This window comes from Danio aesculapii, chromosome 5 (genome assembly GCF_903798145.1).
Source record: "Danio aesculapii chromosome 5, fDanAes4.1, whole genome shotgun sequence".
NCBI lineage: Eukaryota > Metazoa > Chordata > Actinopteri > Cypriniformes > Danionidae > Danio > Danio aesculapii.
This window is the reverse complement of record NC_079439.1, coordinates 69,083,711-69,155,799: the sequence shown is the minus strand read 5'-3', so window position 1 is coordinate 69,155,799 and position 72,089 is coordinate 69,083,711. Positions and strand designations below refer to the sequence as shown.

General features: G+C 34.9%; 3 protein-coding genes across 4 annotated transcripts in view; all 3 read left to right on the top strand.

Annotated features, from left to right (window-relative positions):
* Nucleotides 1–24,479: 24,479 nt before the first annotated feature.
* gsx1 (GS homeobox 1) lies at nucleotides 24,480–25,884 on the top strand. Its single transcript, XM_056457110.1, has 2 exons — nucleotides 24,480–24,924; nucleotides 25,015–25,884. Exons 1-2 carry the CDS (start codon nucleotides 24,546–24,548, stop codon nucleotides 25,365–25,367), a joined length of 732 nt encoding a protein of 243 aa, XP_056313085.1. The 5' UTR covers nucleotides 24,480–24,545; the 3' UTR covers nucleotides 25,368–25,884.
* A 16,254-nt stretch (nucleotides 25,885–42,138) lies between these two features.
* On the top strand, nucleotides 42,139–52,221 carry abhd10a (abhydrolase domain containing 10, depalmitoylase a). Of its 2 annotated transcripts, none has more exons than XM_056457108.1 (5): nucleotides 42,139–42,278; nucleotides 45,386–45,569; nucleotides 46,148–46,259; nucleotides 48,507–48,644; nucleotides 51,489–52,220. In XM_056457108.1, exons 1-5 carry the CDS (start codon nucleotides 42,194–42,196, stop codon nucleotides 51,828–51,830), a joined length of 861 nt encoding a protein of 286 aa, XP_056313083.1. In that variant the 5' UTR covers nucleotides 42,139–42,193; the 3' UTR covers nucleotides 51,831–52,220. The 2 variants fall into 2 exon arrangements, with proteins under 2 accessions (XP_056313083.1, XP_056313084.1); XM_056457109.1 differs by lacking the exon at nucleotides 42,139–42,278 and adding an exon at nucleotides 42,369–42,592 and having other exon boundaries at nucleotides 51,489–52,221.
* A 6,006-nt stretch (nucleotides 52,222–58,227) lies between these two features.
* tagln3a (transgelin 3a) overlaps nucleotides 58,228–72,089 on the top strand; it is a 17,323-nt gene continuing 3,461 nt past the window's right edge. Inside the window, exons 1-5 of the mRNA XM_056458799.1 lie at nucleotides 58,228–58,495; nucleotides 63,984–64,195; nucleotides 64,890–65,064; nucleotides 67,071–67,173; nucleotides 69,189–72,089. The exon at nucleotides 69,189–72,089 is cut by the window's right edge and continues 3,461 nt beyond it. Coding sequence (XP_056314774.1) covers nucleotides 64,016–64,195; nucleotides 64,890–65,064; nucleotides 67,071–67,173; nucleotides 69,189–69,372 — 642 coding nt within the window. The 5' untranslated portion in view covers nucleotides 58,228–58,495; nucleotides 63,984–64,015 and the 3' untranslated portion in view covers nucleotides 69,373–72,089. The remainder of the gene's footprint in view (nucleotides 58,496–63,983; nucleotides 64,196–64,889; nucleotides 65,065–67,070; nucleotides 67,174–69,188) is intronic.

The following is a 72,089-nucleotide window of genomic DNA, read 5'->3' as shown; positions in this document are numbered from 1 at the left end:
GAAGTGTTAACATTAATCTAGTTACTTTTCTTTAAAAACAAAAGTGGGCAAACTGATAGGTAGGCCCACACGGAATCTGCTGGTGCAGAAACCCACTGAAACCCATCGTTGAGTCCATTTATTTACTTGTGTAAATGTGGGTAAATGTATATTTGTTCAGTTTTTAAATTGATATCAGTAATATTATTGACAGGGCGATGCAATGGCGCAGTAGGTAGTGCTGTCGCCTCACAGCAAAAAGGTCGCTGGTTTGAACCTCGGCTGGGTCATTTGGCGTTTCTGTGTGGAGTTTGCATGTTCTCCCTGCGTTCGCGTGGGTTTCCTCCGGGTGCTCCGGTTTCCCCCACAGTCCAAAGACATGCAGTACAGGTGAATTGGGTAGGCTAAATTGTCTGTAGTGTATGAGTGTGAATGGATGTTTCCCAGAGATAGGTTGCAGCTGGAAGGGCATCCTCTGCGTGAAACATGTGCTGGATATGTTGGCGGTTCATTTCACTGTGGTGACGCCTGATTATTAAAGGAACTAAGCCGAAAAGAAAATGAATGAATGAATGAATGAATATTATTGACAAATATGAAAATGTGCATATGATTTGTTTACAATTCTCCACTTTCCAAGTCTCCACTTTCCTTCCTAATCTTAACTGCCTCTCTGGCTATACCACTAACTGTACTCTCTCAAAATAAAAAATAATAAAATAAATAAATAAATAAAAAACATTACTAATGCTTTGCTTCTTAGACTTTACACACCTGAAACTTGTCTATAGCACTTATTTGCTGCTGCTCTTATAGTTGAGTAAATTGCTTCCTTGTCCTCATTTGTAAGTCGCTTTGGATAAAAGCATCTGCTAAATGATTAAATGTAAATGTAAATGTAAATGTACAATACAATTTATAAAGTAATATTTTCTGTCTTTTAGTAGAGATATATTAGATCAGAGACTTGCTTTGCTTACAAATTAAGTGGATCTAATTGAATTTGAATTGTAAAGTTTAAATACAAGCTTAAAATGTATTATTTTTATTTAGTATTTTAAGTTTTTAGTTATGATACTCCTAAAATCATTCCGCAAAAACCCACAGAATTTTTACAAAATTCTGCGCAGAAATAACAAAAAATGTCAGAAGATTTTGTCTGGCCCTAATGATGAGTATACCTAAACTCCACACGAACCGGAACTTAACTGAAACTTTTATTTCAGTATATTGATATACAGTGCTCAGCGTAATTGAGTACACTCCCCCATTTTGAAAATGAATATGTTTATCCATTTCTCAGTGAATATAAGAAATGGCTAAAGAAATAAAGAAGATTACATGTTTTATCCTGTTGTTATCTGTAACTTTACTGTTTCTGTATGTGTGATGATGTGTTTTTTGATTTTAAAATCTGGCAGGGGGCAACTGATGAAAATTAGCCCCCGTGGCTAACTCTGGCTTATTTACAGTCTCACTGTTTATTAATAAGCATTGTCTCTGTTAAATTAATAAATTACTAAATTACTATAGGCAATGTATTGGTGCATTTAAACAAAACAGATTTATTAAACAGGTATATTTATTAAAATAATATTTTAGTCACCAAACATATTAAGAAATTGAAAATAATACAATTAAATTCAAGTAAAATATTGCAATAAATTACAACCTACAAAATTTCAACTAAATTTAATATTTTTTTGCTTCTCTTGATTTTTCCTCTTTTTTAAATTTGTATTTAATATTTTTCTATAACATAAATTTGGCTGTACTAGTTTTTGGACCGTTATCGCAAGTTATTTTGTAAGATAATCTCCAGATTTGGCTTCTACTAATTAGAAGTACTGACTAATCTAATGTATATGCACAAATATAATTTTGTATAGCTTCCTATTAAAGATATGAATTTAAAAGAGAGATTTATGAGGGGTGTACTTATATATGCTGAGCACTGAGTACATCAAATGTACTCAGTGCCTTGGACATGATTTGTTTTGACAATTTTTTTAATAAATGGCTCCCTGGTAAATTAGCACGTGTTTATCCCATGTTAGCATGTGAGAAAATGTCTATTGTAGCATGCACTATTAACAAATAATAGATTTATAAAATGATAATAAGTCAGGATTCCAATTGATGCATGATCTTTCCTTGATTGATACATCGTTCCCTCATAGCAAACAGTAAGAAGGGTATGGCTAAGAATATTATGCCTGAAGTGTCATCAGAGAATAACCGCCGCTCCAAACGCAGAAGTTCAGACTTTGAATGAAGATTACCAAAACAAACATGGTTGTTCAATGCATTAACTTGCACAAATAATTGTTCATCTAAGAATAACAACCTGCGCTGGGAAAATAAACCTATTTTGATTTCACCCAGCCTTTTTTTCCTTCACACCACTGTGTAAAAACGTCAACACTTCAATCAATCGATTAAAGCGTGGACACAGATAGCAGGTGATTGCAATCAAACGCCCACCCATCCGTCATCCTTTAATCCTGTGCACCTCCCTTTTGATTCCTCCCCTCCCAAAAAGAAGATGCGGATAAAAGGAGCATTTCAAGAATCAGAGCATCTGTAAAAGTGGAACACAGCTTTTCTGTATACGCCGCAAACATCTGAGCAGCTTCTCAGACCGGTTTTGCATGGCCAGTCACTCTTGAGAGGTGGAAAATGTGGTTTGCATTCCTCCACTTTTTGTGTTTTTGGGGCAGTGAAAGAGGAACTGGCTCAAATTGCAAGAACAATGGCGAAACCTCGGCTGACAGGACCATCGCCGCCGTCCCCAACACTTTGAACAATCTCGTCAATGGGGGAGACTGAAGAGGTCTGCATTCTCAACATTGTCACATATGTGTACAAACCTCTTGAAAGAACTTTGCTGACCTGCCTATCTGCCTTTATGGGGGTTCAAATGGCAAAACAGCTTCCTTTGTGTCTGGGAGTTCATTAAATTCATTGGTTTGACCCACCATTTTTTTAAAGACCAAATGTCCACTGAATTGGAAACTAACTTGCATGGATAAAGACAAACCCCTTTTGAAGCGTATGTCAGAGCTTTTAGTGCCAAACGGGGGGAAAAAAGGATGACTTCTCAATCCTTGCTGTACCAGAACAAATGGATTCACATCAAATGGCAATTCAGACTCACAATGAGATATTAAGAGTCTTAGATATGATTTTTTTGGACAATTTTCAAAATAAATGGCTCCCTGGTAAATTAACACTTGTTTATCCCATGTTAGCATGTGAGAAAACGTCTAGTTTAGCATGTAAACTCTTGCACCGTTAACATAATTGATTTATAAAATGATAAGTCAGAATTAAAATTGATACATGTTTTTTTTTATGTAATTGTTATTATTTTCAATTGCTATCATTTTTTTCAACCCAGGCTCATTCTGATTACGTACCCCTGTATACATTTCTGGAGAGCAGCAAATACATACCAGGAGCTACGTTTTTGCAGTTTTTGTTTTCGGGAATCCTCCAGAGGGCGCTGTGTACGCTTTTTCAGATCTCAAATTTCTCTCGCGAGTGTCATTCGTGTCTGCTGTTCTCACATAAATCCACCAGAGGCCGCTGTCGACTGACAGATCGACCTACCGATCCTCCCACCCTCTCCCTTCCCTAAACCCATCCGATAGTGTTTTCAAAATCCCTGATTGACCAGCGCTCACCTACATCCCTAAACCCAACCGCCAGTGTTTTGAAAAGCAATCCAGAAATAGTAAAAGCCCTTGCAGCAGCCTGATTTTTACCATGTTTTCAGATTTTACCACATTCTCACCCTGTTATTTTCTTGTTTATTTTATTTTTTGGCAATTGTTTTCGTTTTACCTGCTTTTTGGAATTGTTCTTCACCGGAATCGATCCCCATCGTCGTGGTCAACTATGCTCTGCGTCTCAAGTCTACTAACGTACCGGGTGAGCCACTGGGCAAACTGTTAACAGTGGAAAAGCCGTCCACACGGAAGTAAGCAATCAGCTGGTAAGTGTGAAAAGGAACGGTGTCATACCACCTTGTAGTGTTTGCTTAAAAGATGAAATGCAGCCATACGTACTTCTGGATACATAATTCGCTGTCTCCAGAAATGTATTTAGGGCTACGTTTTTAGAATGAGCCCATGTTGATTTTATTGGTAACACTTTACAATAAGTTTGTATTAGTTAACGCATTTACTAACATGATAACAGTGAACAATGCATTTATTACAGTATTTATTTATCTCTGTTAACGTTAGTTAATGAAAATAAAGCCATTCGTTGTTAGTTCACAGTATGTTAAGTTTCGTAATAAATTAAAAATATTGCTTCTTACCTATAAAGCTTTAAATAATCTAGCTCCTGTTTATCTAACCAACCTTCTGTCTCGCTACAATCCAACTCCCTCTTTAAGATCTCAAAACTCAAGCCTTCTGGTAGTACCTAGAAAAGCAAAGTCAAGTAAAGGAGGTCGAGCCTTCTCATTTATGGCTCCTAAACTCTGGAATAGCCTTCCTGATAATGTCCGAGGCTCAGACACACTCTCCCAATTCAAAACTAGATTAAAGACCGATCTGTTTAGTAAAGCATACACTCAGTGCATCACTTAGCGGGTTTCCACACAGGTTCTGCATCTTGTTTATATAAACTATGAACAGCAGCTACGCTTATTATTTTCTTTATTCTCCATTTCCACCTGGGGATACTCTTCCCGAGGCCATCAGACTATGCAGAGTCACTGATTCGATCCAAGACCAACGACGAGATGATCCCAAGGTTTCCATATCCTGGACCAGGCCATATCCTGAGCAGCTACTGTGGTGGTCATGGAGGAGTGGAGAACATGAGACTCCTGTGACGCTCCAGGGACAGACGAATCTTCGCTGAGGCCAGCTTCCAGCTTCGTGCCCAACTGAGTCTGGTTTCTCTCAAGGTTTTTTTTCTTCACTTCGCCAATTAGTGAATTTTTTTCCCCTCTCCGCTGTCGACACTGGCTTGCATGGTTCGGGATCTTTAGAGCTGCGCATTGTTGGGTTTGCTCTTCAGTATTTGGACTCTCTGTAGTGATTATTAAACCACACTGAACTGAGCTAAACTGAACTGAACTTAAACACTATAAACTGAACTACACTGTTCCTATTTACTATGACCTTTTATGTGAAGCTGCTTTGACACAATCTACATTGAAAAAAGCGCTATACAAATAAAGGTGAATTGAATTGATTTATGTTAACTAACTATTACAAGCATTTCTTTTGATTTTAATAATGCGTTAGTAAATGTTAAGCTAGGATTAATAAATGCTGGACAAATATTGTTCATTATTAGTTCATTTCGTAACTAATTAAACCTTATTGTGAAGTGTGGTCATTTTAATTTGTTAAATAGTCTCATTTTAAAACAGATTTTTACTAATGCATTGTATTTATTTTTTAATTACAGTTACTAATGTGATCTATGCTAAGCTGAGCTAAAAGTGCTCCCACCAGACCCAGAGATCGGCTAAATGGATTCAAAACAATGGTCAAACTCAACTGTTTAACTCTAGGTGAGTTGTAAAATGTGTCAAAAAAAGTGTAGTGTTTAATTAAAAGCTACGCGTAAATCTGATTAGAGTGATCAGACGGAAACAGATATCCTGAAATGCAGTTTGAGGAGGATTTTAAACTACATATGAAACAAAATGAATCTGTAAGTGCTTTTCTTTCCTTTTAATGCAGTTCACACTTTTAAATACGATTGGATTCCAGTCAGCATGCATACAAATATTTAAAGCAAATATAAATATTTGTTGGGGGCAGCATGGTGGCTCAGTGGGTAGCATGATCGCCTCACAGCAAGAAGGTCGCTGGTTTGAGCCCCGGCTTGGCCAATTGGCATTTCTATGTGGAGTTTGCATGTTCTCCCCTCGTTGGCGTGGGTTTCTCCTGGTTCTCCAGTTTCCTCCACAATCCAAACACATGCGCTACACAGTAGGTGAATTGAATAAACTAAAATGTCCATAGTGTGTGTGCGTGCGTGAATATGAGAGTGTATGTGTGTTTCCTAGTACTAGGTTGCAGGTGGAAGAGCATCAACTTGGTAATACATCAGCTGGAATAGTTGGTGGTTCATTCCGCTGTGGTGACCCTTGATAAATCATGGACTAAGCTGAAGGAAAATGAATGAATGAATAAATATTCATTCTGAACAAGCCTGGCAAATAAATTGATGCACGAATCAGCCATTTTGAACACTTGAATTCAACGGCTAACTCTTTGCCTCCACCTACTGGCAAAAAAAGGTAATTTTAAACTTTTTATATCATTGCATGTTTTAAAGTTGTATTCAAAACAATAATGTAGTGCTGTTATTTATGCATTTTTAATCGCTGTGTAAATGCCTCTGAGTTGCATTAAACAGCTTGTGTAAATACATCTAAATGGCACTTCAGATGCAGGTCCTGTGCCACCTCTGCAGTGCAATAATGGATTTCAATGGGACTGATTTCATTTGTTTGCTCCTATAATGCCTCGTTGTTCTAATTTAATGTATTGATTTGGCTATATTTAAGAAGCGAGCATAAAAGATGACACATACATTACATAAGGTTAGAAATTAGCTGGCAATGCAATTTAAGGGGTCAGATTTGTCCTCCTAATGGTTTGTGCTGTTTTGATTTATGAATATCTCTTTCAGTGGCGCTTATGATTTTTAGCGTAGTTGCCAGTGGTATTAAAACAAATGACATTTCTAACTCTTTATAATTTCTGATTCATTTTTTTTTCTGGTAAACCTCCGTATTTCATTAAGTATGAAAACCTACACATTAAACATCCAAAATACTTTGTATGACTATATGTGTTAACGTAAATGTGATTTTTACATTTATTTTATATTTTTTTAATGAGAAAGGTACACAAATTAGGATCATACAAATACAAAGTAAATGAAACCAATAAAAAACACCAAAAACAACAACAATACAGATACAATACAAGTGAGTGTGTATTTGTGCATGTGTGTGTGTGTGTGTGCATGTAAAGGTAACTTGGTGGACAGGTCAGAGTACATACATAAGGGACAATAACAGTCATTAAATGAAGCAAGTATCATAGATATAAATAAAACAGATAGAAAGAAACCAGTCAGTGGTAAGGAGTGACAACAATGCTAGTAATGTATGATAGTGACAGAAAAAGGACAACAGTAATAATAACTGACGACAACAATAATAATAAATCACAAGTACTACACCAACTACTACTACAGAGAGTTACTAATATTACAACTACTACTACTGCTACTACAGCCACAACCACAACTACTACTACAATGCCTACTACTACTGCTACTACAATGCCTACTACTACTGATACTACAATGACTACTACTACTGCTACTACAATGCCTACTACTACTGATACTACAATGACTACTACTACTGCTACTACAATGCCTACTACTACTGATACTACAATGACTACTACTACTGCTACTACAATGACTACTACTACTGATACTACAATGACTACTACTACTGCTACTACAATGCCTACTACTACTGGTACTACAATGACTACTACTACTGCTACTACAATGCCTACTACTACTGATACTACAATGACTACTACTACTACTGCAACTACAATGACTACTATTCCTGATACTACAATGACTACTACTACAATGACTACTACTACTGCTACTACAATGACTACTACTACTGATACTACAATGACTACTACTACTGATACTACAATGACTACTACTACTGCTACTACAATGACTACTACTACTGATACGACTACAACAACATCTACTACTACTAAGACTACTACAACAATGACTACTACTAATGATACTACTTCAGCGTCTACTATAACTGATACTACTACAACATCTACCACTACTGAGACTACTACAGCATCTACTACAACTGATACTACTACAACAACGACTACTACTACTGATACTATTACAGCGTCCACTACAACTGATACTACTACAACAATGACTACTACTACTGATACTACTACAGCATCTACTACAACTGATACTACTACAACAACAACATCTACTACTACTGATACTACTACTACAACTGATACTACTACAACAATGACTACTACTACTGATACTACTACAGCGTCTACTACAACTGATACTACTACAACAACAACATCTACTACTACTGATACTACTACAACAGCATCTATTGCTACTACTACTACTGATACTCCTACAGCAATGACTGCTACTACAACATCTACATCGACAACATCTACTACTTCTGATACTACTACACCGAAAACAACAACAACTACTACTACTACTACTACTATTACAACAACACCTCTACTACTTCTGATACCACTTTACCAACAACATCTACTACTACAAAAACTACTACAACTACAATCGCTACTACAACAATGACTACTACTACTACAGCAATCAGAATAATGGCGGTGGTAGAAATACTTGTAATAATGATAATGAGTACCTTACTAAGCTCTCAAAAACAGCCTGACAAAACATGATCATACATTTTTTGTGCCAACCAACCCAGTCAATATGTCACTTTAAACTATTAGAAAGGTTAATAAAAGTCACTTTTTCCAGCTTTTGAAGGTTTCGGTTTGTTGGAAGTAAGATCAAGGTCTCATAATGCAATTCAAAAGCATAAGGGGAGGGAGTAAAATAAAAATATGATTCTCAAAATACTGAAAACTACTAATTTACAGATATTTTTTGCAGTGTTTTCCTAATTATTCTAGTTAAGCTTTAAGTATCCTGCAAAATACCAAGTAAAATATGTAGTCATCATGGCGAAGACTAAATTAAATTAATTAGAAATTAGTTATTACAGTTTTTCTCTATTGGTTTGGCTCATTTCTTTAAACAGGAATTACATTCTCAAAACAACATGGACAAACCTCCAAACCACTTGGCAGTTGTTCACAACAGACTTGATTTTCTCATTCATTTCATCAAATTGCAAATGTCTAAGTACATCTTTGCAAATGATTAAGTACATGTAGCCGACATTTAGCACAATTTCCAAGTGAATAGATCTAGTTGATCTAAACTGATTGTTGATTCTCAGTTCAATGGTTGTTTTGCTCCTAAATATGTCAGCGTCATTTCATTGTATAAGTCATCACATGCACAATAGTCTGTTCAATTGTCAAAAACAGTCAAGAACATAATAGCATGAATACCATATATGAATCTGTGAAACATTTGATACACTTATTACAGCAATTGACAGTCAGCTGAAACTAGAACTCGACTAACAAAGGAGGAATTTCACACATCTCAGATGACCAATCAAGCACTGTAGGCTGCAGATCATTTTCATTGTTTTTTGTTGTGTGTTTATATTACAGTATATTTAGTTTTATTCTGATGTATGGAAATTATTTTATGTGTGTGATTGATAATGGTTACAATTTCCTTGGCAGTGTGAGTGCAATGTGTGTTGTCAAAATTTGGAGGCTACTCTTAGGTTTTTACAATCGCTATGACAGTTTTTTCAATACACTTAATTCACGAGTTCACACTTGCAATCGTTTCAGAATAAAGCGTATTTGGCGTGCTGTCCGGGGAGAGGGGAGACACCCTAACTCGAGTTATTCCCCTTATCAGCAAACAGAGAGGAATTGGGATTCGAGCGAAGTATCTAGCCCGGCCCCAGAACGCTCCCCCCGGGATTGTAATGCTTAAGAGGTGAGGTGTTGGGGTGGTGGAGGGATGCTAAAGTCGTAAGATGCTGCAGGTAAGACAGCTTTGGTATATATAGGGGTTTGGTCAAGAACTGATTGGATAATAGAATAACTATCAATGACGTATTTGATACTGAAACTTCTGCGCGTGCTCCTCCTGAAATTTGTTTACAAAACATCACCAAGTTTCCTAAACTCTTAACCTGATTAGCACAACATCCGTCTTTGTAGGCTATACAATTAACACATTTCTTGTTGCTTTGACACAAAATGCATCCAGTTAACACTAAATTAAAATGCTTGAACTTCTTTTACACCCAAGCTCAACCAAGAACAAAACAATGTAATTTTACAGTCAAATTTACAAATGCTTTAACATGGTAAGTCAGAACAGATAACATCATGTTCTAAACAGAACTTATATAGGCTAAAGTCAAAGTGAGCAGCTGTTCATATTGTGAATTGAAACACAATAGTCCCTGTGTTTCATTCCAATGCCAATAAGAAACTGTTTATTGCAGTTGTGTATGTATATCACAGCTGATTCCCAGCTAGAAAACACACTCATGTGTTGAGGTTTTTCCAATCACGTGATCACATGTTCTACAGTAAATGAGGACTTATGAGGTTTTTGAAATGAACAGTGAGTGCATCAAAGAACTCCGTCACCAATGCGTCCAGGTAAAGTTATGCAATACAGTCATTACTGTACTATACACAGTGTGTTTTGCCGTAAACTACTCTATAAACCTGGAGTTCATTAGTGCATACAGTAGATATACAGTACAGCATTTACATGCACTGTGTCTAATTACTTTTAGAGAGTCATGGAGTTGGAGATCAATCAAGTCCCATATGAAAGTATCTATGTTGAAGAGGCTGGCTTCAACTTGGCGAAAAGGCATTGCTGTAGGTGAAACATAATAGGCCAAAGGACCACAGTTACCGTGCCGGGCCAGAGAAGAAGAAGCCGGGCAAATGCAGAAGATGGGGCAGGATAGAAGATTACTTTGTTTTTGTTTTTTTTTATTATAATTCCAGTGTTTTTGTTTTGTTGGTATTTCTTGCAGTGATGTCCTTTTGCAAATAAAGTCTGTACTGCGGAAATTCTGTGTCTGTTTTTTTACGTAAACTATTTTATGAAGCTATTTTTTTTCTTAGTTTTTTGTATTGAATGTCTGTAGCATAAGACCCAACAACTAAACCCAACAAAACAAAACTGTAGAGAGGCTTAAAATATAAGGGCAGACAGCCTGATCTCACGAGAAAACGTAAGTATTTTACTTTTTGTCAGTATAGTGGCTAATTCGTACGAATTCGTACGAGTTCAGTCGTACGAAATTGTACGATTTTAAAAAGGAGGTGTGGCACCTAACCCCACCCCTAAACCCAACCGTCATTGGGGGATGAGCAAATCGTACTAAATTGTACGAATTAGATCGTACGAATTCGTACGAATTAACCACTAAATCAAAAAGTTACGAATTGCCATGAGATTGTGTTGTCAAGTCCCATATGAAAGTATCTATGTTGAAGAGGCTGGCTTCAACTTGGCGAAAAGGTGTTGCCGTGGGTGAAACATAATAGGCCAAAGGACCACTGTTACCGTGCCGGGCCAGAGAAGAAGAAGCCGGGCAAATGCAGAAGATCGGGCAGGATAGAAGATTACTTTGTTTTTTTTGTTTTTTATTATAATTCTAGTGTTTTTTTTTGTTTGTATATCTTGCAGTAACGTCCTTTTGCAAATAAAGTCTGTACTGCGGAAATTCTGTGTCTGTTTTTTTTACGTAAACTATTTTATGAAGTAATTATTTTTCTTAATTTTTTGTATTGAATTTCTGTAGCATAAGACCCAATAACTAAACCCAACAAAGCAAAACTGTAGAGAGGCTTAAAATATAAGGGCAGACAGCCTGATCTCACGAGAAAACTTAAGTATTTTACGTTTTGTCAGTTTAGTGGCTAATTCGTACAAATTCGTACGAGTTCAGTCGCACGAAATTGTACGATTTTAAAAAGGAGGCGTGGCACCTAACCCCACCCCTAAACCCAACCGTCATTGGGGGATGAGCAAATCGCACAAAAATGTACGAATTAAATCGTACGAATTCATACAAATTAGCCACTAAATCAAAAAGTTACGAATTGCCATGAGATTGTGTTGAGGCAGACCTGACACATGCGTAAAATAATGCAGTTTCTGTCATGTTAGCTGATGATAGTGTTTTATTGTCAATGTGTTCTGATTGACTAAATGTTCCTGTTGGAGGAGAACATGTGTTAGTGTTTAGAACAATTATTACATTTTGAAGCATGTTTGCAGTGCTTTGTTAGACATGGTGTATTGTGTGAGTTTACTGTATTTTGAAAAGTAGTTTAAAGGTTTAGTTTACAATGTGTGATTTTGAGCATGAAATTAATCTTTTAGCCAATTGTGTGTTTTAGGTGTGTTGGTATGTTAAGAGTTTAGGAAACATGTTAAATATATTGAAAAAACTGTCATAGCAATTGTAAAAAACTGTAAACTAAAAATCCTTTTTATAAATTTGATAAATCTTATTTAAAAAATTTATTTAGTTTTATACACAATTACATTCTGTCAAAAGACAAAAAGCAGTAGAGTAACCATTTTCAAAAACTGGGTTAAGACTGAAAGGTGGACATGAGGGATATTTCAATGGTCCTCTAGTGCAGTGTTTCCCAACCCTGTTCCTGGAGGCACACCAACAGTACATATTTTGGATGTCTCCCTTTTCTGACCCATTAACTTCAGGTGTTGGAGTCTCTTCTGATGTTATGATAAGTTGATTCAGGTGTGTTTGATTAGGGAGAGGTTGAAAATGTGTACTGTTGGTGTGCCTTCAGGAACAGGGTTGGGAAACACTGCTCTAGTGACTAAACAACTAAACATTTTAACTTGCAGTGAGAGACAATGGATTATGGGGGCACTGACTGTTTAAATGAGAAGGAAATTTAGTTTTGACACACAAGTGAAGAGTTTTGGGAAATATATGAGCTTTTGCAAGTGCGCTAAAGTGTTGTGCTGAACTGTAAGACTGTTTTACAAAACAATGTAATGTAATTCCTGTCTCAAGAAATGAGCCAAAACACTAAACCAAATGAGAAAAACTGTAAAACAATTAGGTTTAAAAATGTGTCAAAAACAGCACTTATAAACACTGTAATAAATTCCCAGAATTTCACAATATGTTACTGTAATTTTTCACAGTAAATTACATTAGTGTCACTCTACAGGATTTAACTGTTTAATTTGTCGTATTCAGAATTTTACTGTGAAATTAAGGCAGGCATCATGATTACAGCAAATAGCTGTAAAAATGGCTATATCTTTTGCACGTTAGTTATAGGAATTATTATTTTACTATACTATTAATATTTTATTCAACATAGAAATTAATACACATTAACTTTTATGCTAGTACAGGCACTTTTTTGATATTTAGAAATATTAACAGAATTATTGTATATTACTATTGTAAATTACAGTAATTTACTGTGAATTTACATACAGTACCTTACTGTGAAAGTAATGCAATCATTAGCCAGTAATTTAACTGTAACTGTAAATATAAGGTAAAATATTTTATAGTGAAGGGAAATATTTTTAAAAAGAATTCAATTCAGTCCTTTCGGCTACTAATTTGGAGTTGGACTGCATATTTAATGCATCCAAAATTGCAGTGTCTGCTTTTAACAATGCAACACCGGCCTCCCGCAACAAGAGCTGGTGGCTGAGCAGCAGATGAAGGATACTTTTCAGATCCGTGCCTCATAAAAGCAGGATACGTTGCAGTCTGTGTCGCCGTAGCCCCAGGGTAGATCTAGGAGGGGGACAGCCAAAAACGGCCCCGTCGCAGCTATAAGGCAAATCCCAGTGGGACTCTAAATCCTGTTTCACTGTTAGCTCACGACAGACCCCTCCATACAGACAAGCGGGGGCAACAGGGACCAGCATGCACTTCAACCTGTCTCCAACCAATACAGTCTCCAACCATGAATAATTCACACCATACGGAAGCCATTGACCCCCAAACCCAATGAACTTAATGCTCACTTAATTTTATTTTATTACTCACAATTGAGAGGAGCCAAAACAAATGGTGTGAGAAAAGGAGCCCCGGTGAATCTGGCAGCTGCTGGTCGCCCGAACAAAAACAGCATGCCAGAATAGCCCCGGGCATGACTTGAGTAGCTAAATGGGGTTTTATTATTGATATTTCAAACTTTTGTCAGGGACGAGGTATAAATTCATAAGCGCAGAGATTATCGGTGATCCGGTTATTTTTTTGGTTGCGCACTATTGTCAGGAGGTTTTAGTCATGAATGATTTAAACATTGCACATAGCTGTCCTCGTTTTACTTATGTTCATTTAATTCTATATGAATACTTTGTGCTGCATGCTTGTACTTGAAGATTTTGTACTTGATAGATAGATAGATAGATAGATAGATAGATAGATAGATAGATAGATAGATAGATAGATAGATAGATAGATAGATAGATAGATAGATAGATAGATAGATAGATAGATAGATAGATAGATAGATAGATAGATAGATAGATAGATAGATAGATAGATAGATAGATAGATAGATTATTTATACCATTATTTATGCTTTTGAATTGCCTTATTGGACCTTGATCTTTCTTCCAACAAATTTTAACCTTCAAAAGTTGGAAATAGTGACTTTTATTAACATTTTAATAGTTTAAAGCGATATATTGACTTGGTTGGTTGGTACAAAAACCTTGTAATAAACTGCATTTTTCTGTTATTAGACTTATTCCTCTATATTTTATTATTTCTTATACAATATATTATTTAAAACTACTAAAATGTCATTAAAAGTCACTTTGTTAAATTGTAGAATTGAATTTTCAGCATCAAAAGTCAACAGAGCAGAGATCAACATCCCATAATGCAATTCACAAACGTAAATAAACTTAAAAACACTTGTGAATCATAAGATACAGAAACAGATATTTAATTAACAGATATATTTACAGTGTATGCTGTTTAATTTTCTTTTATTTTGGGGATTTTTTAATGATTGATAAAACACACCAACTAAAAAGTAATTAAGTGTATCAATACTTTATATAGGTATAAGTTCATAAGCGCAGAGATTATCGTGATCAGGTTATTTTATTGGTTGCGCACTATTGTCTGGAGTTTTTAGCCATGAATGATTTAAACATTGCAAATGGCTGTCCTCATTTTACTTATGTTCGTTTTGTACTTAAAAATTAGACAGACAGACAGACAGACAGACAGACAGACAGACAGACAGACAGACAGACAGACAGACAGACAGACAGACAGACAGACAGACAGACAGACAGACAGACAGATAGATAGATAGATAGATAGATAGATAGATAGATAGATAGATAGATAGAATTATTTATACCATTATTTATGCTTTTGAATTGCATTATTGGACCTTGATCTTTCTTCCAATAAATTTCAGCCTTCAAAAGTTGGAAATAGTGACTTTTATTAACATTTTAATAGTTTAAAGTGATATATGGACTGGGTTGGTTGGTACAAAAACCTTGTGATAAACTGCAAGTGCATTTTCTGTTGTTTTACAGACTTATTTGTCTATATTTTAATATTTCTTATGCAATATATTATTTCAATCTACTAAAATGTCAATAAAAGTCACTTTCTTAAACTGTAGAGTTGAATTTTCAACATTAAAAGTCGACAGAGGAAAGATCAACATCCCATAATGCAATTCACAAACGTAAATAAACTAAAAACACTTGTGAATCACATATGGAAGCATTTAATTAGCATATATTTTTAGTGTATGTTGTTTAATATTCGTTTCTTATTGTAGTTTGCCACTATTCAAACCACTGTTTTACCACTGTGGTTTTTTCAAACCACTTTTATTTGTCAGCAAAAAGTTTTTAATAATTTAAAATAGAAAAGTTAAACAGTATTATCACATATATAGAGATTTTAGTAGGTACACGTCAGAATAAAGATTTGAGTTTTGCCTGAATGAAGATAGAATATTATTTCACCCCTATTTTAGCATTTTATTATGTTTATATAATACATTTATATTTACATTATATGATGTCAAACTATTAAAATGTCAAAAAAGTCACTTTGATAAACTGTAGAGTTGAATTTTTTACATTAAATGTATGCTATTCACAAACGTAAATAAACTAAAAACACTTGTGAATCACAAGATACAGATATTTTTTACAGTGTATACTGTTTAGTTTTCTTTTATTTTGGGGATTATTTATGATTAATAAAACACACCAACTAAATGTAATTAAGTGTATCAATACTTTATATACCAAGAAATCTTGTCAGCCATATTTACAAGATCATTTGATGAGATTTTAAAAGACTTTTCTTTTAAAATAATTGTTTCTTTTTTACCTAAAATTACTGGGTTTATTTGTCAGCAAACAGTTTTTAATAAGTTAAAATAAAAAGGATAAACTGCATTATCATTGTGTACATTGTAAAAAATACAGGCTGCCTTGAATTTTTAAGCTGAATCAAATAAACCTTATGAGCAATTTGAATTTACATTACATTAAACTGACTTAAAACAGTCTGTGTAACGAAAAATTAAGTTAGAACATGATTAACGTGAACTAAAAAACATGTTGTCTAGACTAAGTGATCATATAATTGTTTAGTCAATAAATGAATATAGACCATTTTGAGAGATGTAAACAAAAACAATGGTCCCAACGTATGTCATGTTTTACATTTTTCATTTCTACAGCTTCCGAGAATCCAAAAAGAGCCACATATTGATAAATAATGTTATGACTGGTATTTTAACATTAAATTATGATTGAATTGCCTCTTGTTACGGTTATGAAATGGTTTGATAGCAAGCAGGAAATGGTCATGGGCCAAAGACATGACCACAATGAAATGGTCTATACACTTAAAAATTAATATAATATAAACGTATATATTACCTCATATATATTGCAGATCAGAATAGTCATTTCACTTTTGCCTGAATGATGATAAAATGTTATTTTACCCCTGTTTTAGCATTTTATATACATAAAATGTTATTTAAAACAACAAAGTGGTATATAAAAACACTTAATAACATGCTAGAATGGGACGTTTTGTCTTTGGCCAATATAAGCAGTGCAAACCGCATAACAGACTATATTATGTATCTATCTGTGGTTAGCACTGTCGATGGTTCGAGTCACTGGCTGGGTCAGTTGGCATTTCTATGTGAAGTTTGCATGTTCTCCACGTGCTGCCGTGGGTTTCCTCCGGGTACTCCGGTTTCCCCCACAGTCCAAAGACATGCGATATAGGTGAACTGAGTAAAATAAATTGGCCTTAGAGTATGTGTGTGAATGGGAGTGTGTGGGTGTTTCCCAGTACTGGGTTGCAGCTGGAAGGTTGCATCCACTGCGTAAAAGATATGCTGGATAAGTTGGCTGTCACATTTGCATTAGATTTAACATGAAATTCGTGCTATACACCTTTAAGGCTATGACTCTATGAGAGATTTTGAGGAAGACAAGCGCTAGATTATGTATCTGTCCTGCTGGTGTCCTTAATTTTAGTTTACATTTATAATATAATTTTTAAAAACCACTAAAAATTGTCAGGCGTATAATAAAAATCCCTTGATGGATTTAAAGACTCGCTTTTTTTAATGATGAACCTGAATATATTAATTAATTGTCACTTTAAATCTTTATATATTGGCACTATCCATCGAAAAACAAAGTATTATGTGTCAGCAAAATGTTTGTAATAAGTAAAACTATAGAATTGAATAGAATTATAATGGATGAGCAGATTATAGTGTTGTCTCGACTTTAATAAACATCAAACACATGGTTTACTTTTCGTGTGCAACTGTATTAATTGCAAATACATCTAATAGTTTCCTTTAACGGAGACAGATAAATAAAAATATCCTACTCCTCACTATCTGTTAATTAAATGTGCAGAAAAATCAAACGTAACACTTGATGCGCGTCCTAGTCAACAGTTTGCATGCGATTAAAGCTCAGTCCTCTGGAGGGCAGTCTCTCCATCATCTCCACGGAGGTCAAAGTTATTTGTCGGTCTCCAGTCGAGAGAACAAATGAGGATGAGCTTCCCCGAGCAGAAGCGCTCAGTCAGTGATAAAGAGATCGCAGGTGCTGCACCATGGGAACTTCAATGACTTATTATTACAACCAGTAATAACCAGCAAGTTACCAAACAGTTATAGGCTAAAGGGATAGTTCTCCCCAAAATATAAATGTAGTCACTATATTTACTCAGCCTTAAGGACAATTAATTTTTAAATGGTTGCAAACAATTTATATGGGCTGAATTTAAACCAACAAATTAAGTTAAACATTACTAAATTTAATTTGTTTGTTTAAATTCAGCCCATATAAATTGTTTGCAACCACATATTAGATTTTTTTAAACATTTCCAATGAGATTAAATCACCAATATTTCAATATATCCAGTCAGATTAAATAACCAATATTTCAATATATCCAATCAGATTAAATCACCAATAGTTTAATATATCCAATCAGATTAAATCACCAATAGTTTATATATATCTAATCAGATTAAATCACCAATATTTCAATATATCCAATCAGATTAAATCACCAATAGTTTAATATATCCAATCATATTAAATCACCAATAGTTCAATATATCCAATCAGATTAAATCACCAATATTTCAATATATCCAATCAGATTAAATCTCCAATATTTCAATATATCCAATCAGATTAAATGACCAATAGTTCAATATATCCAATCAGATTAAATCACCAATAGTTCAATATATCCAATCAGATTAAATCACCAATATTTCAATATATCCAATCAGATTAAATGACCAATAGTTCAATATATCCAATCAGATTAAATCACCAATAGTTCAATATATCCAATCACATTAAATCTCCAATGGCTCAATATATCCAATCAGATTAAATCACCAATATTTCAATATATCCAATGAGATTAAATAACCAATATTTCAATATATCCAATCAGATTAAATGACCAATAGTTCAATATATCCAATCAGATTAAATCACCAATAGTTCAATATATCCAATCAGATTAAATCACCAATATTTCAATATATCCAATCAGATTAAATCTCCAATAGTTCAATATATCCAATCAGATTAAATCTCCAATAGTTCAATATATCCAATCAGATTAAATCACCAATAGTTTATATATATCTAATCAGATTAAATCACCAATAGTTCAATATATCCAATCAGATTAAATCACCAATATTTCAATATATCCAATCACATTAAATATCCAATGGCTCAATATATCCAATCAGATTAAATCACCAATATTTCAATATATCCAATGAGATTAAATAACCAATATTTCAATATATCCAATCAGATTAAATCACCAATAGTTCAAGATATACAATCAGATTAAATCACCAATAGTTCAAGATATCCAATCAGATTAAATCACCAATATTTCAATATATCCAATCAGATTAAATCACCAATAGTTCAATATATCCAATCAAATTAAATCACCAATATTTCAATATATCCAATCAGATTAAATCACCAATAGTTCAATATATACAATCAAATTAAATCTCCAATAGTTCAATATATACAATCAAATTAAATCACCAATAGTTTAATATATCCAATGAGGTTAAATCACCAATAGTTCAATATATCCAATGAGATTAAATCACTATTAGTTCAATATATATAATGGCATTAAATCACCAATATTTCAATATATCAATGACATTAAATCACCAATATTTAACAATATTTTAATATATCCAATCACATTAAATCACCAATATTTCAATATATCCAATCACATTAAATCACCAATAGTTCAATATATATAATGGCATTAAATCACCAATATTTCAATGACATTAAATCACCAATATTTCAATATATCCAATAAGATTAAATCACCCTTCTTTGAATATATCCAATGGCATTAAATCACCAATATTTCAATGACATTAATGATCAGCCCTTTAAATATATCCATTGACATCAAATAACGAACCCAAGAGTTTTCAGAACGCATTCCAAATCTCAATCTCTGCTTTGATGCGCAATTCGAACATTCCTCGTCATACAAATCCTTCAAAGACCAAAATGTATTCGGAGGTAATTGAGACTAATTGCCTCGTTTGTTTCTGTTTGTATTTCCCCTAAGGAATTCAGGAGAGAGAGAGAAAAAAAGGCTCCTGAGCTATGACATCAGAACAACCTCTGAGCAATAAAAGGATCTTCCTGGAGGTTTAACTAATCCCCAAGGAGACTCTAATGGCGGTAATTGCTGTTATCAAAATAAAGCAAAATGTCTTGATATTAAGTCCGCTTTACATTATAATAACATCATCAAGCCATTTTGGTAATTATTGCCTTGGAATAAAACAAGGTCTGGTGGGGCACGGGTACGGCTCGCTCTTCAATTAGTTAATGGTGAGCGCCTGGCATGCGACGTCGAGGGAAATGAAAGGCTTAATCCCCCTATCTCGCCATCCCTCTTTCACTCCCTATCGGATAACAGGCTCTTGTCCGTGTGACTCTGTACCTGCCGCTTGTTTAAGGGTTTAATTGCTCCTAATTTGTCCGGCAAAGACCTACTATTACGGTCGGTGCTGCAAAGTTGCAACCAAATTACACCCCTTATGTGAGTCGAGTGGTGATTCCAGTGGAGTGAGGTTTGCTGGGAGGGAGCGATGGATGGATGGAGGGTTTTCAGAAAAATAAAACAAATGGCTTGGACCTGGACAATCCATTATCAGGCTCGAGGCTTGGTTCTGAACACAAGAGCTTTCTATTAAGCTTGGTTCTGGGCATATACAGTAAGGGGCAAGAATAATTGTTGCATTTGTCAAGAACCATCAGTGGTACCCGGCATGATTTTAACAGTGTTGAACGTATGTTCGGGTCAGACGCGTATACCTGAAACGCGTAAACATGGTGCAATAAACTGCACGGTGTGGTGTTTTTGGTGCCTCCATCATCCATTCACGGAGTTTATCAAAGCTTTCAGCGCAAGTCTGATTTGCAAATCTGTTGTTTTAGTTGGATGTTTTAGTGCTGAAAAGCATAGTGTCAGGCAGCATGGAAAGAATTAAAATGACGTCAAATTGAATGTTTACATTTTGCGTAAATCCAGAAACATCTCATGGATGTCGTCCGTTGATTTTATTTTTAGTAATGCTCATCTTATTAATAACACGTCCGTGTTATCTTATATAGACCATTTCAATGTGAACATTTCTGCTTGATACCAAACTATTTAAGAACTGTAACAAGAGGCAATTTAATCATATCTTAATGTTAAAAAGGCTGCCATAACATTGTTTAACAATATGTGGTGCTTTTTGAATTCTTGGAAGCTTTGGAAATTCAAAATGTAGGAAATACATAAGGACCATTGTTACTGTTTACATCCCTCGAAATGGTCTATAGCCTATATGTATAATGTGTTGATATTATTGTAGCATATGCACAGAAAAAATACTATTTATAGTAGTGTTTTTGAATTATACTATAGTAAAGTGCTTCAGTTAATGTGTTGTAGTAATTTTATAGTTGTTATAATATAACTTTAGTAATAAACAAATGACCCCATTCTGTCATTTTCATCAACTATATTATCAACTATATTATATATAATATTATACGGTATATTATATAATATTATATGGTATATTATACAACTAAAGCTGAATCAAATTAACCTTATGAGTCCATTGAACTTGTTAAACTGATCTAAAACTGCTTGCATAACTTATGAAATTAAGTTAGAACATGATTAACTTTAATAAGTTACAATGAGCTATAAACATGCTGTCAGGACTAACTGATATTTCTTTACAGTGTAATCAGTTCATATTATTGTAGCATAGGCACATAAAAATACTATAGTATATGGTATATTATACTACAAAGCTGAATTAAATTAACTTTATGAGTCCATTGAACTTATAATATGTTAAACTGACTTAAAACAGCTTGCATAACTTATAAAATTAGTTAGAACATGATTAACTTTAATAAGTTACAATGAGCTATAAACATGCTGTCAGGACTAACTGATATTTCTTTACAGTGTAATCAGTTCATATTATTGTAGCATAGGCACATAAAAATACTATAGTATATGGTATATTATACTACAAAGCTGAATTAAATTAACTTTATGAGTCCATTGAACTTATAATATGTTAAACTGACTTAAAACAGCTTGCATAACTTATAAAATTAGTTAGAACTAATTCTAAAAGTTAAAATATGATCAACTTTGTTTTATAAGTTACAATGACCTAAAAACATATGCTGTCAAGACCATATAATTTTTTACAGTGTATTCTGTTCATAATATGCGTATACACACATAAAATAGTAGTATTTTTGAATTATACTATAGTAAAGTGCTTAAGTTAATGTGTTGTGGTAATTCTAGTTGCTATAATACAACTTTAGTAATAAACAAATGACCCAATTCTGTCGTTTTCTGCAACTATTATACTACAACACTGTAAAAAGATCCTGGTTGCCTTCAATTTTAAGCTGAATCAAATTAACCATATGAGTCCATTGAACTTATAATATGTTAAACTGACTTAAAACTGCTTGTGTAACTTACAAAATTAAGTTAGAACATGATTAACTTGTTTAATTAGTTACAATGACCTAAAAACATATGCTGTCAGGACTAAATGATTATTTTTTTACAGTGACTACACCACAGTTTACTGTAGTAAAAACTACAGCATTTATTACAGTTGATCAATTTACTATAGATTGTATGTTGTAGCATTCATTAAAAATACTTGGAGATACTATAATAATACACGTTACTACTGGTTCAACAAAACTATAGAATAAATTACTATTTTTTCACGTGGTATGATTATTTCTATCTTTATAGTATTCAAACTAATTACCCAATTCTGTAGTTTTCTGCATCTGTATGGTATATTAAACTACAATACACCACAGTTTACTGTGTAAAAGCTACAGTACTTATTTATTTAGTTATAAATTTACTATAGAGAGTATGTTGTAGCATTCATTAATAAAGAGTTGGACATACTACAATATATACCACTACAGTGTGGTTCAACAACACTATAGTATAAATTACTATAATATTTTTTCATGTGTGATGATTATTTCCAACTTTAAAGTAAATTCCAAAGAGGACGTTAAATCCACATTTCGCTGTTTACTCACGCATTAGAATCCCCTTTTCCTTTGAACATCTTGTTTAGCAAACCTAAAGTGAAAGAAAATGTTTTCCTATTACTTAATTCAATCAGGGCGCGGCGGGCAGGGGCTTTCACTCGCCGTGCATTCGGGCCCTCACTGACAGAGTCGGCTTTGTGCCACTTTGTCCGCCGCTGTCACACACTTTAATTCGAGCCTTTCTCTGTCGCATTGAAAACTCTCCACAATGACATTCAATAAGGGCTGGGAGAGTGAAAACCTGGTTATTTTTATATATTCCTTCCCGGACTCTGCGGGGGCCCGCGCGCAGGAATTAATCACTGTTTTTTAACCTCATCGCTTTGAGGTTGTGACGCGACGCGTCCTTTTTTTTTAAGGTTTGGCAATGATACATTTGCCTCATAATAGACACACAAACTTGTAACTTATTTATATATTTTAAAGTGTTATCATAAAAAATGGATTTAAAATAGTTAGACATTTTATTTATGTGCATGTAAATAAGAGTAAAATTAAAATGACATACAGTAGTCAGCATTTGAAGTGGATGAAAACCTTTCATCAAAGTTGTCGTAAAACTATTGAACACATTCACTGTAAAAAAAGATGTTGCTGCCTTAAATTTTGGAGTCATCTCAACTTACATCAATCAAACTGACTATTACGTTATGACTTTAAAATGTAAATGAAGCCTGATAGACTTGTTAAAATAACTTAAAGCAACATACAAATACTTGTTGCCTTAACTTTTTTGTCATATCCTTTTTTTATAGTGTAAAACAATTTTGAAATACGCTAGCCACTTCAGATGTTGACTATGGATAATGCATCCTTATAGAAAAAATGAAATATAAATTAAATGTTGGAAAGATAGTCCTAAATAAAGATATCGGTATCTGAATTAAAATGTTTAGTTCGAAGAAAGATCCCAGCAGATGTTCCATGCGCAACTAAACGGCACGTCGGTGGCGTACACAAACAGACTGCAAATAATGCAGTCATTATTATATTTTCAATACTCCCGAAACACGCTCTCTGAAAACAAGTCCTGTAATTGTTATAATAGTTAATGATGGGCTGAGTCGCAGGTGGAACCGGGACGATGAGCCTGCTGACGTACGGCGTATGCGCCGAATGTCTAATGAGTTCACGCGGAACAAACGACGGCCCTCTTTGAATGAAATTAATTAAAAGAGCAATAGTGTCCATGTGATCGCGTGAGAAAGAAAATAAAGTTTAAAACGACACTAAAGAGTAATGGTATAAAGAGAGGGGAAATTTTAAAAGGGAGAAGGGGCAGTACCGCCTCTTGCAGTGTGGGTGGGGCTGACAAGAATAGACTACATTATGCAGTTCATTTAGTTAACAAGTGAAATAATAGGGAAGCGTGCAGAGTGAATGCCGAGAGAAAAGGCACAAAACCCTATTGAGAGCTCTCAGCCGCTAGTAGCGTAACCGTCACATGGGCGCACTGGCTCTCCAACTATTTAAGCAGGGACACTTTCTCCTCAGCACCATTCTGCAATCCAGCCTTTGGTATACGAGCGAGACTGAAACTTTCTAACAGACATCAGGTGAAGACACACGGCGCTGTCAAGATGCCAAGATCCTTTCTTGTGGATTCCTTGATTTTGAGGGAGAACAGCGAAAAGGGCACCGAGAACAGCCCTCCGTTATTTCCGTACGCGGTGCATCCGTCTCACCCTCTCCACAGCCTCACCGCCGGCTCCTGCCACTCTCGAAAAGCGGGTCTGCTGTGCTTTTGCCCGCTGTGCGTCACTTCTCAGCTTCACCCATCTCCCCCAGCGCTGCCCCTCATCAAGGCTTCATTTCCAGCGTTCGGCACCCAGTATTGCCACTCCGCGCTCTCCAGACAGCACTCCACCTCCAGCGGCGTAAACCTCAACAGCGGCTCGGGCTTGTACCAAGCCACTTATCCGGTTCCAGATCCACGACAGTTCCACTGCATATCCATAGGTGAGTGAGTGCATTAAAAAGCTTTGTATTTAACTTTTTATTTATAATCAGCAATATCAGCAACTTAACTTTTTATTTATTGTTCAACAGAAAATAGCAGCAGTCAACTTCAGAGCAGCAAACGCATGCGCACTGCGTTCACCAGCACGCAACTCTTGGAGTTGGAAAGGGAGTTCACCTCCAACATGTACCTTTCGAGACTTCGGCGCATAGAGATCGCAACTTACCTCAATCTGTCCGAGAAGCAAGTCAAGATCTGGTTCCAGAACCGCCGCGTAAAGCACAAAAAAGAAGGCAAAAGCGGCTCCCACAGAACGGGCGCGCACAACTGCAAGTGCTCATCGTCCCTGTCCTCCGCCCGGTGCTCCGAGGAAGAGGATGACCTCCCAATGTCACCCCCGTCATCAGAAAAAGAGGACGCAGACCTGTCCGTCAGCCCGTGAACATGACCACCACCTCAAAAGACTCTGTACACCACACCTGTGGAATCTTGAATGCAGCCAAAAAGCGACGGCATCTGCGCGCGCCGTCACCTGTACATAGCGAGAAAGGAAGAAACAAAACTTTATATATGTTCGGGGTCTGCGTATCCCTTTTAATGTTGTATATTTGTATACATGTTCAATGTTTGTAGTTTTTTTTTAAAACAACTTGTAAAAAGCCCATAGTTCCGCATCCAAATATGATTCCTGTCACCAAAAGGTTTTTAAAATCTAAGCGGTCCAAAATGAAAAGTTTATTTGCCTACCTTTTAATTTCTATTTGTATTTTTTTATATATATATGTATATGCAGAACTGTTTTGTTTTGTTTGTATGGTGAGTACAGGGTAGCTTTAAGCACATTTTGGTGACAGAATGGAAATATGGGATGTATCCGATGTATATGTCACTTGGATGACAGAATTTGTTATTGTACTTTTATTGTAATGAGAATATTTATTTATTTAAAAAACCCTTAATGCTGAAAATAAAGAATATTTCTTAGTGACAAAACGATGTCTCGCGTCAGTTGATCTTGCAGGCATGTTTTATGCAATGCAATACTAAAGCTGGGTGAACAACTTTTAATGAATTTACAAAACAAAAGCCACATTACCCTTTTAATTATTTCATACTAATAAGGCTGGGTTTACCAAATATATAAATCAAGACAAGCACTATTCTTCTTCACATTCCCCATATTATTCTTCTGTTTAAAATTCTTAACTATATTTAGAGTAAGAAAAGGATGTTATACTTCTACGCGTATTCGTACCATATTAAATACAGACGCTTCTGTTTCTCCCACCTAAAAACAAACAAAAAAGATAGGCAAAGGGGAAAAAAAATAGAAAAAATAATAAAGTTCCAACATAAGTGACTGCAAATATACATGTGACACTTTATAAATGCTTAATACCAATTGGAGTTAAAATAATCCATAAAACGTGTCTATTAAAAATGCCAATATTATACATTTCAAATGGAATGTATTTTAAATATAACACGCATAATCTACATTTTAAATCTTAGACAAAAGAAGTCAGCTTCGAGGCGTAATTTAAAGCTCACCAAGATGACCAGCGCGTGTAGAGCGCGCGCCAGCTAATTTTAAAAAACATTTATAAGGTCTTTAGAGAGATGAAACAGGAGTGCCTGTCTGTAACAGATAGGGTGTCTGTTGCATTTTAGATAAAGACTGATCAAATAAAACACAATTTTTTATTTAGAAAATCTCTCCAGTCGTTGTGAGAGTTTGGGTGCGCTATTTACGCTTATCTAAACCACTAGATCTCCGTTCTCCTGCATTTACAGCTCAAGTGCTTCGGGATCGATCTCCGTCAAGAAGTCCAAAGAGACGCTTATTCATCGCGTTCCCCGTGGCATTCCCTGGGGACGCAGCTGAAAGCGCCTGGTGTCCCCCAGGCGCGGGGCCTCTCCGTTAAACACTGAGCCCTTTAGCGCACGGTTCTTAGCAGTCTCGTGAGAGCGGGTTAATAAAACCCCAAGTAGTGTATTAATACACAGACAATAATGCGCAAATGAATAAAATATGCGAGTCAACGAGACAGATTAATCGATGTTTGTATTTAAATTTATTTAAAGGGGTCTAGGCGGACACTTGGTGATGATGGTGATTTGCGTTTGTGATGCGTGCTGATGTGACAGAAACGGTTATTTCGTTGTGTTTGTTTAAGAAGACGAATTGGATTGAACTCTATGAATTGGACACCTGCTAAATATTTTAATAGCACTTCTATTTTACTGTTCAGCTCAGTGTTTCAAAAATGAATCATCCTTAGAGCCGACATCCATAGTCATTAAAGAAAGCTGGTTCTGTGAGGTAAAAGAAAATACACGTATTTTATGCACGTGAAAATGCAATTGCAGAATTTTCCTTTCCAGCATCTTCTTCATGCGCACCAGAGTTGGAGTTTTTCATTATTTTTTTTTAGCAAAGCACTGCCACGCATACGCGGGTCTCCGCGCGCTCGGCTCCATTATCACGGCGCTTTAAATCTTCATTTAAATAATCGAAATTGGTTTTAAATGTTATTTCCTTTGCTGGGAATTTATCATCAGCTATCGCCCTCGACAAAGGAGCCGGTAAGATCAGCGCATTTACTAAATTATTCCAGTCATTGTTGTGCCTTCGCGAGCGCTTTTGGAAACGCTCCTTTAATTGTTCACTTAAACATTTTAACAAAACTCTAATATTTGCATTTGTGAAGATATAGGATTAGGCCATTTTGTTAATTACACCATACAGTCTCATTTTGCACCGTGCGTCCTCTGCAAAGCGCCCTTTATCCGCTCAATAGCCCGGGGGTATGTGCGCCCTGGGGGAGTTTTAAGCCTGGTGCTCCAAATTCTCAATTTATTTATTCTTAATTTTGCGCCGATCAATTCATTGAAGCAAAAAGGGCTACAGTGTCTTTTTAGGGGAAGAAAGGCGAATTGTTGACGTGACCCTGACAGGGGCTGCTGAGAGGGCTTGCCTGACGCTCGAGGGCCGCTTGAGTCAACAGACCCCCATCTAGCAGACTCGCCCTTGTCTTTCTTCCAACTAATTTTTCATTTACGGCTTTTCTTAGACTTGTCTCTTATCTATCAGATTAAAAGAGCAGCTTGTAACAAATCAGTCTGCCCGATTTACAAGAGCATTAAAAGCGGACAAAAGAGGCAGGCCGTCAGTACCTGAGTCTGGTAGACGGTGAGGCGCTGCAGCTGATTCGATGAGTTGAAAATGCGCACGAAACAAAATACTTGAATCCTGAAAAAGAGCCTTTGTATGTTTCTTTAGAAATCAAGCAATTCTGCATGACAAAGGACAATTAATAAGCCGTCTTTTCACGACCAGCAGCTGGTTTCCCTGTCAAGGAAAGTTGGAAAAAATTCGGACTGAATGCGCGCAAAAGCCCTTTGCGCGCAGACAGCTACCCAAGGTGACCCATTTGGCACAGTTAAAATAAGCAGGCTGAGGCAAAAGCGAGGGAACTGTCAAAAACATTTAAGCTGGAATATCTTGAAATTGCAAATCCCTTTATGTGGAGGGACGCTGCCGATCTGGGTTAGACGTACAATGGAGGTGGTTAAGTTGGAGAGGCTTTGGAAACGGACACGTGGCCTCTCAATGAGAGCTTCTTGGGAATCGCGTGGCTCGCAGCGCGTCTACAAACTTTAAGCGAGGTTTAAACTTGATATTTTTTTCACCTTCTCAAAGAAGATTTAGCTATACTTGAACTTAAAGATCGTAGGATAATAAAACAAAGTTATTTAAAAAATAAATATCCTATGTTCAGTTTAATAAATGTAAATTTACCGATTAATCCCCTTGCGGCTGTGCCTCGCTGTAGCGTTCCCCCTTTAGCAGTTTCTTCCTAAGAAATATATTTTTGTACAAGTTCAGACTCGATACCGCACAGATTAACAGATTCAAGCCACTTTAACTTAGTTTTACCCAAGTTTAAGTGTAAAAAACTTTAAAAAAAAAATCACATGAAAAAAATTAATTTAAATTTTTGATAAAAAAAATATCTGATACGTTTTGTGTACAGATAAACAGAAAAAAATGAAAGGTTTTAAATTTATGAAGATTATTTAGACATTGAAATATCTCTCACAAGTCTTGTATTATAGTTTATTTATGCCTTTTTCCCCTCTAGTACTTGGTAACAATAAAAACATCACAAGTTCTGTTGATGTTTTTCATTAAAGAAGGTTTGCAGTCATTTTAATATCTATCTATCTATCTATCTATCTATCTATCTATCTATCTATCTATCTATCTATCTATCTATCTATCTATCTATATATATATATATATATATATATATATATATATATATATATGTATATGTGTGTGTGTGTGTATATATATACATACATAACTTAAAATAACAAAATAATAATTGTCCAAAAACTAGTACACCCAAATGTATGTTATAGAAAAATATCAATTACAAAATTAAAAAAGAGGAAAAATTAAGAGAAATTTCAAAAATCTAAATTTGTTAAATTTTTGTAGCTTGTTATTTCTTTTTGCAATATTTTGCTTGAATGTTATTGTATTATCAATTTCTATTTCTAAATTTCTAAATCTGTTTGGTGACAAAAATATTATTTTAATAAATAAATCTGTTTTGTTTAAATGCACCAAAATACATTGCCTATATTCACTGAGAAATTAATAAAAATATTCATTTTCAAAATTGGGGGGTGTACTCAATTATGCTTTTGTATATATATATATATATATATATATATATATATATATATATATATATATATATATATATATATATATATATATATAACTTTTTATATATTTAATTACATATACATTTTATTTTGTTAATTTGAATTGCAGTTATGGGCAGAAATAATAAAGTTAGTCGTTGACAATGTATGGATTTATTATAAATAAACACTAGTATCGACATGACCCTGCTTTGTTGCTCAGTCACAGAATCCTCCAACTTCAGGAAATATCTAATAAGACTTTCCCAACACAATAATGCTATCCAGCACACATTTCACAAAGAAAAGTGTGACAGACTTAATACAGCAGCTAAGCATTTCAAACTTAAAATTAATTCGGTGTGTTTTCCCCCTCCTTCATTGAGCGTTTTACTCAGTATCACAGTTTGATGTTGTTCATGCAGAATTTAATCACTCCATACTACAGAGACAATGTGAGGGAGAGAGTCTGCTATTCGGATCTGCACCTGCAATGTCAAGAGGTCGAGAAATAATGAACAGGGCTGACTTAGAACTGCGCTTTCAAGTGTTAACTCTTGTAAACTGATATAAAGAGACAAGACATACAATAATGCTAAAAAAAACACACACAAAACACTCGCGTATCCGCCTGTATGTTTTCAGCGGCGCTTTCCAAACTTTCACAGCCTTCTAAATTCTCTTTTTGATTGAATTTTGCACAGTTAAACAGTTCCAGCCACCTCCTACCCCCGGTGCCATTGATGTCTTTCTGACCTGATAAAATGCGCTTGGCTGCCGTCAAATGGGCCAGCTTTGCCTGTTCACATTTAAATATGGGAATTAGTCATGAGCCCTGTCACAAGCAGCAGAAATTGCTAAATTGTTGGCCTCTTTTCAGCGACGAGAGCGCCGGGGTCTGCATTCATTAGATTGAATTTAGCGTCGAGGTGAGAGACCTCTGTGGCTGTCTTTTACCGGCATGTCATAACAAGGAATCGTTCTGGAAATGAGGGGGCGTGAGCAGAGAGGATGGGGAGGGGGGCGGCACGTCATCAACACCACCATCATCATCACATTATTATTATTATTATTGTTGTTGTTGTTGTTGTAATTGGCGGCACGGTGGCGCAATATGTAGCACTGTAGCCTCACATCAAGAAGGTCGCTGGTTCGAGTATCGACTGGGCCAGTTGGCATTTCTCCCACAGTCCAAACACATGCGCTATAGGTGAATTTGAAAAAACTAAATTGGCCGTAGTGAATGAGTGTGTATGGGGGTTTCCCAATACTGGGTTGCAGCTGGAAGGGCATCCGCTGTTTAAAACATATGCTGGATAAGTTGGCAATTCATTCCGCTCTAGTGGCCCCTGATTAGTCCCCCCTGATTAAAGGGACTAAGCCGAAGGAAAATGAATGAATGAATATTATTATTAATATTATTATTATTCATTAATTTGTTTTCTTTTTGGCTGAAAACAATAACAACAATAACAACAACAACAACAACAACAACAATAATGATAATAATAATAATAGACAGTTCATTAATAATAAAGGGACTAAACCGAAGGAAAATGAATGAATGAATATTATTATTAATATTATTATTATTCATTAATTTGTTTTCTTTTTGGCTGAAAACAATAACAACAATAACAACAACAACAACAACAACAACAATAATGATAATAATAATAATAGACAGTTCATTAATAATAAAGGGACTAAGCCGAAGGAAAATGAATGAATGAATATTATTATTAATATTATTATTATTCATTAATTTGTTTTCTTTTTGGCTGAAAACAATAACAACAATAACAACAACAACAACAACAACAACAATAATGATAATAATAATAATAGACAGTTCATTAATAATAAAGGGACTAAACCGAAGGAAAATGAATGAATGAATACTATTATTATTATTATTATTCATTAATTTGTTTTCTTTTTGGCTTATAACAATAATAACAATAATAATAATAGGCGGTTCATTCCACTGCGGTGACCCCTGATTAATAAAGAGACTAAACCGAAGGAAAATGAATGAATGAATATTATTATTGTTATCATTATTATTATTATTCATTAATTTGTTTTTGTTTTTTGGCTTAGTCCCTTTATTAATCAGGGATTGCCACAGCAGAATGAACCACCTATTATTATTATTATTATTATTATTATTATTATTATTATTATTATTATTATTATTATTATTATTATTATTATTATTATTATTATTATGTCCTGCATATGCAAAGTGTTCATGCAGACATTTTACTATTGGAAAACGAATCAAACATTGTTCATATCTCGTTACAATACTTTTGCATAATTATATTTCTATTTTAACATTTGGTAAATTAAATTATCCTTTAAGTGATTACAAAGGTATTGTGTGAAAATTGGAGAGTTATTGGTTTTATATTGTACATGGGAGAATGTGTTTCTGTAACGTTTTTGTGAAAAGTGTTGTGAAATGTTTAGTAAAAAATAGATCTTTTGATTTCTGTTAAAGTGTTTTTTATTCTTTATTGTAAATGGAAAAGGTGCATTTTAAAACAGCATTAAAAATGTATTTGATGTTTTATATTTACTGAAAATAAATTGAGGCATTTTAGATCTAGAAAAATGCCTTTAAATAGTTCTTGAAGCAACACATTTGACTCTGTTAAGGTACAAAGTGTCTTGTCACTGTAGTGGTACCTTGATGGATCAGATTTGTACCTTTGATGAAGATACAATATTGTATCTGCAGGATTTAAAAACCAAAGGTACATTTGGTTTCCCATGGTACAAATCATGTCCTTAAAAGTACAAACTGCAATGGTACAAATTTCTTTCTTTGTCTTAAGGTACAATTCTGCTCCATCAAAAGCTACTGCCCCAGTGACAAGGGTTTGTACTTTCTTTGGTACAACATTGCACCATTTTTTTCTGAGAGTGTAAGAAAAGCATTTTTAAAAAATTTTAATGATTCAATATCTGTACCCGAACTGGGGTGCGTTTCCCAAACAACGGCGTAACTCATGGCTGAACTATCATAGTACGATGCATCGTTTGGGAAATGAACGATGTAGTGACGAGTGTTTCGCAAAACCCGTTTCTCTGTCACATCCATCATTTGAACCACGTTAGTTATAACGTAAAACTCCCATAAAACTGCTCTAAACAGTGGAGAACAACTACTTTAGAGAAGAACCCCATCATTTATTTGTGCAAATTATACTGTTTTGCACGCACACACATTAAAAAAATCCAATATTAGTTTTAGTAAAAACATGCACTCGCTTTTCCATATTAATTGAAATATATGTAAATGGCACATATAAGGCCTGTGTTTCCTTTACAAACATTATTGAAAACATTACATAATATATTCTAAAACATAAAAATTAACTTATAAAAGCCAACACATATTCTAATATCATATATAAATCATATAAATAAATAAATAAATAAATAAATAAATAAATAAATAAATAAATAAATAAATAATGAGGCTATTTATTATGAAATGAAATGTAGTATTTATTATTTATTTGGAAATGAAGAAAATCCTACTTTAAAAATAATAATATTATTGATGATGATGATTATTATTATTAAGTAGGACATAGTTTATTGATTTAAAAAAATTGTAAAAGTATACTTTTACAATTTGACACATGTAAACCACTGCAGAAATGTTTGAACCAACAGGCCCATGTCAGTACAGATACTTAATAAATAAACTATACTCTAAATTAAAAGCAGTAACGCATGCTATGTTTTTTATTTTGATAAGTTTTCACGTAATTTTTAAATAATAGGCCACCTATAGCTTTCGTCATGAGCCACGGCTGCATTCAAAACGACATTAATGTTTTCAAAGTGCACTATGAAGGGAGCACAATTGTCAACATGAAGATCGCTAAAACTGAACTGTAAAAATACTTTGAAAACAAATTACACCTAAGAGTGATGACTTTAATGCTTATTTATTTTTAATCATTCCAAGTTTGAATGTTAGAATGTTCTAAACGAATAGGGCATAGGAGGGTGAACTGGGAATAGCACACAGCCAGGAACTATGTTTCTAACTACAGCTCTAGAGGTGTAGTTGCAAGCATTTAAGTTTGCGATGCAGTTTGCAAATGTTCGTTGGAACAATGGATTTGGCAAATTGCCAAATTGCCAAATCAATGAACTATGTTTGTAACAACAGAACTTGCGACCTTAGCTGGCTAACGATGGTTTTCGGAGACGCACCCCAGAACAGTATGTTAATATTTGTAACCATGCTCTAATTGTATTCATATTTAAATAAATCTTTCTTATTTTAACTTTAAAAAAATCACCATCCTCATTGTTTTCGGCATGCAGCATTTTTGTTTAGTTAAACAAATGATCTCACAAACACTTCTGAGAGTGGGCGCAGTGTATTATTGAGGCATGGAAACATCATTAACGCAGCTCGTGTCACTTTCAAGAGCTTTTGATTGCCGCCTGGATATCATCAGATTGCAGTGAACATCATTTTTTTAAATAACAAAATGTATATTGAAAAGTGCAGAGCGAGGTTTTCCACTTCAGAAGAGTCTCTCTCTCTCTCTCTCTCTCTCTCTCTCTCTCTCTCTCTCTCTCTCTCTCTCTCTCTCTCTCTATCTAGATTACGCCCCCTCTTTCAGGCCTAAACTAGAGAAGACCGGAGATTTCCACATGAAGAAAAATACTATAGTAATTTATAGTATATACTATAGTGTTTTTGAACCACACTAGTGTATTACACTGTCTATATTATAGTATTTACAACTCTTTACTAATGAATGCGATAGTGACCTACTGTATAGTGAACTGATATACTGAATACTGTAGTATACTTTAGATTTTACTACAGTAAACTGTGGTGTATTGTAGTAGGTTATAATATAGGTTAAAATATAGGATATATATATATATATATATATATATATATATATATATATATATATATATATATATATATATATATATATATATATATATATATATATATATATATATATATATATATACAGTTTGAGAAAACTACAGTATTTGGTAATCTGTTTAAGTTCCTATAGTTGTTTTACAATAGGAGTTATTTAATTATTATTTGTAATTATTTAGTTATATAATTATCTGTACTATAGTGTGGTTATAAAACACTACAATATGTACTAAACGTTACTACAGTAAATTTTCATGTGGGTAGTTGTAGCATTTATTTATTTATTTTTTTACATTTCTGACTATATCTGTGATATCTTTTAAACCTATACTGCTTCCCAATCACACTATTGAAGTGTAATATACTGTATTATAGCATCTACATCACTATGTTAAACATACTGTATTATTAACTATAGTGAACTTATATCCTGTAGTATACTTCAGATTTTACTTTAGTAAACTGTGGTGTATATTGTAGTTTAATATTTAATATATTTTAATATAAACTACAGTAGAAAACTACAGTATTGGGTAATATGTGTTTTACTATAGTTGTTACTACAGATTAATTTAAGAGCTTTACTATAGCGTGTTTCGAAAACACTACAGTATTTACAATAAGTTACTATAGTATATTTTTATGTGGGTAGTTACAATAATGTTTTACATTTCTGTTTATATCACTGATATCTTTTAAACCAGTGCATTGATTCAATCTACTTACAAAAATACTATAGGTATTTATAGTAAATAGTGTTTCTTAACCACACTAGAGTAAAGTGTATTATACTGTATATATTATAGTACTTACAACTCTTTGCTAATAAATGCTACAGAATACTGTAGTGAACTGTTAAACTGTAATAAATACTGTAGTATACTTTAGATTTTGCTACAGTAAACTGTGGTGTATTGTAGTTCAATATACCTTACACAGTTGTAGAAATTGCAGTACTGTGTAAACTGTTTATGCTCCTATACTTGTTGTTTTACAATATCAGCTATAGAATTAACTTTACTATAGTGTGGTTCAAAACACTACAGTATTTACTAAAAGTTACTATAGTACATTTTTATATTATTACATTTCATAAAATTTCCATAACATTGTTTTACATTTCTGACTATATCTTTGATATCTTTTAAACCAGTGCATTAATTCAAACAAAAATACTATAGTAATTTATAGTTTATACTAAATACTATAGTGTTTATTAACAATACTAGAGTAAAGTGTACTACTGCATATATTACAGTATTTGCAACTCTTAAATGCTCCAGAATACTGTAGTGAACTGTTAACCTGCAATAAATACTGTAGTATACTTTAGATTTTACTACAGTAAACTGTGTTGTATTGTAGTTTAATATACCCTACAGTTTTAGAAAACTACAGTACTGTGTAAACTGTATTATAGTTGTTTATTAGTTTATTAGTAGTTATTAGTAGTTGTTTACAATATCGTAACTTTATTGTATATTTAAGGGGGTGTTTTTTTTTTACTTTTCCGACTATATTTTTGATATCTTTTAAACCAGTACATTAATTCAAACAAAAATACTATAGTAATTTATAGTTTATACTAAATACTATAGTGTTTATTAACAATACTAGAGTAAAGTGTACTACTGCATATATTACAGTATTTGCAACTCTTAAATGCTACAGAATACTGTAATGAACTGTTAACCTGTAATAAATACAGTAGTATACTTTAGATTTTACTACAGTAAACTTGTGCATTGCAAACCAGTGCATTGATTCAAACTAAAATACTATAGTAATTTATAGCAGGGATCACCAAACTTCTTCCTGGAGGTCCGGTGTCCTGCAGATTTTAGCTCCAACCCTAATCAAACACACCTGAACAAGCTAATCAAGGTCTTACTAGGTATACTTGAAACACCCAGGCAGGTGTGTTGAGGCAAGTTAGAGCTAAACCCTGCAGGGCACTGGACCTCCAGGAACGAGATTGGTGACCCATGTACTATAGTGTTGTAATGCTGTTGTATACTTTAGTTTTTACTACAGTAAACTGTGGTGTATTGTAGTTTAATATATATAGTTGCATAAAACAGTATTAGGCAATATGTTTATTATTGTATTTGTGATGTTATCATAGCAACTATAAAGTTACCGCAATAGATTAATTTAAGCACTTTACTATAGTGTGGTTCAAAAACACGACAGTATTTACAGGAAGTTACTACCATATATCTTCATGTGGATAGCTTATATCTTTTAAGCCAGTTGATTCAAACTACTTACAAAAATACTATAGTAATTTATAGTAAATATTATAGTGTTTTTGAACCATACTAGTGTATTACACTGTATATTTGATTATATTTACAAGTCTTTGCTAATGGATGCTACATTATACTGAAGTATTAACTATAGTGAACTGATAAACTGTAATAAATACAGTAGTATACTTTAGTTTTTACTACAGTAAACTGTGTTGTATTGTAGTTTAATATACCCTACAGTTGTAGAAATCTACAGTACTGTGTAAACTGTTTATGCTCCTTTAGTAGTTGTTTACAATATCAACTATATATTTACCTTTACTATGGTGTGGTTTAAAAATACTACAGTATTTACTACAGTAAGTTACTCAGTATATTTTCATGTGGATATTTTTTTTACATTTCCGACTATATCTTAGTCGTATAGTATTTATAGTATTCATTAGTGTTTGGGAACCATACTAAAGTAAAGTGTATTATACTGTATTATAGTAGGTTGTTTACAACACTTTGTCAATGAATACTACAGCATACTGTAGTATTAACTTTAATGAACTGATATACTGTAATAATTACTGTAGTATACTTTAGATTTTACTACAGTAAACTGTGGTTTATTGTAGTTTAATATATATAGTTGTATAAAACCATATTGGGTAATATGTTTATTATTGTTGTTGTGATGTTATCAAAGCAATTATAAAGTTACCGCAATAGATTAATTTAAGCATTTTACTATAGTGTGGTTCAAAAACACTACAGTATTTAAGTTACTATGGTATTCAAAGTTTACTATGGAGTTCAAACTACTTACAAGTGTCTCCTATTAAATTACATAGATGTTTCTTGCTTGTTTTTGCAGCACAAACAGAACATGCATATATTCTGAGAGTCAAGTGTTACAAAATAGTCTGGGTTAGTTGTAGCACACCCATGATTTTCAGCAGGGTCAGGTGTAACATTATGAAATAAGGATAATGACCAAGAAATGGATCTGGGGGGTTGTGGATTTAAGGTCTTTACTTCCAAGGTCTTTATGGGCATACTGAAATTAAAACATATAAATACAATTAAATGTTACAACTAATCCCTGTTACAGAGTATGTTACTGTATTTAAATTAAATTGAATTTACTTATCCAAAAAAAGTTAAGTAAATAATTACTGCTCATGTTAGGTAATTTAATTACAGTCAGGGTTATTTTAATGTGCTTGTCTTAAATAAGAAATAAATTCAACAGTTTGTATTATACAGTGTATAAATCAGTTTTTCAGAGTCATTGTAACACAAACATATGCTGCAGAATAAATGTTTTATTTAATAAAAAGACAACTGCACATGTGAAACAATAAATTGAGTGAGAAATAAGACAATGACAATATATGGTGTCTGTGTGTGTGTGTGTGTGTGTGTGTGTGTGTGTAAATATATATATATATATATATATATATATATATATATATATATATATATATATATATATATATACATATCACAGTAAAAACATTAATTATACCGAGTACTATTCATATTACTTATTAAATTACCCATTAATTGTATTTTATTAAGATCTACCACTAAACCCAACCCTCACAGTAATGTAAAAACAGTAATTATTGTACTGTTGTAATAATATAAATTATTCTCGTTAACTTCCGGCAGCATGTCTCACTTCTAGACCCCCTGTTGCAGCTAAAATAAATTAATAATTAATTTCATATAACAATAATTATATATATATATATATATATATATATATATATACAATCTATGAACAATAATAAGGTTGTCAGAATGATTAGCATATACCCCTACCTTAACAAAATAACGTCTTTTACCACAATAACGTTACTGCTGACAAACTTGGTTTTAGCTGGTTACCCAGCCTGGTTTTAGAGGGGTTTTGGCCATTTCCAGGATGGTTCCAGCCATTTAAACTCTGGTCTTAGCTGGTCAGGCTGGAAAGACGACCATCTAAAACCAGCTTAAACAGCCGGTTTAAGCTAAACACAGCTGGTTTTGGCTGGTCAAGCTGGTTTTAGCTGGTCATCCCCCAGCCTGACCAGCTAAGACTAGGCTGAAATTAGCTGGAACCAGCCTGGAAATGTCCAAAAACTCTAAAACCAGGCTGGTCGAGCAGCTAAAAGCAGCCAACCAGCTTTAGCACCTTCCGTTTTTTTCAGCAGGGATATAAACTAAGGTATTAATGCATATACGCAAATTAAACGTTTATTTAGTTACTTGACAACAACTGTAGTTCCTAACGGTGGGCTATGTTTTGATCCTCAGTTATACATTAACATACCATTTTGGATTGACTCACGTTGGCTTTATGCTAGCTTAAATCCCCAAACACTTTATTTCTAATAGGGGAATGAAGGTGAAATCATTACCTGGATTAGAGCGTTAATAGGTTGGTAGTATTTCTCTCTGCCCAGTGCAGCATCTCCTGGTACTTTAGTGTGCCAGCTAAAGTTTAAATAGTGTTTTCTTGTGCAGTGGAGTTGCAGCGCCATCTTATGGTAAGTAATGGAATTGCATTTTCTACTTCAGTCTGAGTGGCATAGAGTAAAACTAAATAAATAAAAGAAAATAACTCAATGTTAGGGAACGTTAAGTTGAATTAAAAACATTTAATATTAAAAAAAAAAAAAAAAAAAAAAAAAAAAAAAATATATATATATATATATATATATATATATATATATATATATATATATATATATATATATATATATATATATATATATATATATATACATTTACATTTAGTCATTTAGCAGACGCTTTTATCCAAAGCGACTTACAAATGAGGACAAGGAAGCAATTTACACAACTATAAGAGCAGCAGTGAACAAGTGCTATAGACAAGTTTCAGGTGTGTAAAGTCTAAGAAGCAAAGCATTAGTAAAAATTTTTTTTTTTTTTTTTTTTTTTTTTTTTGAGAGAGAGAGAGAGAGAGGGCACAGTTAGTAATATAGCCAGAGAGGCAGTTGCAGATTAGGAAGGAAACTGGAGACTAAACAGTTGCGTTTTTAGTCGTTTCTTGAAGACAGCAAGTGACTCTGCTGTTCTGATGTAGTTAGGGAGTTCATTCCACCAACTGGGCAGATTGAATGTGAGAGTTCGGGAAAGTGATTTCTTCCCTCTTTGGGATGGAACAACGAGGCGACGTTCATTCACAGAACGCAAGTTTCTGGAGGGCACATATATCTGCAGAAGTGAGAGCAGATATGAAGGAGCCAAGCTAGAGGTCACTTTGTAAGCAAACATCAGAGCTTTGAATTTGATGCGGGCAGCAACTGGCAGCCAGTGCAAACAGGTGAGTAGCGGAGTGACATGTGCTCTTTTGGGTTCATCAAAGACCACTCGTGCAGCTGCGTTCTATATATATATATTGCTATGTTTTTTTTTTGTAAAGCAACCACTTGTTGCAATAATGTTTATGTCTGGTTATTGGGCTGGCCAATCCTGGAGCGCCTTCACCTTCTTTGCTTTTAGGAACTTTGATGTGGAGGCTGAAGTATAAGAAGGAGCGCTATCCTGCTGCAGAATTTGCCCTCTCCTGTGGTTTGTAATGTAATGGGCAGCACAAATGTCTTGATACCTCAGGCTGTTGATGTTGCCATCCACTCTCGCACGCCCTTATACTGAATGTAACCCCAAACCATGATTTTTCCTTCACCAAACTTGACTGATAACTGTGAGAATCTTGGGTCCATGTGGGTTCCAGTAGGTCTTCTGCAGTATTTGTGATGATTGAGATGCAGTTCAACAGATGATTCATCAGAAAAAATCAACCTTCTGCCTCTTTTCCAAATGCTCAACTAGAAGTCAAGTTATTATTTGAAGCTCTTACAACTGGGATCGATGTCAAGACTTTTGTCAGGTAGTGTATAATAAGGCCTGAAAAAAGAGTTATGAAGCCAAAAATTAAGCCCTTTTTTACCTGGTAAAAAAAAATTATGTCTTAAATTCAAAATTGGCAAAATCAAATTTATGAGATAAAAAGTCAAAATTATGACTTAGTAAATCAAAATTTAACTTAGTAAGTCATTTTTATTTTTAAAGTCATAATTTCAACTTGTAAGTTATAATGTTGACTTTATTTCGTGATTTTAATTGTTTAAGTCATAATTTCGAGTTATTAGGTCATAATTTCGATTTTTTAAAATCTCATATATTCGATAATTTAATTTATTATATTCTTTTTTTGCTAAATCATATTTTCTATTTTTTTATAGCATTTTAGAAATTGATATTTTTTAGAAATTTATTTAGTATATCAATAATATATTTTAACTCTGTTTATGTATAAGACCATGCACTTTCATTTTCACTGGTGGTTCTATTAAAAAAACATCAATATTTTTTTGCTTTATTTTTGCTTTGCTTTATTGTTTCTCAAAATCATAATAATAAAATGAGCCTGATATAATTATCATAAATATTTATAAATTAATTTAAAGATATATAAATGACATTATTGTCCTTTGCTTTATTGATTCTCAAAATAATAATATTAAAATGAGTGTTCATAAAGTAATCCCAAATAATTTAAATGACATTATTGTCCTTTGCTTTAATGATTCTATAAATAATAATATTAAAATGAGCTTGATGTAATTATAATAAATGCAAATTAATTATAAAAATATATAAATTACATTATTGTCCTTTGCTTTATTGATTCTCTAAATAATAATATTAAAATGAGCTTGATATAAGCATAATAAATGTAAATTAATTATAAAAAATATTTAAATGACATTATTGTCTTTTGCTTTATTGATTCTCTAAATGATATTAAATGGAGCTTGATATAATTATAATAAATGTAAATTAATTAAAATATATATAAATGACATTATTGTCTTTTGCTTTATTGATTCTCTAAATAATATTAAAATGCGCTTGGCCTAATTATAATAATATAATAATAAATGTAAATTAATTTAATTAATTAATTTAAATTACATTATTGACCTTTGCTTTATTGATTCTCAAAATAAAATAATAATATTGAAATGAGCTTGTAATAATTATAATAAATGTAAATTAATTTAAAAAATAATATAAATGGCATTATTGTCCTTTTCTTTGTTGATTCTGGAAATATTAACATTAAAATGAGCTTGACATAATTATAAGAAATTACAAATAATTTAAATGACATTGTCCTTTGCTTTATTGATTCTCTAAATAGTAAATATTAAAAATGAGCTTGACATTATTGTAAATGTACATACTCCACAGCAGTAGGCGGCGCTGATCTGCGGAATCTGGACAGTATTCAGAATCAGCATAGACTGGAGGCTTGTGTGGCAACGTTAGCGTCTCCGCAGACAGCGGGACAGTATGGCATCAGTGGTGTTCAGACATTGCTCAAATGTTCTTAAAATAAACCTCCGGAAACTTACAGTTCCTCCGCACATTTCAACGGGTAAGCAGAGCCTTTACACAACGCGATTATGCAAGGGATGCGGGGGGGCGTCATTCTGGAGGAGTGGCTTATCAAACACTGTGGAGCTTTCACTAGCATTGTAACATAAAGCTCATGTGTTGATGTATTTTGTCGTTTTTTTAGTTAATAATTTAAGCTTAAACTCTGCTAAAGAGAAGATAATAATAAAGGGGAATATTAGAATAACCTGCAGTAATATTTGGAATAACCTGCTGTGGTTATGGCTGACACACCAGAGGAGAAATCGTTTGTTTTGGATCTCTTATCTAAACGACATCAAGTACAACTGTCAGGTTAAATTGTTTTTATTAACAAAAATAATGATGATAATAATAGTATAACAGAGATTTTGTAAATTGAGGTAAAGATGGTTTTATATTTATGTATCCGTTCGTTTTGTAACAGTGACAACTTGTGACATGCTACTTTGAATATTGGGTCTGAAATAGCATGCAACTTAATGACATAAAGGGGTAGTAGGTGGCTATTTTGAGCCCTGACGTTATTTTCCTTTCAGCTTCGTCCCTTTAATAATCTGGGGTCACCACAGCGGAATGAACCGCCAACTTATCCAGCACATGTTTTATGCAGCGGATGCCCTTCCAGCTTCAACCCATCACTGGGAAACACACTCATTCACACACATACGCAATGGTCAATTTTAGCATACTTTGAAGTTGTGGGGGAAACCGGAGGAAACCCAAGCCAACACGAGGTGAACATGCCAACTCCACACAGAAATGCCAAATGACTCAGCCGAGGCTCGAATCAGCGACCTTCTTGCTGTGAGGCGATCGTGCTACCCACTGCGCCACCGTGCAGCCCCACCAAAATAGAAAAAAAACGTTGGCCATAAAAATGAGTAGTTATTTAATAATGTTTAGTGATCGGTTCAGACTTTAAGGATTTTAAGTGAAAACAGTTGTTCTCTGTATGTGTTGGCCTTTTGTTTTGTTTTTTTTCAATCAGAAAATGTTATATTTATATATTTTATTATATTATTGAACATTTATAGCATTTGCTACACTCATGTGGTCCTAAATTTTAGAGTTTGGAGTATCAGTTCATGTTGAGTCAATTTCGGGCCCTGACATTAAAAAAAAGCTAGAAAAGTAGGTTGGCCATAGAAATGAGTAGTTAATTAATAATGTTTAGTGATTGGTTCAAACTATGTTAAGGTTTTTAAAATAAAAAGTTAAGGTTTTAAAAGCCATCAGCTAGCTCTCTGCAACTCTCACATGGTCACCCACTGAAGCTAAGCAGGGCTGCGTCCGGTCATTACCTGGAGGGAAGACCACATGGGAAAGCTGGGTTGCTGCCGGAAGTGGTGTTAGTGAGGCCAGCAGAGGGCGCCCAACCTGTGGTCTGTTTGGGTCCTAATGCCCCAGTATAGTGACGGGGACTCTACACTGCTCATTGAGCACCGTCTTTTGGATGAGACGTTAAACCGAGGTCCTGACTCTCTGTGGTCATTAAAAATCCCAAGATGTTCTTTGAAAAAGAGTAGGGGTTTAACCCTGGCATCCTGGCGAAATCTGCCCACTGGCCACTGTCCACCATGGCCTCCTTATCATAATTGGTGTAATCACTCTGTCTCCTCTCCACCAATAAGCTGGTGTGTGGTGTGCGGTCTGACGCAAAATGGCTGCCGTCACGTCATCCAGGTGGATGCTGCACACTGGTGGTGGATGAGGAGATTCCCCTCATGTGTAAAAGCGCTTTGAGTGCCCAGAAAAGCGCTATATAAATGTAAGGAATTATTATTATTATTATTAATATTAAAATAAAAACAGTAGTACTCGGTATGTGTTGTCCTTTTTCATTCAGAAAATCAGAAAATGGGTGACGCAGTGGCACAGTAGGTAGTGCTGTCGCCTCACAGCAAGAAGGTCGCTGGTTCGAGCCTCGGCTGGGTCAGTTGGCATTTCTGCGTGGAGTTTGCATGTTCTCCCTGCGATCACGTGGGTTTCCTCCGGGTGCTCCGGTTTCCCCCACAGTCCAAAGACATGTGGTACAGGTGAATTGACTAAATTGTCTGTAGTGTGTAAGTGTCAATGAGTGTGTATGGATGTTTCCCAGGAATGCGTTGCAGCTGGAAGGGCATGCGCTGCGTAAAAACGTGCTGGATAAGTTGGCGGTTCATTCCTCTGTGGCAACCCTTGATTAATAAAGGGACAAGAAAAAGCAGACAAGAAAATGAATAAATGAAAGTCAGAAAATGTTGTATTTATATATTTTTATTATCTTATTGAACACTTGTATGCATTTGCTTCACTCGTGTGGTGCGCCTACATTTTTTAAATCTGAAGTAACAGTTCATGTTAGGTCAATTTTGAGCCCTGGCATTAAAAAAATATATAGAAAAGTAAGTTGGACATAGAAACGAGTAGTTAATTAATAACGTTTAGTGATTGGTTCAATCTTTGTCATGGTTTTAAAATGAAAACAGCTTTCTTTATGTGTCGGCATTTAGTTTTTTTCATTCAGAATAATCTGAAAATGTTATATTTATATGTGTCAGCTTTTATATCGGCTATTGACCTCCAAATATAAACAGTTATCAGTATTGGATGACATTTCCATATTGGTGCATCCCTAATTCGTATGCATCTCTTCTAGGTCAAGAATACACACCTGAATGTACTGTGAGGGTATATAATATCACCTTGCAAGTGCTGTCTAAATGTCCACTACTTAATCTAACACACACTATCATTCATTCATTTTCCTTCGGCTTGTTCCTTTTATTCATCAGGAGTCACCACAGCGGAACGAAATGCCAAATTATCCAGCATATGTTTTTTTACCTTCCAGCTGCAACCCAGCAACGGGAAACACCCATACACTCATATTTACATACATACACTACGGCTAATTTAGCTTACCCATTTCACCCATAGCGCATGTGTTTGGATTGTGGGGGAAACCCACGCCAACACGGGGAGAACATGCAAACCTCATCTCAGAAATGACAACTGACCTAGCCTGGACTCGAACCAGCGACCTTCTTGCTGTGAGCCACCGTGCCACCCAACTCAGACTATAAAAAGACTTTAATTAAACCATTTTTTCCCTGTGTGTTTCAGGTGTTCGACACAAGACCACAATTCAGTATGCAACACGAGCCGATCTGCCAAAGCTGGCCTACAGGAAGCTGAAAGGGAAGAGTCCTGGTGTGGTTTTCTTGCCCGGCTTTGCCTCACACATGGGTGGACAGAAAGCAGAAGCATTAGAGGAGTTCTGCAAGTCTTTAGGCCACTCGTGCCTCAGGTAATCACTAGAGGCATGAAGAGCCTTGTAGTTTCTTCGTAATTATAGACAAAGTAGTTTTCCAGTACTTTCGGTCTCTCAGTTCCTCTCTGGTGAAATAATCTGCCAACCTCTAGCTGAACTGCTGAGACCACCACATCTTTTACAAATTAAATCAAAGAAGCGCCACTTCCACAAGCATTAATTGGGATTGTTCACCCAAAAATTGTAATGTTCCTCATCATTTGTTCTTCTTCATGTGGTTTTAAACCTTTATAGGTTTCTTTCTTCTGTTAAACACAAAAGAAGATATTTGGAAAAATGTTGCTTGCTGGCACCCATTGACTTTCATTGTTTGGAAAAAAGTTTATGCGATGGTCAATTGCTTCAATTCCATCCAAAGATGCAAATTAGACTTGAATACTAGAATATTTGTTTTTAGTAAATTAATTTTAAGATGTTAAGATGTTTCCGGCCCCACCCGCATTCATCCATTAAATCTTGTCCTGAGCATTGGGTTCTGTGGGTACACGTCTCTAGATTTTCCCTCCTTGATATTATTGTAACTCTTCATATTTCGACGATTGCACTTTCTTTAGGTTTGACTATTCTGGCTGTGGATCGTCTGAGGGCGAATTGACAAACTACACCATTGGAGCCTGGAAGAAGGATGTGCTCTATGTGCTGGATGAGCTAGTAGAAGGCCCACAGGTTGGTGGATTACTAGAATAACAGCACTGGAGGAGAGTCTACAAATATAAACACATATACATCATTAAATCCAGTTTAGGTCACTAGATTAAAACAGAAATCAACTAACAGCATATAAACGGTTAGTGTAATAACAATGAGTATTATATGCTGTCTTGTGCAAAAGTTTGGGCACCCCTGATAATTTTTATAATTGTTAGCCATAGCCTGCTGGCCTTTCAAATCAGCAATTTCATTTGGATGTATTTTATACATTACGGAAAATGCAACATTTTAGTTCTGACATAACATTTATTTAATCAACAGATGCAATGCAAGTCTTAACAAAAACAGACAGGTGCATAAATTTGGGAACCCCAACAGAATAATGACATCAATCTTTGTACAGCCACCTTTTGCTGAAATAAATTCTATTTAGATTTTCTTATAGTCAAGGATAAGTGCCTGAATTCTTGCTGAAGGCATTTTGTGCCATTCCTCCCAGCAAATTTTCTCCAGTTCAGTAAGGGATGCCAAGCATGAATGGCATGCCAAGCATGAACTTTTTAAATCAACCCATAGATTTTCAATGATGTTTAGGTCTGGGGACTGGGATGGCCATTCCAGATCATTGTATCATGTCTGTGCATGAATTCCTTGGTAGATCTGGAACTGTGCTTTGGGTCACTGTCCTGCTGAAACATCCAACCCTGCTGATTTCTGAACATTATTCTGCAGAATCTGCTGATATTGGGTGGAATCCATGCAACCTTTAGCTCTGACAAGGTTTCCAGTACATGTGCTTGCCACACATCACAACAGCATGATGAACCCTCCACCATATTTTACAGTAAGGAGCAGGTACTTCTCCTGGAATGCTGCGTTCTTTTTCCGCCATGCAAAGCGCCTATAGTTGTGGCATCTGTCCACAGTATATTTTTCCAAAATTATTCTGGCTTGTCCAGATGAGCCTTTGCATACCTCAAACGACTCGTTGGCAGAATGCAGAAAAGACTTCCTCTGCATCACCTTCCATTGAGCTGTTCTTTGTGAAGACTGCGCTGAACTGTGGAATGATGTACGAAGACATTATTAGCATTAAGATGTTCCTGGAACTCTTTGGAGGTGGTCTGTGGTTTGTCTGTGACCATTCTAACCATTCTTCACCTTTGCCTTTCAGATATTTTTCTTGGTCTAGCACATCTTACCTTCACAAGAACTTTTCCTGTGGCCTTCCATTTTCGTACCATATTTCTGACTGTGGAGATAGAGACTTTAAACCTTTGTGATAGCTTTTTGCATCCTTCTCCTAATTCATGTTGATGAATTATCCTAGTTTACCCAAGTTCTTTTGAGGTTCCTATATTGCTACTTCTAGGTTCACAATAAGTAGAAGCATAACTAGCAATCAGCTATTTTAAATATCCTTTCATTATTGGTTGCACCTGTGTTGGGATTGTTAAGGTTCACCAAGTCACTCAAATCAGTTTTGTGTTGTAATCAATCAGCACTAAGTGACTACAGGTTTTGAAATCCACACAAAAGAGAAGGTGCCCAAACTTTTGCATAGCCTATTTTTCAGTTTCAGTTTAATTTCACACATCTCAAAACTGCTACACTACGCACGTCTGTCTGAAAACATGACATTATCTAGCTTTCTCTAGAAACCAAATGGCATTTCACTGCAATCTTCTTAGTAAGACTGTAGGCACAGGTCAAAGGGTCCATAAAGAGCCCAAACAAATATTCCAGGTCTCTAAAAATATGTTTAGTTATAAAATAGGATCTTATTCTGCATCCCTAATCCTACCCAAAACCTAAACCCGATCTTATTCTAGCCTAATAACTATTAATAAACAGCTAATTAATAGTTTATTAAGCTAGTTGTGTTAGTTAATGCTTCGTTAATACCGTGAATTGTGACCTAAACTAAAGTGTTACATAAGCAATGTACTTGCTTTGATTTTTAAAGCTGAAGAGCATCTTATTGATTTCAATGTTTGTTTTTTTCATATGATGCCTTAAAACGTGTGTTAAAAGCGCTGGGTGTTACAAATATCTTCTGTTTCAGCATTAGTAATATCTAAACTGTGATAGAAGGTTACATGTTTGCTTTTATTTCAGGTCAGCTGTCCATAACACAGGTGTGATATGGTTGGTATCCCATGTTCACCATGTCTCTTTGCTCTATAAAAAGGGTTTTGACAAGCGTTTGGTGGAGGAAGTGTGTGTGCTTATTTATTGATGGACTTCTCTTCGCTGCTCCAGATTCTGGTGGGCTCCAGCATGGGTGGGTGGCTGATGCTGCTGGCTGCTCTCGCACGTCCTGAGAAAACAGCTGCTTTAGTGGGCATCTCAACAGCTGCGGATCACTTCGTCACAGCCTTCAACACGCTACCTATAGAGGTACGAAAGACTTCAAAGTCGGATGGTAATCTTGAGAATTTTAATGACCAAATGATTAAAGCAAGTTCATTTGTTGGTGTTTTAATACAAATTATGTCTATTGTAAGTATAACAAATTACTCTTACTATCGCTCATACTTAAGTGGTTAGTTCACCCAAAAATGGAAATTTTGTTATTAATTGCTCACCCTCCTGTCGTTTCAATTCCCTGAGACCTTCGTTTATCTTTGCACACAAATTAAGAAATTCTAGATGAACTCCTGGAGCTCTCTCATTCTCCATAGACAGCAAGGGTTTGAAGATGTTCAGTGTCCAGAAAAGTCCAAAAAAATATAATAAATACGTAATAAATAAATTATATAAATAATAAACAAATAAAAAAGCTTTAAATAGGAACGTTATCGGAACTTTTTTTTTAAAAAGGTGACATATACTGCATTGGGCCCCTTGAGACATGTAATAGTCTGCTTTGTGTTCTGATTGGCCTATTGTCCACGGGGGTTTTACACTCGTGGAATTTACATGAGAACGAGAAAACAATGTCTGAGGCTTATGACATATACTGGTGTCTTATTATTCGACTATGCCTATGTATACACAGATTTTCTTTATTGGGCACCTTTAAATTTTTAGTGAGATGCTAATGGTCTAATCTGAATCAATTCATGCTAAATTGCTCCCGCCAGACCCGGAGATCGGCTGAATGGATTTAATAAATGGTAAAGTTGTTTAAGTCTAGGGGAGTTGTGGAATGAGCCACTTCAGTAATGGGAGGGACTAAAATACGAATGCTTCACTTGTCTTTGATCAGTTTCTGTTTACTTCAATTATGATTTTAGCCAGATTAAGGTTATCAAAAATTACAGGAAGATATTTTGAAGTCAGCTGAAAACCTGTGTCAATTGACTTCCATAGAAGGAAAAACAAACACTATGGATGTTTTAAAAAAACTACACTTTCTTTAAAATATCTTCTTTGGTGTTTAATAGAAGAAAGAAAGTTAAATATGTTTGGAACATAGTAAAGGGTGAGTAAATGATCACACTTTCACTTTAATCATATTAAAGTCAGTGTATGTATAGGTTGTATTTTGATTTCTCTCATGCATTAAAATGCTAATTTAACAATTAAATAATAATATGATCAGAAACTTACACTAATAGGATGCCATTTAGTCATCAGATGTGGAAATTCATTTGCCATGATAGTTCTCACAATGCAATGTGTATTCTGTAAACTTGAAAAACCTAATTAACTCACAATTACAACGTTTTTATCTACCTGTAACCTGCAATAGCGACTTTTTATCTCAGTATTGTGACTTTATAATTTACAATTGCGACTTTTAATTTCAGAATTGAGTTTATATTTTGAAATTCCGAATATAACTCAATTACTTTGATTTTTAAGTCTATGTCATACAACTCTGAAGAAATAAAGCCAGAATTACGAGTTTAAAAAGTAGCAATAACAAAAAATAGCAATGTTTTGACCACTGGATTATTTTCAGTATTATGGATATTATTATCTGTATTCAGTAAGCTTGAAATGCCTTATTAACTTACAATTGTGGCTTTTATCCCATAATTCTGCCTGTAACCTGCAATTGCAACTTTTTATCACAGAATTGAGTTCATATTTTGCAATTCTGACTTTAAAACTCAGATTTTCGAGTCTACATCTTAAAATTCTGAGAAAAAAAGCCAGAATTACAAGATTAAAAAGTAGCAATAACAAAAAATAGCAGTGTTTTGGAAACTGGATTATTTTCAATATTATGTGCATTATGATTTTTATTCTGTAAGCTTGAAATGCCTAATTAACTCACAATTGTGACTTTTTTAATCCCATAATTCTGCCTGCAACCTACAATTGTGACTTCAGAATTTTGACTTTATAATTTAGAATTGCAACATTTTTTAGCTCATAATTATCCCTGTAACCCACAATTGTGATATTTTATCTCAGAATTTTGACTTTATAACTCACAATTGAGACTTTTTATCTAAGATTTGAGTTTATATTTGGTAATTCTGACTTTATAACTCCCATTTTCAAGTCTACATCTTAAAATTCTGAGGGAAAAAAAGTCCGAATTTTAAGATTAAAAAATAGCAGTAACCAAAAAATGTATGTTTTGAACACTGGACTATTTTAATATTATGTGCATTATCATGTGTATTCTGTAATCTTGAAATGCCTAATTAACTCAATTGCAATTTTTTTATCCCATACTTCTGCCTGTAACCTGCAATTGTGACTTTTTATCTCAGAATTTTGACTTTATAACTCAGAATTGCAACATTTTTAGCTCATAATTATCCCTCTAACCCGCAATTGTGACTTTTTATCTCAAAATTTTGACTTCATGACTCACAACTAAGACTTTTTATCTCAGAATTGAGTTTATATTTTGCAATTCTGACTTCATAACTAACATTTTCAAGTCTACGTCTCACAATTCTGATGGGAAAAAAGGCAGAATTACAAGATTAAAAAGTAGTAATAACAAAAAATAGCAATTTTAGAACACTGGATTATTTTCAATATTATGTGCATTATCATGTGTATTCTGTAATCTTGAAATTGTGACTTTTTTTAATCCCATAATTCTGCCTGTAACCTACAATTGTGACTTTTTATCTCAGAATTTTGACTTTATAACTCAGAATTGAGTTTACATTTAGCAATTCTGACACCATAACCCACATTTTCAAGTCTACTTCTCACAATTCTGAGGAAAAAAAGCCAGAATTCAGAGATAAAAGAGTAGCAGTAACAAACAAATATCACATTTTTACACTGGATTTGAACACTGTATTATTTCCGATGTATTCTTCTTAGACAAAGAAGGAGATAGAGGAACAGGGCTTTTGGAAGTTCCCCACCAAGCACAATGAAGAAGGTTTCTACACCCTGAGCCTGGACTTTCTGAAGGAGGCGGAAAACCATTGCATCCTCCATAGCCCCATCCCCATCTCCTGTCCCATACGGCTGGTTCACGGCCTCAAGGACTCGGATGTGCCCTGGCACGTGTCCTTGCAGGTGGCAGAGCGCGTACTGAGCAATGACGTGGATGTTGTTCTGCGCAAACATGGCCAGCATCGCATGTCTGAGAAGGAAGACATCAAACTCATGGTGTACACTATCGATGACCTTATCGATAAATTGACAACACTGGGCTGAGAGCGGTATAACAAATGCACCGTGATAAAGAGAACAGCATATACAGGGATCGGGTTTCTGGGAAATATGGTGGTGAAGTGAAAGAAGCCAAATCAGTTGACAGGGAAATCAACCAAAAGTGAAACCTTTTTTATTTCATCCTAGAGCCATATTATTATTTGTTGTTTTGTTATGAAACACTATTTCAGTGACCACATGCTGACATTTTCCAAAAGTTTATTTGACTTTTTTTTTATTTGTCCACTATTTCTTCCACAGTCTTTTCAAGCCATATAAAAGCTTTGTTTACTGTAAAAAGCGATTAGTTGACTAATTAAAAAAGTGAGTAAATCTGTTGGTTTTAGAGCGATTAGTTGACTTTACTTAAAATGAGTAAACCTGTTGCTTTTAAAGTGATTAGTTAACTTTACTTAAAATAAGAGAGTAAATATGTTTCTTTTAAAGCAATTAGTTGACTTTACTTAAAATGAGTAAACCTGTTGCTTTTAAAGTGATTAGTTAACTTTACTTAAAATAAGAGAGTAAATATGTTTCTTTTAAAGCAATTAGTTGACTTTACTTAAAATAAGAGAGTAAATATGTTTCTTTTAAAGCGATTAGTTGACTTTACTTAAAATAAGAGAGTAAATATGTTTCTTTAAAACCGATTAGTTGACTTTACTTAAAATAAGAGAGTAAATATGTTTCTTTAAAACCGATTAGTTGACTTTACTTAAAATGAGTAAACCTGTTGCTTTTAAAGTGATTAGTTGACTTTACTTAAAATAAGTGAGTAAATATGTTGCTTTTAAGGCGATTAGTTGACTTTACTTAAAATAAGTGAGTAAATATGTTGCTTTTAAGGCGATTAGTTGACTTTACTTAAAATAAGTGAGTAAATATGTTGCTTTTAAAGCGATTAGTTGACTTTACTTAAAATAAGTGAGTAAATATGTTGCTTTTAAAGTGATTAATTGACTTAAAAATGTGAGTAAACCTGTAGTTTTAGGGCGATTAATCAACTTTAAAAGCAACAGGTTTACTCACTTTTATAAAGTCGACTAATCGCTTTAAAACCATCGGGTTTACTCACTTTTTTAAAGTGATTAGTCGACTTAATAGTGAGTAAACCTGTTGCTTTTAAAGCGATTAGTTGACTTTACTTAAAATAAGCGAGTAAATATGTTGCTTTTAAAGCGATTAGTTGACTTTACTTAAAATAAGTGAGTAAACCTGCTGCTTTTAAAGTGATTAATTGACTTAAAAATGTGAGTAAACCTGTAGTTTTAGGGCGATTAATCAACTTTAAAAGCAACAGGTTTACCCACTTTTATAAAGTCGACTAATCGCTTGAAAACTAACGGGTTTACTCACTTTTATAAAGCGATTAGTCGACTTAATAAAAGTGAGTAAACCTGTTCCTTTTAAAGGGATTAGTTGACTTTACTTAAAATGTGAGTAAACCTGCTGCTTTTAAAGCGATTAGTTGACTTAAAAATGTGAGTAAACCTGTAGTTTTAAGGCGATTAGTCAACTTTATAAAAGTGAGTAAACCCGTTCGTTTTAAAGCGATTAGTCGACCTTATAAAAGTGGGTAAACCTGGTGCTTTTAAAGCGATTAGTTGACTTTACTTAAAATAAATGAGTAAACCTTTTGTTTTTAAAGTGATTAGTTACCTATAGTTGACTTATATGAATAAACTTTTAATTTAAAATTTTCAAAGTGATTAGTCGACTTTAAAAAAGTGAGTAAACCTGTTGCTTTAAAATTATTAAGTAAATAAACGGCATAATTATAATATATTAACTTAATTAACAATTGCAGCAGCAAGAAGGTCGCTGGTTTGAGCCTCGGCTGGGTCAGTTGGCATTTCTGTGTGGAGTTTGCATGTTCTCCCCGTGTTCACGTAAGTTTCCTCCGGGTGCTCTGATTTCCCCCACAAGTCCAAAAACATGCGCTATAGATGAATTCGGTAAGCTAAATTGTCCGTAGTGTATGAGTGTGAATGAGTGTGTATGGGTGTTTCCCAGTGATGGGTTGCAGCTGGAAGGGCATCCGCTGCATAAAACATGTGCTGGATAAATGTGCGGTTCATTCTGATGTGGCGACAATGAATGAATGAATCGCAAGTTACAATAAGTTTACTCATGTTTTTTTTAAGTAAAGTCAACTTGTCATTTATAAAGGCTGATTTATACTTCTGCATCAAGTGATCGACGTGACCCGCGGCGCCTATCTTGCGTGTGACCGTGGATTTATACTTCTGCGTGCTGTTTGTGTTGCTCTGCAATAACACCTCTGAAACACTAGCTGGCAGTAGGTTTTTATGTTCCTCTGTGTCGAATTTCTTTACAGGTGTTTTGTTTTTTCTGAATGCTACAAGTAGCTAAAACTCGCTCATTCAGAGGCGGGAACTGGCGTACGCGCAACAACTTTATTCATAATGTAAACACAAAACAAAAGTTTGCATCTGGAGCTCCTTCACGGGACTCGACACTTATAAACACTCGCTCCATCGGGCTCATGGCTGTCAGCACTGGCCACACTCGTCACCGATATCAAGCCGACCAATCACAGTGCTTGCGCTACACATCGTTGTGACGGGTAGTTGTATTTTTTGAGAGGTACGCATCAGTGTCGCGTCAGCCATGGTGAGGCTATGCGACCTCGCGAAGGCTGCACTGGACCATACATGCTGAAGTATAAATAAGCCTTAAGGCAATGGGTTGCGCATTATTCACAAGTAAAGTAACTAATTGCTTTTTACAGTGTTTATGGGTCAAAATTGTAATCGCTGTTCCCTAAAATCTTTCTCTGTCAGCAAGTAGCAAATGCCTCATAACCTGATGCAATGTGCCAAGTCAGAACGTGCACAAGCACTGAGGAGCTTTGACAGGCCAAGACCTGAGGATTATAAATACACTTCAGGAGCACTTTACCATAAGGTCTCAGTCGCTAATGCTAATTAATGCATTAGTTAATTAAAAAATACAACAGATGCAACTTTTAGCCTTACAAATCTATCAATAAAAGTGCCGATTAAAGGGACAGTTCACCCAGAAATGAAACTTTCCAGTTAATTTACTGTGTTAGGTGATCTTTTCTCTTCATAAGTGTGTCATTAGGAGCCACAGGGATTGATTTGTACTTGTTTGTATGTGTTTATTTTTAATCTCAAAATCAGGTAACCATTGACTTGCATCACAGGAATCACCAAAGACCACAGATCCAGCTGAAAATCTTCTTTAATGTTGTAATGAGGAAGCCACATGCTATCCTTTTAACTTAAATATATAATGCTGCAGTTTCTGTAGATGTATTGTTCATGTTAACGAATGCTAGCAAATGAGACCTTATTGTGAAGTGTTGCTCTAAAATGTCAAAATAAAAGTTCTAAACCATTGTCACGCATCCAAACTATGCATGTGTTGCATTGATTCCAAGCACTGGCTCCTATTAAATATTAATGCGATGATCATTCTTAAAGTACAATTACATGTAGGGCCTTATTTTGTCTCCAAATGTTTTGTAAGTAGTCCTATTTTGCATTTATTGAGGGTTTGACTGTGTCGGACAGTTGCTTTTCAGTGTCTCTGTATTTTTTGTTTATCACTTCCAGGAGAAACAGACTTCTGATTTTATTGAACACTGATTTCCAGTCTTCAGTTTGTCCCTTTAATGATGGTAGGAGTTTAAAAAGTATAAATATTCCCTAATATGTGGATTATTCGGCACATTTTGAGCTCTATGGTGTGCAGATTTTATATTTATTATTTAGTTTATTATCCCCTTGTGTGTTTTCCTTTAGTTTTAGCACTTGGTTTCTCCTCTTAACACGTTGATAAATACTATATATTTTTTTAATCTCAGTTTAAGTGTTTTTTTATACCACCAACTGTGCTTTTATATTTGTTTGTTATCAGTATCCACCCACTGACGGTGATTTATGTAGCGGCAAAAGTTGTCTTCCATATAATTAAGTTATTCCCACAGGGTGATTACAGCATGCATTATTACATTTTTATTCTCTTGTCAGCATTATGTGTGTTTATATATTATTTATATGATTTATCATGCGCCTGTTGTTGTGCATCACATTTATGTTAGTTCATATTAGACATTTAAAAATGTAAAAAACATATAAATGTATGTTATGTTTGTCAAATATGTATAAATCTATGTAATGAAGAACTTTTGTTTATTAAATTGGACAGTTGGAAAAGGTAGGTTTGTGCCATTTGTTATTGTTTATTGTGTGAGTGTTGTTTTTTGGCTGCGTATTTATAAGCGGATTTTATTGGGGGGGAAGCTAAATTCATTCATTCATTTTCTTTTCGACTTAGTCCCTTTATTAATCAGGGGTCGCCACAGTGGAATGAACCGCCAACTTATCCAGCATATGTTTTACACAGTGGATGCCCTTCCAGCTGCAACCCAGTACTGGGAAACATCCTCACACACTCATTCACACACATAAACTACGGACAATTTAGCTTACTCAATTCACCTATTGCACTGGTTCGAGCCTCGGCTGGGTCAGTTGGCATTTCTGTGTAGAGTTTGCATGTTTCATATGGGCTGAAGTTAAACAAACAAATTAAGTTGAGCATTACTAAACTGAATCTGTTTAAATTCAGCCCATATAAATTGTTTGCAACCACTTACCTTAAAAAAATGTAGTAAATCCAATGAATCATTTGTTTTCTCCAGTGGGAAATGTGGTATTTGACCAGTCTCTGGCAAAGTGAGAATCCCTCTTAAATCTAAAGGATGAGACTGTGAAGACAAAAGTACAATGCAATCAAAGAGCAGTGAAATAAAGCTGTCTTACTGCTCTACAGTGAGAACAGCAGACTCTACATGGACGGAGAGCACAGATGGATGCACACACAGGCCAACAGTGATTGATATAGACAAAACATCGACTGATTAAGTCAATAGACGCTGCTGATGCTGATGCAGTTCTGCTGATCTCAGGCTTGTAATCAGGCCAGAAGCCAACGAGTTCTCTCTGTTAGATTGCAGGAATGCTTTTTAGCTTATAATATAAAGTGCTTATACAGTAAATGGCCAATTCGATTAAGAAATCCCTTTTTTTTAAGTAAGGAATATGAGTTTATTTACCATCTGGCTACTTTTTTGTAGACACTTTAGCTTCTTAGAATATTTAATAATTTCTTTATTTGAATGGTACAAGATAAATAGTTTAAATAGTCCTAAAAATACAATTTATTTATATACTGTATATACACTCACCGGCCACTTTATTAGGTACACCTTACTAGTACTGGGTTGAATCTCTGCCACAGAGGATTAAGGCAGTTCTGAAAGCAAACAAGGCACTGGAAATATTCCTCAGAGATTTTGGTCCATATTGACATGATAGCATCATGCATTTGCTCATTCCACCACATTCCAAAGGTGCTCCATTGGATTGAGATCTGGTGACTGTGGAGGCCATTTGAGCCAAAGTTTTTCCAATCTTCTATTGTGCAATTTTCCTCTGACCTCAGGCATCAACAAGGATTTTGCGCCCACAGAACTGCCGCTCACTGGATATTTTCTCTTTTTCAGACCATTCTCTGTAAACCCTAGAGATGGTTGTGCGTGAAAAAAGTAGATCAGCAGTTTCTGAAATACTCAGACCAGCCCGTCTGGCACCAAAAACAGGCTACGTTCAAAGTCACTTAAATCCCCTTTCTTCCCCATTCTGATGCTCAGTTTGAACTGCAGCTTATCGGCTTGACCATGTCTACATGCCTAAATGCATTGAGTTGCTGCCATGTGATTGGCTGATTAGAAATTTGCGTTATCGAGCAGATGGACAGGTGTACCTAATAAAGTTGCCAGTGTGTGTGTGTATATATATCACTGTTAGCACTGTCAACTCACAGCAAAAAGGTCACTGGTTCGAGTCCAAGCTGGGCCAGTTGTCATTTCTGTGTTGGAGTTTGCATGTTCTCCCCGTGCTGGCGTGGGTTTCCTCCGCATGCTCCGGTTTCCCCCACAGCCCAAACACATGGGTGAATTGAATAAACTTAAAATATCTTGTCTGTTAAAAAGCACTCAGAAATATAAAGCTTTAAAATAAATAAAACTACAAGGGGGCTAATCATTTTGACATTCAAGCTGTATGACATGTTCCAGCTTAATAAATAAAAGTGCATTATATCCTACACCATTGCTGGAATCATTCACAATTATTTAAGAAATAATACTGAGGATCAGCTATTCAAAAACCTACACAGATGTAAAGTATTTCTATATCTGAAGAGCTTACTGACAGTATCTAAAGATGGCATCATCATCGCCATCATATCACGCGCCACTAACTGTGTGTGCGCGCGCGCTCATGGCCTATTTTTCACGTATGCGCACTGACGCTTTCATCATATGCACAGGATTCTTCTGCTCGCCTTCTGGCTCTCTGATATCGCTAGATGCGTTTTACATACTGCAACATGCCATATTACGCAACACGCACTGTATAGCCAACACCCCCCTCACTCTCTCTCCCCCCTCCCTCAATCTCTCCATCTTTCCATCTCTCTCTCAATGCTCTCTGCTGCCCCGCTCCACTGCTGTGAATGACGGATGCTGAGTTGCGTTCCTCCCCCTGCTGCTCATGGTGCCAACAGACGGACATTACACGGCAGAGGACAACAACAAACAGCCTCCATCACCAGTGAGTAGAAGCTTAATGTGTGACTGCTAAATCACGCTTTATTAAACCGAGGAAGCCGGTGGTGCGCAGTTTAATTATTGAATGAATCAGGCGACAATGTGTGGGACGTTTGGGATTTTATTGACATTCTTGCAGTTATTGATGATGTAAACGTGCTCGTTGTAGTCAGTATATCATCTCAGAGTGTAAATATGAAGATATTTAGCTTATGCTTTTGCTTATTTCGGAGAGACTAGACGTGAGTTGCATAGCAAGGACAAAAAATGTGTAGTTTTGGTATGGCCATCCAGGGGTGTAGCAACCGGGGGGGACGGGGGGGATATGTCCCCCTCACTTTTATAGACAGACTATTTAGAAACAGGTAATTAAGAATGTAAACTTTTAGATTTCATACAGCCCCCCCACTTTTAAAATGTCCACTACGCCGCTGTGGCGATCCAAACCGAATTTGTGATCCTGGACCACACAACCTTTTTTTTTTGCGGGGGGGGGGGGGGAATTGACATTTATAGACCAAAATAAAACTGAATGTAAGCTGGGTTGTTTGTACAGCACAGTATTTGACTGATATACAACTATTCTGGAATTTTAAGAACCGTATAAAATCTGGTAACACTCTACAATAACAGTACATGAATAATGATGTGTTAATATGTAAACTAAACATTATTATGAACTAATGACGAGTTAATGCATGTGTTAATTATGAACTATGAATTATGATCTTTAACTACAAGTCACATGAGTTCATGTGTGAATAATGGCTACCTTAATTACATCTCAGTTCATGATTGTTTGTTAATGTATTAATTACTACATTAGTTTGTGCTTAATTTAACCATCATGCACTCATGTTAATGTATAATTATATCATGACTTTACTTAGAGGGGTACATCATTATCAACCCATTCTTAACTACTCATGAAATCATTATGCATGTCCGTCTAGCGCGTTTACCCTGAATAACAATAGAAAAGAGGATAACACTTTAGTTTAGGTCACAATTCATGCTATTAACTACTGGCTTATTATCAAGATTTTAACTGTTCGTTAGTAGTTATAAAGTAAGATTATAAAGACAACTTCTACCTTACTAACTATTAACAAACAGCTAATTAGTAGTTTATTAAGCGAAAAGTGTTAGGTAATGGTTAGGTCATACTGTAAACTGTGACCAAGTGTTACCGAAGTGTTCTGTTAACGTCAGTATTATCATTCATTCATTTTGGCTTGGTCCCTTTATTAATCTGGATTCACCACAGAGGAATGAACCGCCAACTTATCCAGCACATGTTTTACGCTGTGAATGCCCTTCCAGCTGCAACCCATCACTGGGAAACACCCATACACTTCCATTCACATACATACACTACAGCCAATTTAGCTTACCCAATTCACCCATTGCGCATGTGTTTGGACTTGTGGGGGAAACAGGAGCACCCAGAGGAAACCCACGCCAACACAGGGAGAACATGCAAACTCCCAACAAGAAATGCCAACTGACCCAGGCAAAAAACTCTAAATGTTAATACATTAATTAACAACATGTACTAACAGGTAATTAAGGAAGCTGTTATTCACACATGAACTCATGTGACTCATGTTGTATTTAAAGTTCATGATTAGGGCGAGCCTTAACTCATCATTAGGGCCAAACAGAATCTGCGGATGTTTTTTGCTATTTCTGCTGAGAATTTTGGTAAAAATCTGCGTATTTCTGCTGAATTATTTTGGCAGTATCATAACTAAAACCTTAATATGTGAAATAAAAAATAATATCTTTTTAACTTGTATTTAATGTTTAAAATGCAAATCCAATTAGATTCACTTTATTTGATAAACAAAGCAAGTCTCTCATATATTATATCTACTAAAAGACAGAACATATTACAGTACAAACTGCATTGTACGTAAATCAGTAGAAGATTGTCATATTAGTCAATAATATTACTGTAATTAATTTAAAAACAATAAATATAGATTTACACACATTTACTCAAGTAAATAAACAGAATTATTGATGGGCTAAAAATATGTGGAAAATCTGCGAAATTCTGCGCGCGCAGATTCCATGTGGGCCTACTCATAATTAATTAATAATAAATTAATGTTTAGATTGCATCTTACAGTTTTTTACAGACGCTTGGACACATTTCTCAATACTTAAGTCACTTTTGCAGATCTCTTCACACAGTGAGCACAACAGAAGTCTATGTGGGCTAAACTGAGGATCAATTCTCATTATTTTGGCCCAAAATGCATTCAGTGACTACATCTCTCAAATTTGATCAATTCTTTTCTCACTCAGACACAAAAACTGCCAAAAATCTTTGTACGAACATTTTGCACATGCTTACATACTGTTTTCAAAACTGTTAAGCTTACTGTATGTTCAACACAACAACATCATGCAAAACTTATGTTTCTATATCCTGTCTGATTCATTCCAGTAATATATATTGCAGTTATAAACAATATATATTGCAATATATATATAAACAGAGACGTGACCTTGTTTTACACAAGAAAACACTGTGTAATGCTACATGTTGTTAGTGTTTTTAGCTCATTGTTTTGTGGGTGTCAAAGTGTGTTTGTGGGCTGTCCACCTTTGCTAGTGTTCTGGAAAAACGAGACCTGAATCAAGTGTTTTGGTAGTTGTAGTGCATTTTCAATGTGAAATGAACTGCTTTGCCGAGCTGAAAGTCGGTTACAATCGTGGGTAGAGTTTTGCAAAAGTGACCTAAGTATTGAGAAAGGTTTCCTAGCGTCTGTAAAAGACTGTAATACATCATTATTCGTGTACTGTTGTAAAGTGTTACCAAAAATCTAAATATTGAGAAAATTCCCTTGTCTAAATTAAGTTCTTAGAAGTGAATAATAAAATATTAAGTTCTCATATGTTTATTTTAGGGGTGACACGGTGGCGCAGTGGATAGCACGGTCAGCTCACAGCAAGAAGGTCACTAGTTCAAGCCTCGGCTTGGCGCTTCTGTGTAGAGTTTGCATGTTTTTTCCCATGTTTTCGTAGGTTTCCTCTGGGTGCTCCGGTTTCCCCAACAAGTTCAAAGACGTTCTGTAAGTGAATTGAATAAGCTAAATTGACCGTAGTGTATGTCTGTGATTGAGTGTGTTTGGGTGTTTCCCAGTGATGGGTTGCAGCTGGAAGGGCATCCGCTGCGTAAAACATATGCTGGATAATTGGCGGTTCATTCCCCTGTGGCGACCCCAGATTAATAAAGGGACTAAGCTGAAAAGAAAATGAATGAATGAATGTTTATGTTAGGACATTTACAAAATATCTTAATGGAACATTAATTCTAACTATATATTTCTTAATGAATACTAATTTAATACATTTTAATGATTTTTGCCTCAATAACTACTCAATAACTCCTAATTCTTATCCATAGTTGTTAATGTAGAAGTTGGGTTTAGAGATTAGGTAGGATTAGGCAGAGAAGAATTAGTGTAGAATGAGATCATGCACCTATAAGTTTCCATTTTTAAGCATTAATAACCAAATTAATATCTTAACAATAGGCATGTAATAAGCCACTAGTTCGTACGGGTGCTGGAAATCCTGGCAAATGCTTGATTTTTAATATAGTGTTTTCAGGGTTAGAAAAGTGTTTGGATTCTGGACAAAGTGCTTGAACCTGCTTGAATTTGATATTGTATTGCTTTCATAATAACTTGTTATCTTACAGAGTAGTTTTTCTATTAGCTTAAAATGCAGTTTGCACATAACGAAAACCATTTGACAGGTGGGACATTTACCATCTGAACACAATCTGACTGTAAGCTCATTTTTTGAGAAATCAACTTTAGGTAGAAAGAGACCAAACTTAAAATGATACTTCATCCAATAACTGCATTTTTTCTTCTTTTTTTTTAATGTTTTTGTTGAACTATTTTAATAAATCTCTGCTCCAAAGTATTAAACAATTTAAGTTAAAATGTCATGTTGTGTTTTTTAAAACAGCACAATGGATTTAAATGTGAAAAAGTCCATACAGCAATTATAAATGTCACTTGTCCTGGTTGTTAGGTGCTGAAAAAACATACAAATGCACCTTGAAAGTGCTTGAAAAGTGCTGGAATTTGAAGTTTTAAAAGGTGTAAGAACCATGTTAATGTTGTGAATTGTGGCTTGAGCCTTAATTAATATTTGAAATATGATGTATTAGTTCATCAATCAGATTAGTAGGCCGAATGAATTGCACTGCTAAAAATATTGCATAAAATGACAAAGCTTCCAGTTCTGTCGCAAAGCATCCTTAAATTACTTCTGTTGCGTTTTGGGGTTTGAAAATAAGATTACATTACTTGATTTTCAAAGGGGGTGGGCCAGGGAGCAATAAAAGCTGAAATCCAGCCTGTGTGTGTGTGCGTGCGTGCGTGCGTGCGTGTGTGTGTGTGCTTTTCAGATCATCAGTAGTGTTAATGTCTGACAGCTGCCATGTCTATGATATTATGCATAACCTGAAAATAGTCCCCAGCTAGGTCTTTTTAAAATGAGATGCTAATGGTCTAATCTGATTCAATGATCTATGCTAAGCTAAGCTAAAAGTACTCCCGCCAGACCTGCAGATTGACTGAATGGATTGAAAAATAGTAAAACTCATCTGCAGCTATGGTAAGGCAGCAAAGTTCCTTATTTATTACACTAGAATGAGAGTATTGTTCCTAGACATATCAGCCTAGAAAATAGCAACTTTTAATTTTCCGTCAGTCTTAGTACACGATGTAACTACAGAAGAGTCAAGCTTTAAATAAGAAAATTCATTGGTAATTTTTGAGTGAGATGCTAATGGTCTAATCTGATTCAATGATCTATGCTAAGCTAAAGTACTCCCGCCAGACCTGAAGATTGGCTGAATGGAGTAAAACATGGTAAAACGCAACTGTTTACTCTAGCGGAGTTGTAAAATGATTTATGATTTTAAATTATTTAACTATTTTCAAAAAAAATGTTCCTTTAAAAGATTTATGTTGTGATCTGGTGCTAGAAAATAAGATTAAATAACTTGACTTGGAGGGGGCAGCATGGTGGTTCAGTGGTTAGCACTGTCGCCTCAAAGCAAGAAGGTTGCTGGTTCAAGTCCTGGCTGGGTGAGTTGGCATTTCTGTGTGGAGTTTGCCCCCACAGTTCACACACATGCGCTATAGGTGAATTGAATAAACTAAATTGGCCGTAGTGTATGAGTGTGTGTGTGTGTGTGTGTGTGTATGTGAGAGTGTATGGGTGTTTGCCAGTACTGGGTTGCGGCTGGAAGGGCATCCGCTGTGTAAAATATATGCCGGAATAGTTGGCGGTTCATTCTGCTGGGGCGACCCCTGATAAATAAGGGAAATAATAGCCGAAGGAAAATGAGTGAATGAACGACTTGGAAACTGGTTAGAGTAAGCAGAAAGCAATACTTTTAAAACTTAAGTCAATATATTAAAACAAATAGCTGAAAATCCAGCCTGTGTGTGTTTCAGATCATCGGCAGTGTTAATGTCTGAGAGCTGCCATGGCAAACCGGGGACCAAGCTATGGGCTCAGCCGAGAGGTTCAGGAGAAGATCGATCAGAAGTATGATGCGGAGCTGGAGTCTCGACTGGTGGACTGGATCCTGATTCAGTGTGGAGACGACCTGCAGCGTCCAGAAGCTGGCAAACAGAACTTCCAGAAGTGGCTCACGAGTGGAACAGTATGTCGTTTGTTTATATCGCACATTTTTACATCACAGCATTGGCCAAAGTGTTAATACTAATAAAAATGACAAATCTCGCAGAGCATAAATAAAGTCCGCATGAACCAGAAGCTGCGACTGGTTCTTTTTTTTCATATTGCGATGCAGTTCCTAGAGAAATGAAATATTAAATGAGAAAACAGTGGGCGTGGCTTGTTGTTTGTCTACTGTAAGCTGATTGGATGTAGTTAAGTTCAGAAAGATGGGGGAATGGGTTTGGGGAGAGTTATTACAACCTAACAGACTCCTCCTCCTCACCATTTATGTTTGTTGTCAGAACTGACAGTTAAAAGGGCGTGGTTAAATATGTTAGCCACTCCCAATATCTCAAAGGGGACCTATTATGCCCCTTTTTACGAGGAAACCCATGCCACAGAACATGCAAACTCCATACAGAAATGCCAACTGACCCTGTTGAGGCTCGAACCAGCAACCTTCTTGCTTTGAGGCGACAGTGCTACCCACTGCGCCACCCTTCTTTTAATATTATTAATATTAATACAATTTCCTAATCATAATGTTTGTTTTTTAGTAATCTAGAGTCCCCCTAGATGAGTAGCACTGTTACAGGATGGCGTATAGCATTATTAGTGACCAGTCAGAAGTGAATAACAAAAGTCTCCTCTTTTTTTCCTCCCTTGGCTCTTCTCAGATCCTCTGCCGGCTCATCAACAGCCTGTATCCCAGCGGTGAGGAGCCAATTAAGAAAATTACCGAATCCAAGATGGTCTTCAAACAAATGGAGAAGATTTCTCAGTTCCTGCAGTCTGCTGAAGAATATGGAGTCAACAGAGGAGACATATTCCAGACTGTCGATCTGTGGGAAGGTAAAACACACACACACACACACACAGACAGACTTGTTCCTATATCCCAGTGGGGACTCTTATAGACGTTATTCTTTATTATTTTTTTATACAGTGATTACCATGTGATTTTACATTTGATTGTTTCTGTGTTGGCGATGCAGTGGCACAGTAGGTAGTGCTGTCGCCTCACAGCAAGAAGGTCGCCGGTTTGAGCCTAGGCTGGGTTGGTTGGTGTTTCTGTGTGGAGTTTGCATGTTCTCCCTGCGTTCGCGTGGGTTTCCTCCGGGTGCTCCGGTTTCCCCCATAATCCAAAGACATGTGGTACAGGTGAATTGGGTAGGCTAAATTGTTTGTAGTGTATGAGTGTGAGTGTGTGTGGATGTTTCCCGGAGATGGGTTGCGGCTGGAAGGGCATCCGCTGCGTAAAACATGTGCTGGATAAGTTGGCGGTTCATTCCGCTGTGGTGACCCTGGATTAATAAAAGGACTAAGACTAAAAGAAAATGAATGAATGAATGTTTCTGTGCTTGAATTCTGTTTGAGTTTTCTGTTCTGTTTATTTATGCTTGTAAGTTATTATAATTTATCTATCTAAATGAATGGAATCTTTCCAAATCTTCGATTCATCTGGTGAAAATGAATTCGGATCACAGAAAAACTAAATATAGCAATGTCCAATTTTTCCAATATCGTGCAGCCCTAATAGACAGTGTTCATTTTGATTTCACACAGACTTTAATATGATGCAGGGTGCATACAGGTGCTTTAAATCCTGGAAAATGTTTACTTTTTACAGTTTTTCTTAGTTGTTTACACACAATTACTTGTACTTCAGAAACAATGACGGAGATAAAAGTAGGGGATCGAATTATTATTCCAAAACAAGAAGTGAAATATTTGGGTTGCGTTTTAGATATTAATTTGACAGGTGAGAAGATGGCTGTTGTAGTCCATTCAAAAATTTGTTGTAAAATTAAGTTTTTAGCAAGACAGGCAGAGCTCCTAGATACCCAAACTTTAAAAATTTTAGCAAGTGCATTAGTGCAGCCATACTTTGACCATGCTGCAGCTTTTTGGTACAGCAGTAGTTCTGAAAATAAAAAATGACAAATAAATTGCAGACGGCCCAAAATAAGTTGTGTAGAATTGTTATGAAAGCACCTCCACTGACACATTTAAATAATGAACATTATAGCCAGAGTAATATTTTAAAAGTTGAGAATAGGGCAAAACTTTTTAAAATTAGTGATGGTTTTTAAGATTTTAAAGAAAATGGTCCCAAAATATTTTCTGAATTATTACGTTTTAGTTAGTGAGGTATATTGTCATTCTACAAGAGCACGTAGCAGGGATATTTACCCATATAGATTTAAGAATCAGGTAGAAATTCTTTTTTGTGTACGAGCTCTGCTGCTTGGAATGTTTTGCCCACGATTTTTAAAGAGATTCAAATTGAGAGTGTTTTTAAAAGGGAAATTAAAAAGTGGTTGTTTTACAGTTGACACTGAGGATTTTATTGTGCTGAGTTGCTGAGCTGATGATTATTGCATTCTATTTATGATTTGCTCGTTCATTTTTAAAGAATATCGAGGACCACAATGGAAATAAGCCTGTGGCTTTTTTGTGTATTTTATCCTCAACAGTTTTTAAAAATAATGTGTGAATTGGTCTAACTGGACTTGTTTGTATATTTTTGTTAGAATTGTCAAATAAAATCAATCAATCAATCAAACTATTTCAATAAATCTCTGCTCCAAAGTATTCAACAATTTAAGCTAAAATGTCATGTTGTGTTTTTTAAAACAGCACAATGGATTTAAATGTGAAAAAGTACATACAGAAAATATTAATATCATTTATCCTGGTTGTTAGGTGCTGAAAAAGCATAAAAATGCACCTTGAAAGTGCTTGAAAAGTGCTTTGAAGTTTTAAAAGGTGTAAGAACCCTCATAATGCTATGTGGGAATTTATAAGATGCCTTTGGTGGTCAGAGTCACGGGTCTCATGTTGATGATGTTTTAAAGGAAAGGACATGGCTGCGGTTCAGAGGACACTGATGGCTCTGGGAAGTGAAGCTCTTACGAAGGATGATGGTCATTATCGTGGAGACCCGGACTGGTTTCACAGGTGAGCTGGAGGACAACAGAGGCTCTTATTTGGAGTTTAGCCAGAAACAATCTGAGACCTCTAGTGGAAAAACTCTCAGTGTCAGCAGAGCCTTTATGTGCGAGCTCTAAAAATACAGGTGAAAACGATTAGCCCGCCTGTGATATGTAAATTCTGTCACACTTTACTCGAAGGGGTGTTCATAAGACCTTTATAACCATGATATGACACATTTTAAATTGTGATTTTATGCATGCTTATAACAATTGTCTTTAAGTGTCATTCGCTTAGTTGTGACATTTTAAATGCAAAGATGGCATTGTTTTTTTTTTCATGAGAACTTGACATAAACAAATACATCACAACCTGTTTTTGTATTTGTCCTGACAACTTGATCAAGACAACAAAACTAAAAAGATAAAAGACAAACCCAGCAACAAGCTAACACAAAAACTAATGCAACAATACTTTCTCTAAAAAGTAACTAAGTACCATATTTAGCTACTTTTTATGAAGTAACGCAAGATTTGGTGTAAAATGGCTTTGCATTTTGCAAAAATATAATTTTTATAAAACATATTACAAAATAAAACAGATTACAAAGTAATATCAGCAATATACTATTAGTGCTACTATAAAGCAGTATTAGATTATTACAAAACCCATCTCAAAAGAACAGTACCACAAAGTAATGCAACATTAAGAACCATATTTAGTTACCTTTCTATGAAGTAACGCAAGATTTGGTGTAAAAGGGCTTTACGTTTTGCAAAACTAGAACTTTAGAAGTATATATAATTCTAAAAAACTGATTATTACAAAGTAATATTAGTATTACTACAAAGTAGTGTTATATTATTACAAAAAACCTAGCTCAGATGAACAAAGTAACACAAAAGTAATGTAACATTACTTTCTCTAAAAAGTAACTAAGTACCATATTTAGTTACTTTTCTAACGCAAGATTTCATGTAAAAGGACTTTTTATAAAACATATTACAAAAAAACAGATTATAAAGTAATATCAGTATTATAATATTAGTGTTACTATGAAGAAGTACATTAATATTACAAAATATTTAGTTACTTTCCTATGAAGTAACAAAATATTTGGTATAAAGGGACTTTACATTTAGCAAAAGCAGAATTTAAGAAGTATATATTATTCTAAAAGTTTATTACAAAGTAATATTAGTACTTGCTAACATTTTTGCAAAAATAGAATTTTTATAAAACATATTACAGAAAACAGATTATAAATATCAGTATTACTATAAAGTAGTATTATTCATTCATTCATTTTCTTTTCGGCTTAGTCCCTTTATTAATCTGGGGTCACCACAGAAGAATGAACCGCCAACTTATCCAGCCTTTGTTTTATGCAGCGGATGCCCTTCCAGCTGCAACCCATCACTGGGAAACACATACACATTTATTCACACACAAACACTACGGACAATTTAGCCTACCCAATTCACCTGTACCGCAAACTCCACACAGAAACGCCAACTGACCCAGCCGAGCCTCGAACCAGCAACCTTCTTTCTGTGAGGCGACAGCACTACCTACTGCGCCACTGCTTCGCCCTAAAGTAGTATTATGTTATTACAAAAAACATCTCAATTGAACAAAGAAATACAAAGGTAATGTAACATTACTTTCCTTAAAAAGTAACTTAATACCGTATTTAGTTACTTTTCTACGAAGAAATACAAGATTTGGTATAAAGGGGCTTTACATTTTGGAAAACTAAAATTTAAGAAGTATATATTATTTAAAAAACTGATTATTACAAAGTTATATTACTTCATATTAATATTAGTAATATAATATTAGTATTATATTATATTATAAAAACCCAGCTCAGATGAACTAATTAATATAATATTACTTTCCCTAAAAAGTAACTAAGTATCATATTTAGACTGTAATATATCGCTTTTAAAAGTAACTTTCTCCAACACTGATAGTCAAAACCTCTGAGAGACTGCATAGCAAACACATCTTGCATTTGAATGTTTTGAATTGTGTTTCAGGAAAACCAAAGGCCACAAGCGTGAGTTTTCAGAGGAGCAGCTGCGTCAGGGTCGCGTTGTTATCGGGATGCAGATGGGAAGCAACCGGGGAGCGTCTCAATCTGGCATGGTAGGATACGGCACGCCACGGCAAATCATGCGCTACGACTCTCCACGACATAACGGAGACCAGAGCAATCCTTAAATACTACACAGCTGAGTGTTTCAATCTCTACTGGAGCCCGAAAAGCCAAATCTAGTGCTCCAGTTACAGGAGGAATGTGTACATGTGCGTGTGTGTGTGTGTGTGTATATATAGAGATTAACAGTGGACTAAGGCTGTTTAAAATGACACACATTAGAGTATTGACCCATAATGCACCAATGCTGTTGGTTACAGATCAAGGCCAAAATGTTGAAGTTTTCAATTAAATCTCAGCATTAAAAATGTGCAAGCATTAAAAGAGAAGATTGCACATCTTAGCAATCATGTAGATCTTTAACAATTGTAGGATGACAATCTGTGAATTTTTGGACATGCATTTCGAATTATGCATTTGGCTGATGCTTTTACCCAAAGCATTTTCTTCAAGCAAGCAAACACACACACTATGGGTCTCATTTATAAAATGTTGTGCAAAAAGCATTATAAAATCGTTCTAGCATCATTTCGCAAAACTGAGCGAGTGCGATTCAGAGAAAACGAATGTGTTCAGAAACCTCTATTACTGATTACAAGAGTCTTACAGATTTACATAAAGCGGATGATCTTGAAATTGTGCGTAGTTGAATTTTGTCAGATCTCTCTTGTAAATGCCCCCCTCATTATCTTAATTATCTAACTGTAGTGAGTGGGCGGGGCTGAGAGTCGTGGGAACGGGATGAGGCTGGTGCTCGAGTAATAATGTGAAGCACCTGTGTCGTGCATATTGTTACCTTTGTACACCTATTTTACTATTGTTTACTACTATTATTATTATTTCAGTTGTTTCTAATCGTAGTAGTTTAGATGTTTTCTTTGTGCTCGTCAATCTCAAGCACTGAAATTCAGATATTGGCATGAACTATTTATATGGTAATTCAGCCTGATCTCACTAAGGAAATGTAATTATTTTACGCTTTGTCAGTTTAGTGGCTAATTTGTACGAGTTCGTGCGAAAATTTTAAAGAATTTTAAAAGAAGACGTGACTCTAAACCCCGCCCCTAAACACAGCCGCCATTAAGCATAAGCATTTTGTACTTAATTGTACAAATGAGATCTTACGAATTAGCCACTTAATCAAAAAAGTTACGAATTGCCGTGAAATAGCGCTGATGTAGTGAGTGGGCGGGGCTGAGAGCTGTGGGAATGAGATGAGGCTGGTGCTTGAGTGATAATGTAAAGCACTTGTGTCGCGCATATTGTTACCTTTGTACACCTATTTTACTATTGTTTACTACTACTATTATTATTATTTCAGTTGTTTCTAATCGTAGTAGTTTAGATGTTTTCTTCTTTGTGCTCGTCAATCTCAAGCACTGAAATTTAGATATTGCCATGTACTATTTATACGGTAATTCAGCCTGATCTCACAAAGGAAAAGTAACTATTTTACATTTTGTCAGTTTAGTGGCTAATTCGTATGAATCCAGTCGTGCGAAAATGTACAAATTTAAAAGGAGGCGTGCGTGGCACCAAACTCCGCCCCTAAACACAGCCATCATTGAGGATAAACAAATTGTACTAAATCATACAAATGAGATCTTTTGAATTAGCCACTAAATTAAAAAAGTTACGAATTGCCGTGAAATAGCGCTGATGTAGTGAGTGGGCGGGGCTGAGAGCCGTGGGAACGGGATGAGGCTGGTGCTTGAGTAATAATAAGAAGCACGCATATTGTTACCTTTGTACACCTATTTTACTATTGTTTACTACTACTATTATTATTATTTCAGTTGTTTCTAATAGTAGTAGTTTAGATGTTTTCCTTCTTAGTAGCTAATTCTTACGAGTTCAGTCATATGAAAATGCACAAATTTTACAAAGAGGCGTGGCACCAAACCCCTCCCCTAAACACTCAGCTGTCAATGGGGATAAGCAAATCGAACTAAATTGTATGAACGAGAGAACACAAATTATCTACTTAATCAAAAAAGTCACAAATTGCCGAGAGATTTCGTTGGTGTAGCGAGTGAGCGGGGCTGAGAGCCATGGGAACTGGATGTCACCTGTGTTGTTCACCAGCCTCGAGTCCCACGGAGGAGCTAAGGGTTATAAAAGAAAGAGAGACAGCAGTGGAAGATGAGAGAGCACCAGGCCTGGACACAGCTGTCTCTTCTCCTTTTATAGGTGCTATGCCTCCTTTTACAATTTGTACATTTTCATATGACGTACGAATTAGCCCCTAAACAGATTTGCATATATAAGAGTACATGCCAATATCCGAATTCCAATGCTTGAGATTGACGAGCACAAAGAGAAAAAAATCTAAATTACTACTATCAGAAACACCTGAAATAATAATAATAATAGTAGTAGTAAATAGTAGTAAAATAGTTGTTAAGGTAACAATAAACTAATTCAAGTAATGAATTCAAGTAAAAATTTCAGTCATGTCATGTCTTTTAAAATCACTTGCTATGTCAACTAATGAAAAGGCTCACAAAAATGCTTACAAAACTTCAGAAAACAACAACATTATTATAGAAAGAAAAATCGGACCATCACATAAAATGAATTATTACACAATTATGGTCTTAAAAAGAGCTGCATGTGATTTGGAATTTCTTTATATGTATAGTTTAATAATGCTGCTCAAATGTGCCATCAATATACTGACACAAAATATATTTTATATACATATATCTAATGTAAATGATAAAAACTGGTTATAAACCTGTTTGAGTTTCTTTCTTTTGTTGAACACAAAAGCCGATATTTT

Coding starts and splice junctions, on each gene's coding strand:
- gsx1 (XM_056457110.1), top strand. CDS start 24,546: ATGCCAAGATCCTTTCTTGTGGATTCCTTGATTTTGAGGGAGAACAGC. Junction 24,925..25,014: donor GTTCCACTGCATATCCATAG/GTGAGTGAGTGC, acceptor ATTGTTCAACAG/AAAATAGCAGCAGTCAACTT.
- abhd10a (XM_056457108.1), top strand. CDS start 42,194: ATGGCATCAGTGGTGTTCAGACATTGCTCAAATGTTCTTAAAATAAAC. Junction 42,279..45,385: donor TCCTCCGCACATTTCAACGG/GTAAGCAGAGCC, acceptor TGTGTGTTTCAG/GTGTTCGACACAAGACCACA. Junction 46,260..48,506: donor AGCTAGTAGAAGGCCCACAG/GTTGGTGGATTA, acceptor TCGCTGCTCCAG/ATTCTGGTGGGCTCCAGCAT.